Source organism: Helianthus annuus, chromosome 5, assembly GCF_002127325.2.
Source record: "Helianthus annuus cultivar XRQ/B chromosome 5, HanXRQr2.0-SUNRISE, whole genome shotgun sequence".
Lineage (NCBI taxonomy): Eukaryota > Viridiplantae > Streptophyta > Magnoliopsida > Asterales > Asteraceae > Helianthus > Helianthus annuus.
The window spans coordinates 114,793,224-114,865,312 of NC_035437.2; the positions used below are offsets into that span (position 1 = coordinate 114,793,224).

At 39.1% G+C, this 72,089-nt stretch overlaps 1 protein-coding gene and 1 long non-coding RNA gene across 3 annotated transcripts; both read left to right on the plus strand.

Moving 5' to 3' along the window:
- Nucleotides 1-24,653: 24,653 nt before the first annotated feature.
- On the plus strand, nt 24,654-26,014 carry LOC110939079. Of its 2 annotated transcripts, none has more exons than XR_002591946.2 (3): nt 24,654-24,781; nt 25,244-25,297; nt 25,869-26,014. It is a non-coding gene; the product is annotated as an uncharacterized LOC110939079 (long non-coding RNA). The 2 variants fall into 2 exon arrangements; XR_002591945.2 differs by having other exon boundaries at nt 24,662-24,788.
- Nucleotides 26,015-26,973: 959 nt separating this feature from the next.
- On the plus strand, nt 26,974-33,075 carry LOC110943518. Its single transcript, XM_022185262.1, has 4 exons — nt 26,974-27,777; nt 27,862-28,129; nt 32,302-32,355; nt 32,927-33,075. The coding sequence occupies exons 1-4, from the start codon at nt 26,974-26,976 to the stop codon at nt 32,941-32,943; spliced, it is 1,143 nt and encodes a 380-aa protein (XP_022040954.1). The 3' UTR covers nt 32,944-33,075.
- Nucleotides 33,076-72,089: the final 39,014 nt, after the last annotated feature.

Genomic DNA, 72,089 nt, shown 5'->3' on the forward strand with positions numbered 1-72,089 from the left:
TAGAACTAGGGTTTGAGGTGTATACGTATCTTAATGTAAGCATGAGAGGAGCCGTGTGCCTTAAGTATTAATTAGTTTGGGTTTGCATTAAGTCTCGAAGGTGTGGGTGGCCCAATATCAATACTAAACATAAGGGTGTGCCTTGGGCAGCCCAATTTAATTACAAAACATAAGGATGTGGTGTGGTCCAATTGTGTAGCGGCCCAAAACATAGGTGTAAGCTAATTAACAAAATTATTACACGTTAAGTTAAGGTTTAACGGGATTGTAACGGTACAGATTAACGTTACTGATCTCGAAGGTTCGGGTTGTCACAATTAACCTCACGCCCTCATCAATGTTCAAAAGACTCGGCCTAGGAAAAACGAGTCCTACAAAAATGAGCATACAACTTGCTGATCGATCCGTCAAATTCCCGCAAGGTGTCATTGAAAACCTTCTAGTCAAGGTCGACAATTTCGTCTACCCGGCCGACTTTGTCATACTTGATATGGAAGAAGACACCGAAGTCCCCCTCATACTAGGGAGACCAGTTCTCGCCACCGCAGAAGCAGTGGTATACATGAATGACGGAACACTCACTCTGAAATATGGGGATGATGAAGTAAAGTTCGGGGTTGGGAAGAGAATAGAGGACAATGACCCGGTCAATTACATGAAGGTTATTGATTCGAGTTTGGATGATGCTCTCCGACGGTGCAACATGGGATGCAAAACATCCCGCTCAGAAAACATATAACCTTGCCTTGGGTCTAGCCAAGGACCCTTATAAACGTGGCGCACCACGGAGGCAATCCGTGGAACTATCCTTAGTTTAAGTTTAATCTTTTAGCTTTAATTTGCAGGAATAAAACACACTCATGGTGGTCAAGGATGACAAGGGAAACGAGAAACATAACCCCATGCACAAAAACAAGGCCATCCGACAACAATTTCCCCATTACAGTAAGTTCAGCACGGGTCGTGCCCAGCCAACACGGCCCCGTACTGAACATCCTGCAGACAAATGCCCAGTTCAGGTAACTGGACACGGGCCGTGTTCACCGAACACGCCCCCGTGTCCAGGCTTCTGTTTCTTTTCTTTAATTATTGTTACTGGCACCTGAACACGGGGCCGTGCCCGGTCACCGCGGGGTCGTGCCCGGTCACCACGGGGCCGTGTCCAGACTGCCAGTAACACAAAAATTTTGCTTTTAACACCATTTTGCACATCCAATCAACCTAAAAAATTATTTTTGGGACACATTGAGGACAATGTGTAATTTAAGTGTGGGGGATGCTAAAACCTTGAATTTTGCAAGTCCTAATAACAAGCCTTACACAAAACTCTATTGGAACCGCTAATCACCCCAAAATTTTTTCAAAAATTTTCATTTTTTTTTACTTGTCTAAGTTTAAGTTGGGAATTCTAAGACTAACAAGGTTATATTTTTATAAGTTTACAACTGATAGCGTCGTAATAAAAAGAACCAACATAAGAAAATTATGAAACGGCATGACAGGCTTAGTTAAAATTCGATTATATATACGTGATCACATAAAAACCCATTCCCACAAAAGTGAGTTTTGAGCCTTTATTGAGCATACAAATATACATCTGTACGCTAAATGCTCATTTTTCGTTTCTTGTGTGAATAGCCGCTTGGTTCTTACGACTCTAAAACTTGCCACAACAATTCATTCCCGGTCCTTACCAACTTAAACCCAAGTAAGTAAATGATGGAGACATTAGGACTAACCCTTTTTCTTTCAACACCATTATTTTTATTTTTCTTTTCACCTACCCAAAAATTCCCCCTAGTTAGCCCCTTGAGCCTAAACCTTTTCATTTCTTAACCCAAAACCCTTTTTACCCACCAAAAACCCTTTTTATATTTACCTTTTATTTTAGTAACAAGCTCGATCTTCGTGTGACAAAAAAAATAAATAATAAATAAATAAATAAATTTTTACAAAGTTAGAAATAAACAAACAAAGCTCCTCAAACAAAAGCTTATTTGAATAAATACTTCATTAAAAATAAAAAGTCACAAAAACAAAATATTTTACGAAAACCGACGCTTTTTACGCTTTTCACCCTTTTTCTACTAACCACTAACCCAACCACCCACCTTTAGCCCAAGCCTAACCCTTCACCCATAAAGTCCTCTTGATATTTACAAAGGTATATAGTTAAAAAGGAGGAGGATTGATTGCTTGGCAAGTTTATGGTAGGAGTAAGTTCCATGCCGCTCTCGAGTGATTCACTAAAAATACACCTTCAGCCGAGTGTTGAGTGATCCCCCGTGAGGTATGTGAACTTGTATATAAATGAGATTTTAAAAAAGGTATGTTATGCCCTAATAAGTAATTTATCTTAAGAAACATTCTTAATAAATCATGCCGAATAGGATTGTAAATAAGTAAAAATAAAACCAAAACAATCTTGGAAAATCCCGACACTCTATGACGAGCCCAAAACCTTCTCTTCTACCCATTCCATTTTGGGAGTGTAAGCCACATATTAAAGAGTTTTGCTTAAGGACAAGCAAAAATTCAAGTGTGGGGATATTTGATGTGTGTAAAATGCAACATATAAATTACATCAAATGAGGCATAAACTAACCCTTTTTAAGTACTAATGTTGGAAAAAGTGTGTTTTTGTCTTCCTTTTGTATTTTCAGAATTAAATGAGCTCAAATTAACAAAAGAAGCAAAAAGACAGCTAAATCTAACATAAATACAAGAAAAGGATCAAAAGTGGACTGCCCGACCCCTCGACAGCATCCTCCCAAGCAAAACAAGGAAAACAGAAGGCTGAACACGCCCCGTGCCGTGCCCAAGAAGCAGCAGACCTGTAGAAGCTTCTATTGCTCACCACGGGGCCGTGCCCAGTGAACACGAGGGCGTGCCCAAAGTACTGCAGGCGCATTAATTGTAATTACGAGTTACAATTAATGAGGAGAGTAGTATCAGACAGGCACGGGGCTGTGCCCAGGCCTCTGTTCAGCCTATAAATAGGAGTGCTTGGATTCATTGCAACTCATCCCTTGGCACACCACCTCTCTCACACTTCATCCACCACCCACCACCATCACAACACCATCATCCACCACCATCATCCATTGTCCATCATAGAGTGTGTGAGTCGTCTCGGGATCCAAGATTGATCGTATGAGTTCTTGACAATCAAGGCCATGTTTGCCTAAGTCTCTTACATCACTTGGTCAAGACAAGTGTTTAGTATAATACTTTTTATTTTTAATCTTTTGCACTTCTTAATTGGTTTTGTATTAATGACTTTAATAACTAGTTGCTTATGTTGAAGGTGACTCTTCCTTATCGTTTGTCCGTGGTGTCTTGGCATTATTTTACTGTCTATATAAAATAAAAGATTTTCATCATTCATATCTCCACGGTCTATATGGAGGTATGTTGGCTACCTGGTCAGGGGTTAAGGGAACGGTTTGGTAAGGGTCTTGCCCTTGTTCAGTGTTTAGAGGTCCTGCAAGGGACCTGAGTCAAATTTAGTAGGACCTCCTTCAATACCCAAAGGTATTGGATGGCGGGGGTCTAAACTCTTTGATCCCCTCATAAGTTAACTACTATTAATACTATAACCCGGCTATTTAGGACTGTATCCCTGCTGACTCAGACTACTTAGTCGAGGGTAACGTCACCTCCAAAAGAGGGGCCTACCATAATTTGCATTAATAACTTAATTAATTATCTTTCAATAATCCGACCCTTTAGGATTGTATCCTTGCTGACTCAAACTACTGGGTTGAGGGTAACGTCGCCTTCAAAAGAGGGGCCTACTACAATAACTAAGATAATCTCTTAAACAAGTGCAAAAGTGCGAAAATAATCAAAGGTTATACTAACACACGAGTCGGATCCAACTGATTCATCTTGTCTATCTGTTTTTACTTTTACTTTTATTTTCCGCATTTTAGTTAGTTTTATTTTCTTAGTTTAAAAATCTTTTTCTAACATTTTGATTTTATTAGACGTTGTGGATAAACCGGTACTAAAAGCTCTTGTGTCCTTGGACGACCTCGGTATCTTACCAACACAATACTACGTCCACGATGGGTGCACTTGCCCATATGTGTGTTTAGTGTTAGTAAATATCGTGTTTTATAAATTTAAAACTTGGCAAAAAAGTGTAAAAAGGGCTTAAAATATATATCTAAAATATATTACACTACACACGCATCAGAGCGTTGTGACCAAGGTCGACTACTCGACCGGCGCCAGCCCCTGGGCTCTCCCAGATGCGCGAAAACCCGACCTACACCCCCCGAAGGCACGGCAGTGGAATAATCGGTAAAACCTCGCCTCTCGTCCAAAACGAACTGGAGCCACCCATATTCGCCCTTCACCTGGATGCCACAGGAAATAATGGGGAGAGTGGGTGTCGAACCTGGGTCACAAGGAACACCAAGTTTCTCTCCAACCACTTTACCACTACCTCATTGGTTACCAAAACAATGCTATACTCTACTTCAAACCAACAACCGTGAATTGAATCGTCAAAACCGGATTATCAACCTGATTATCTTAAATTGAACCATGGTTCTCTTAACATGGCCAAACTGGCTAACTTGACTCGATTTGAGCAGTTCAAGCAGTTTCAACGGCTCTTTTTAACACTCGTACCATCAAGTAAATTAATTCAAGCCTACGCTTCATTTATCGAGCTCAAACGGGCTCATGAGTTTAAATAAGCCTATTATTTATGTGATTTGTATTTATATATTATTATTATTTATTATTGTTATTATTATTTTTGTCTAAAGCTATAACTGATATAACAAAATAATATATATTATGTTATAACTTATAATTAGTTAAAAAAAATTAATAAACAAGTTGAGCTCAAGCATTTAAAACAAATCTCAAAGCAATACAATAAGCACAAGCTTTCAAAAGTTAAATTAAATGAGTCGAGTTCGAGCCTAGGCGAGCTCGGGCTAGGATTGGCTCATTTACACCCAACTAAGACACCTATGAACCATCAAAGCTCATTGATGACCTACCATGACTCATTGTAATATGTTCTAACACTTTACGATCTAATATGACATATAGGGCCTGTCATGCTCCAATAAGAACTATTAGGGGGTGTTCACAGCCCGACTTTTAAGTCAAACTGTGAGCCAAACCATTTGTAACTATTTACTATTACTGAAAACCGAACCAACCGCTGAATATTAAAACCCAACCAAACTGAATCGTTACTAACTTTTGGACATATTTCATTTCTCTCTTATAACATTCATAATATAATCTTTGATAAAATTTGGAGTATGTCATTGTGACGTGCCTATTTTTCTACTTCTGGATATAATTTTTATTTGAAACCAAGTCCTAAGTAGTAATGTACAAGTAATCAAAGTACATACGTACATGTTATTTAAACTACCTCACAATTAGCTTTTCTATATATTGATACCATTTGACCTTTGGTTATTGTGATAATATAATGTAATATAAAACTGGGTTCGCCCCACCACAAAACACGAGTACACCCCACTAGTTATATTATAGTGTAAATACCTTTTCAAGTCCTTATTGTAGTAATATATATATATATATATATAATTAGCAACCTTTTAAAATAAGTTATCATTACATATGATATTCTTTTAAAAAAAGTATGCAACCTTTTAGAAGAAGGGTTGCGTTTATGTTTTGAAAAAGGCAACCTTTTTAACAAAAGTTGCAGTTTTCAATAAAATTTGTAACTTTTTAAGAAAAAAGTTGCAAATTCAATATAATTTTGCAGCTTTTTTATGAAAAAGGTTGCATTAGATCTTCTAATGCAACCTTTATCTTCAACAAAGTTGCATTAGAGTCAAATGCAACTCATCTGAAAAAGGTTGCTTCTAAAAGGTTGCATTAGGCCTATTTTATAGCAGTGGGTGGTATTATATATAGATCATTTTTATTAACTAAAAATCACACCTTAATATTATAATTTTGTTTTAATCCATATAAGATTATATAAAACTATATTTTTTAATTTTTAAATTTAAAGCATGGCTTGACTACTCTTTTCTTTCTTTCTTTTTTTCTACAATTTCGCCTTTGACTTTCTCAAGTAGTTTGAATGGTTTTGGATTTTACCTTTCTCAATTGAGCCCTTGAAACGCCATGAACAATCAACATGCTATAGTCTACTCCTAAATGATTAGCCAGACCCGTTTGTGATGTGAGATCGGTGAATAACACCAAACCTAACATTTATAACCATCAAAACAAGCAAAAAACATAAATGTTAAAGTGATGTGAGATCAGTGAATAATAGCAAACCTAACATTTATAACCAACAAAACAAACAAAAAAACCACAAAATCCTCATAACTACACGTTAAATAAGGAACCAAAAAATCCTCATAACTACACATCAAATAAGGAACAAAAAAAATAATTGTTACAAATTCTTCCTTTGTTTATAGATCCATTCTAGAACATGCTTGTAAAAAAAAAAATTCTAAAAATATATCTGGTAATGAATTTCAAACCGATCAAAGTTAGTATGTGTATATGTTACATCAACACCAAAAAAATCAAAGCATACATGTCCATACAATTAATTAAACCAAAATACTCAAATTAGTACTTTTGAAAACAAGCAGTGATTTTTAAAAATGTAAAGAAAGATTATGAAGCAAATCAAATTAGATGAAAGTAAAATAAATAAAAGCTCTTACATTTGCACCGAAAAAGAGATGCCATCTTTGGGGCCAGGATGTGGAAGAATGAGAGAAGAAAGTGTGCGGCGGTGATTAAGTGATTATAATGCAAATGGTATTATGTTCGTTTAAATAGGAAGTGTGGGGTTACCCTAATGAAAATTTTACTATAATCACCCTACGAATTTTAAGAGCTTTCAAAATGGAACCCAACTATTATAGAAAATGTCATTTTGATCTATCATAGTGCAAATAAAGTTATTCTTTTACTAGTAATTTAGAGTTTTCGACCTTTAGGTATATTGTGAATTTCACTTTTAATCCTAAATATTATGTTCATATGTTGTAATAGTTTATGTCTTGTTGTTTAACGATCGATAATTTTGCATGTGAAGTTTGGTCACGTGTCTTGCACATTGATAGGACAAACTGGATTTATTTTTACCCTTTTATTGAAAAAAGTAAATTACGTTTTTGGCGCATGTGATTAAGTTATTTTAACTGTATCAGCTCATAAAGGAATTTTATGACACTTCAACCACCAATGCCATTTTCCTTACCTTTTTAGCCCCTAAAATTAACTCCATCCATGTTATTCCTTAAAATCCAGGTACATGTCCCTTATATGATGTCACACCCCAACCGATGGTGGAATCATCGGGGCGCGGCACTAGGCGAATCTGATTGCTCAAGAGAATCCATAACAACTATTTAGCGACAATATTTAAAGCGTTCATTATCCCATACTAATAAACAATACATCAATAAACAGTCATACAGGTTTTCATATTCTCTCAAACAATACAAATCCGACAACCTAGATTTGTTGTGAGTTTCTAGACTTCCTAGATTGGATTGATTGAGAGCGCGTCTGAGTTAGCCTGATCACAGAACGATAACGTAAGCTTTGAACAGCGTGTAACAGTGCGTCGAGTGTGATGTTGGATCGGATGGCGGTTCGGTCGGATGGTCATTCGATTGGAGAAGTGTGTTTGTGAAATGTTGAACTTTTGAAGTTTTCGTTGTAGTATAAGTAAAGTCATTCGATTGGATGGTCATCCGGACGGATGACCGTTCGATCGGATGGCAATTCGTTTAAATGGAAGTTATAAAGAATCAAGTCCCTCGTCCGGATAGTCATTCGATCGGATGGTCATCCGATCGGATGACTATTCGGGTGGAAACTGATATTCCTTGAAGTTTTGCAAAAATTGTCTAAGTATTGAAATTATTAGTCACCTGGTCGAATAGCCGTTCGATCGGATGGCTATTCGATCGAGCAACTGTTCGTTTTGAAAACTTGCAAAAACAGTTAAGTTAGAAAGTTTGCAGTTTGACCGAGACGGTGTAACATGTGTTAAACAACAGAAACCACATCAATTCCGAGTCATCCGATCGGATGGGAATCACCCCATTCGATCAGAACAAACTGTTCTTGATGGAGCTTCATATTCAACCCGTGAATCGATCATCTCTTTGATAGAAATCTATTCTCAGGCCGGTTCTCCACTAGAGAATGAGTGAAGATGTGACAACCCGAGTTTTCAAGGTCTTTCCTTTGCGTGTTAATTATTTGCAATCCTGTGCTCATAATTCGGGTAGCGTTATATCTTGTGCTTGAATAATTGAAGTCGTATGTGTATTAACTATTTAAGACTAGTTTATGTTTTAATACCTTTAAACTAAATAAAACCCAACTCGACGAAATACATCATATCCATGTTTGACGAAATACTAGGTTCTTCGTCGTTGCCATGCATGACGAAACTTAGTGTTTCGCCGATGGTGGTTTTTCGCCAAAAAAGGGTCTCGGCCCAAGGCTTGTTAAGCCCAACCTTTCCCCATTATTATTATGTGCACCTAGGAAGGTATACGTACAACTCTTTTTGGCAAACCCTAAATCCCTTCCTACTACACATGGGTGGCCGCAACCCCTTCCATCTCTTTCGAAGCCTTGGCTGTTGCACCATCGTAATCCGGTTAGTATGTCTTCACTCTAATGATAGAAATCCGTTGATTGTTTGTAACTGTGTTTGTCCGATCTAGTTGATAATCATGAGTTTATTATGAATATTGATTGTGTCTATGAGCATGAATTCGAATTCTATGTGACAATATGAATGAAGTAAATGGTTTGGAATGCATGGTAGTGCGGTTGTGATGAACATATTATGATAATTAACTGATTAGATCGAATGGCTAGTGTACTTGATACTAACAATTGTTAATCGGTAAGCTACGGTGCACACTGTTAATAATTCGGTGGTGTCTTGGCCCAATAGATCAACTTGGATTTGGATGGGTTTATGGAGTTAATTTCTTGATAAAGGAAACTGATGATTATGAAAGAATTAGTGGCTGCCTGGTTGAATTCGGATTCATGTGATAAAACTGTTGAATGATGATTCATTAGAATTATGTTGAATGATCAAGACTCATAATAATCGAAGTTGTAACTGTTTTGATTGGTATTGTGAGAATTCATTATGTTATTGATTGTGACTATCTGATGAGTAGGGCGACAAAGGATAACTCCCGATGAAAGATCAGAGCTTCGACGAAAGATCCCCGACGAAATATGGTATTTCGTCGACCGGTTCTCTTGACGAAATATGGTATTTCGTCTGCTGGGCTTCTTTTTGGACGAACATTGTTTTTCGTCGAGGCTGCTATTGGGCCTGGGCTGAACTTTCTGTTAGGCTCCTCACACACTATTGTTTGTATAATCGTCTGGGTCTTGAACTAATGTGACTCATACTAGTAGGAGGAATGTAATAATTGTCAACCCGTATTTGGAATTGACTGGTAAACGAACAGTATGGAATTCAACCGCCCACTGTATGACATTATGATGCGTGTTTTAGTTGTTGTATTGCATGAACAAATGTTAAGACGTGCATGTTATTATGTGGTGATACTTGGGCAATATAAATAGGGGATATGTGATTTATGAATGATTGTTATTTGTTATGCGATGATCCTTGCTATGAATACATGACTTGCTTATGATGAATATCTCACTTAACTGTTAAGTGTTATTACGAAACATGCATGGGAATAGTGAACTTATCTGTTACGTGTGTTATGAATGATTGTTATTTGTTATGCGATGATCCTTGTTATGAATACACACTATGAACATACGTGAACAACGTGAACGTAAACTGATTTTGTGTACATGTACATCATAGGCTTTGACTGTTTATGTATGAACAAGTAGCTAGTCTTACCGAGCAAACCAAGGTGAGTTCACTCCTCTCAAAACAAGCATGCGTCCGGTAGGGACAATTAAACTGGCAAAACTTGTAAACGGATTTTCGTAAACCCATATCCTTGTAGGGGATATGAGGCGGTTTTCAAATACCCACATCCTTGTAGGGGATGTGAGGCGGATTTCATAAACGCATATCCTTGCAGGGGATATGCAACGGTTTTCAGTAATGGTTGATGTTGGATAATACACTCAATCTCTATCACTTAAGTCCCATCATACTACCGGGTTAATTGCTTGAAGGGCAACGGGGTTATTAGTTGATAGCGCTATTAGGTTTGGCACCCTCACGACGTACTTGGATAGGAGGGGCGTGAACTAATAACTTTAAATCATGACCAATGTTTGACAGAGCATTGGAGAAGGGCAAAAAGGGCCGTCTGCGGTATCGAGTTATTATCAACATAACTTAACACGAATCAGTAATCGGTAACGAACGGATTAACAAATCAGTGAACTCACCAGCGTTGTCTGATACACGTTTTTCTGCATGCTTGCAGGCCCTTAGGTACATGTTGTTGGGACTTGCTGTCTGGGATGCTGGAGTGGTCATGGGTCGAGATACAAGGGATCGCAAGTCAAGATTAATGGTTTTCGTACATATGGTTTATGGAACATTTAACAATTGATTTATGTTTCCACTGTATACAATGAATTACATTAAACGTTTTGTAACATTTTATGTTAATGAATGAAAGTTTTTATTTAAAATATTGTTATGAGTTCAATGTGATTGGTGGCTAGATCCTGGTACATCACACGTCCCACGGTGTTTCCGCAAGTGGTATTTTGGGGGTGTGACAGTTTGGTGTCAGAGCCACTGGTTATAGTGAACTTGGTTTTAAAACGTTTTTTTGTAAAACCAGACTATAACCAAACAGTTCTGAATACGCGAATACGACCATGACACTCAGCTCCAGATTGCAAGGTTAGTCTTTCTCACTTATTGCATACATCACATGACTAGTACACATTTGTTTATGATGTAACATACGAACACACACTCGTCACTATAGCATGATGAGATGAAATGTTTGCTTGCTTGCATTATGATGCGTTGAAAGTATGTCATAGTCCTTGAATTTCTGTGATCTTATCATTTTGATAACTTCCGTTTGATACCTGAGTTTGAAGAACCATTTGACATGAGTTAGGAGGAACTGAGATGAACATGCAAATCACAATATTATTGTGGGTGCACACATAATAATAATGTGGGGCGCATGTGAGTCCCAGTGAGGCTTAACAAGTGAAAAGGGGGTTCTGTCCCGTTATTCGAACAGTGAGAAACGTAACAAACCTATAGGAGTCCTAACAGTGATTGCCTCCTACTTGAATGTAATCTTTGCACTCCTCTCTGAATCCTTATGAATCTTGATGTTATCGAGTATTACATGAGCACCCATCCGAACGCCTAGTGAACTGTGTAGAATGTTAGGTGCTTGCACGAACGTCCTTGAGTTGTATGTCGCAGCGTCGAATGATTGGTCTATACCTCCTTCACTCCTCTCTGTTTGCTGGAACTCAATGTATTGACGTCTTAGTTCCTGAAGTGTGATCACTTCTGCAACACTCTCGTAACAGACCGTGTATTACTCAAACAACTTGCAGCATCGGTGGATAAAAGGATGAGTGTAGTACTTTACCGACTTCAGTATTTGGACGACCCTGATTACCAACAACGAACATCAGCAATTTGACGCCAATCAAATCTTTAACCATTGTTAGCGACTTATGGGAGTCAACTCTTACGAGTTAATCGGGACATAAACGATGACCATGGGCTATGGTATGAAATGTGAAGTTGCCAGAACAATGAGTAACGCCTAGGACGAGACACAGAAATGTGACAAGAGGGACCCTGTTGGTGAGAGATTGTAGGGCTCTGTTTTAAGCAACAACATTAGAGGCAACACTCACGGCAACGTCAAGGTACCTGTAATGGTAGCCAACTATATGGAAATGAAGGTTCCTACGACATGGAGTGGCCGTCGTTAAATCAAGACGACAACAATCAAGGGAACGACGACAGTACTGGAAATTCTCGTAACAAGAACAACAACACGGGAAATGAAGCTCATGGAAGGGTAATTAGGACTGGCATAGGCGACGCCAGGAATATAGCAACATGGTGGCCTACACGTTCTTGGTAGTTAATCGCTTCGTCTTTGTTCTGTTTAATCCTGATGCTCCTTAAAACCGAATTTGTTGTGGAATCGACTGATGGCAAGAGAAATGAAACCTCATATGTTCGTTGGGATGCAAACTCGACCTTGTGGGACAAGTGTTCAACTTCGACCTTCCTTCTACTATTCTTGATGGTTTTGGTGCAGTAATTAGTGTGGGTTGGTTATCCAGAGATCGTGTAGATATACCCTGTGAGAAGAAAATTTTGCGTATCCCTGTCCCTGGTGGAGAACCGTTATCTGTTCTAAAGCATCAGAGTGGTGCAAGGGTTAGCATCATTTCAGCCATGAAGGCCCAGAAGTGTCTACGAAGGGATTACCCCGCTACGTTAACAACTGTTACTGACGTTAAGGCTAAGGAGGTGAGGATCAACGATCCACCAATTGTTCGTGATTCCTCTCGGTGTGCTACTCGAGGAACTTCCTGGTTTACTTCCACTACTGTTAGGCAGAATCTTAGTTTGATCTCACACCAGAGGCAGCCCAGATTACTCGTACTCTCATCGTCTTGCACCAGGAGGGTTGCAAGAGCTGTCTAATCAACTATAGGAACTGTTGAACAGGAGGTTTGTCGGACCTAGCTTTTCGCTTTGGGGAGCCCCAGCTATATCCGTGGAGATAAGCCTTTTCGTATGTGTACTGATTATCGAGAACTCAACAAGTCGACAGTCAAGAACCGTTCGCCACGACCATGTATTGACATCCCGTCAACCAGTTGCGGGGGGTCAAGCTCCCATTAGAGGATTGACTAACGGATGAACTATCATCAGATGGAAGTTCAAGGGGAGAATATTCCTAAAATGGCATATCAAACGCAATGCGGCCATTGCAATTTTGTATTCCATGACCTTTGGGTTAATCAACACACCGGCAGCTTTGTGGACCACATGAATCGATCGTGCTTATTGATGAAGTTTTAATCATTTCTAGGATAACGGAACATCATGGGCAGCATATGTATCTTATTTTAGAGCTCCTAGGGGAGGAGCAACTCTACGCGAAGTCTACCAAAGTGTGACTTCAGGATTCGAGAAGTACACTTTCTTGGTCATGTAATCAACGAAGTGGGGATACACGTGGATCTCGCTAAGATCCATTTTGTTAGAAACAGATCGGCACCAAAGATTCCTTCGAGGATACAACAATTCCTTGGTTTCCCTAGATACTATCGTAGATTCATTACAGGATTTTCGAGGATTTCGCAGCTTTAACCTCTTCAACACAGCAGGGTGCTGTGTATTCGTGGGAGACAAACAGGAGAACGTCTTTTTCGCTTTCGAAACCCAACACTACAATGCACTGAGCATCGTCTTTACCCGAGGTTACAGGTGATTTAGTGGCATACAATGATGGTTCGAATCAGAGACCCAGTTACACGCCGATGCAACACGAGAAGACGATGATGCACGTAGTGGATTTACGAAGGAGAATTGCATGAGTCATAACTGCGATGGAAACCGTGGTCTTTGGATTTAAGTGGGAGGCATTACTTGGATGGTACCAAATGCACTACTTAGACCGATCACAAGGGCCTCCCGTGTACCCTTGTTTCGAAAGAGCTAAGCATGTGATGACATCACTGGATGGAACTCTCGAGCGGTTACGACTATGGAACCTAAACATGTATGAGCATGCAACTAACTATCGACTCTATCCTACCCGATCAGATTCGCCTTGTTCTAACCGAAGCATAAAAGGAAGAGGAATTTCAAGTTGGGTCCATGCGGGGCATGGAAGAGCAACTTTTGGCAAGTTGGACGATATTCGCTACTTCATGGAACGCATGTGTTTTCCCATTATACTGCAACCGTAGGGGACTTGAGTGGAGCAAAGCACACTTGCCTCGATGTTCTAGTCGTCCGGGCCTTGATAGGGGATACTACGATTTATAAATCTGTTAATACTGGCGACCAGGCATGAAGACCCACGTAGCCGAGTATATGAACGATATTTGACTTGTGCGAAGGTCAAGGTGGAATACCAGAAACCTACTGCTTTGTGCCAACAACCAGAAACACCCATACGAAAATGAGAACAGACTGCCATGGATTTTGTCACTAGACTACTTACAACTCGAAACGGAGACAATATCACCTGGGTGATCGTTGATTGTCTCACGTTACCAGCACACTTTCTTGCAATCAAGGAAACTAACGAGTCTTCATAGCTTGTGAATATTCCTCTGAGAGAGGCAGTATATAGGCACGGAATGCCAACTCCTATTACCTCTGATTTTGATTTATACTGATCTATTGCTTTTCACCATAGGACAGACGGACAGAGTAAACGAACCATCCTGACACTTCAAGACATGCTGCGAGCGCGTGTGTGATGGACTTTAGTAAAATTTGAGGGATATTTACCTCTGGTTGAGTTCTACTGCGGCAGTTACCATTCTAGTAAAATTTGAGGGATATTTACCTTTGGTTGTGCTCGAAACTCTTGAAGATTGCTTAGATCGAAAATTGTTTGACGGCAACGCGTGACTGTCAGGAAAGCTGATAAGCTAAGGAAACACTGGGGGTTCGCTGTAGGCGAACGTGTCATAATCGAAAGTCCCACCCTGGGAGGGTGCGGTACGATATAAAAAACGTGGCAAGCTTAGTTTACGATGCGTTGGGACATTCGGATTTCTAGAACGAATCGGTGACATGGCTCACAAACTCGAGTTAACTGACGAATTGGATAACGTTCGCGATGATATTTATGCCTCGAATCTAAGGCAATGTTTGTCCGATGAAACACTTGTGATACCTTTACCAGAGTCTAAGGTTAACTGATCAGTTGTATTTGTCAGGGAATCTATCGAAAACATGGACCAAGAAGTTAAGGTTAGTTGAAATAGCCAAAGTCAGGTCGTAAGAGTTTGTTGGAACTCAGTACGTGGACCGAAGTCCTTGTGGGAATGTAATAATCAAAGGGAGCTCAAAGATCCAGTTGTTCGAACGGTTGAGTCAACTCCTGATATCATTGAGGAATTTCGGGACGAAATTCCCTTTCAAGTTGGGGATGATGTGGTACCCGAGGAAAATCCACGGTCAGCCTGATCTGACACCTAGTCGCTTTTGGATTGCACTCATCAAATTTCGGGACGAAATTTCTTTCAAGTTGGGGATGATGTGACAACCCGAGTTTTCAAGGTCTTTCCTTTGCATGTTAAATATTTGCAATCCTGTGTTCATAATTCGGGTTGCGTTATATCTTGTGCTTGAATAATTGAAGTCGTATGTGTATTAACTACTTAAGACTAGTTTATGTTTTAATACCTCTAAACTAAATCAAACCCAACTCGACGAAGTACATCATATCCATGTTTGACGAAATACTAGGTTCTTCGTCGTTGCCATGCATGACGAAACTTAGTGTTTCGCCAATGGTGGTTTTTCACCAAAAAGGGGTCTCGGCCCAAGGCTTGTTAAGCCCAAACCGAGCCCAACCTTTCCCCATTATTATTATGTGCACCTAGGAAGGTATACGTACAACTCTTTTTGGCAAACCCTAACTTCCTTCCTACTGCACATGGGTGGCGACAGCCCCTTTCATCTCTTTCGAAACCTTGGCTGATGTAAATGGTTAGGAATGCATGGTAGTGCGGTTGTGATGAACATATTATGATAATTAATTGGTTAGATCGAATGACTAGTGTACTTGATTCTAATAATTGTTAATTGGTAAGCTAGGGTGCACACTGTTAATAATTCGGTGGTGTCTTGGCCCAATAGATCATCTTGGATTTGGATGGGTTTATGGAGTTAATTTCTTGATAAAGGAAACTGATGATTATGAAAGAATTAGTGGCTGCCTGGTTAAATTCGGATTCATGTGATAAACTATTGAATGATGATTCATTAGAATTATGTTGAATGATCAAGACTCATAATAATCAAAGTTGTAACTGTTTTGATTGGTATTGTGAGAATTCATTATGTTATTGATTGTGACTATCTGATGAGTGGGGCGACGAAGGATAACCCCCGACGAAAGATCAAAGCTTCGACGAAAGATCCTCGACGAAATATGGTATTTCGTCGACCGGTTCTCTTGACGAAATATGGTATTTCGTCGGCTGGGCTTCTTTTTGGACGAACATTGTTCTTCGTCGAGGCTGCTATTGGGCCAGGGCTGAACTTTCTGTTAGGCTCCTCACACACTATTGTTTGTATAATCGTCTGGGTCTTGAACTAATGTGAACTCATACTAGTAGGAGGAATGTAATAATTATCAACCCATATTTGGAATTGACTGGTAAACGAATAGTATGGAATTCAACCGCCCACTGTATGACATTATGATGCGTGTTTTAGTTGTTATATAGCATGAACAAATGTTAAGACGTGCATGTTATTATGTGTTGATACTTGTGTAATATAAATAAGGGATATGTGTGACAACTCGTATTTTAGAACCGTCTCTTGTATTACGTGTTAACCTGTATGAACTCTATGTGATTACGTGAATTTTGTTGATTAAGTGAATGCTATGTTTTGTGAATGTTTGAACCTTAATCCGATTACACGAACCCATTCGGCCCACACATCCTTGAACTCGAGACCAAGAGGGCAACCCAAGTAAGGGTTCGGCCCACTCACTCCTTGCACGCATACAGGAACCTTTAGGGGGACTAGTTTCTCATAACTTGCAAACACTTAACACACACAAACCCTAGGAGCTCTCTCTCTCTCTCGGACCCGACAGCAACACCTTCACCATCAAAGTCCTTTCGGATCACGGCTTCCATCTTGATCTAGTTAAACACTTCACACAACCGGTTAGCACTTTGTTCTTATTTGGTTGTTGATGGATTGATGTATATTATTATGTGGTTTATCATGAATTCGGAATATGAGTTTTACACGATGTTGTCACTTGCAAAGAAACTATTTTGTTATTGATTTATAATCGCATGATTCAATAGTTCATATGTTATACATGATGATTGATGTTACTGAAATTGTGATTCTCGAGTTTAAAACTTTGATTAGTTTGATTCGTGATTTATAAGAAATAGGTTGCATGTTAGTCCTTGAATTCGTTAATCACATGATCCGATTATATGTTCCATAGGATATTGAATTGTTGTTCTTGAATTGATGATGATAATGGTAATATGAATGTGCATGATTGCTGAATAATTATGATTTGATCTGAATTGTGAAACTGCCAAAACTGTTAGCAATTTTTACAGAAATCATGAGCTGCAAATCAGGAAGTCTGTTACATCACCTAGTCTCGACACAGATTGCGAGTCGAGAACTCACTGTCTCGACTCGAGACCACAACACCGACACAACCAGCACAAACCGAGACCATGGTTGCGGGTCCTGTTGCGACTCGAGACCGCCTAGTCTCGACAAGTACATGCATGACTCGGGACCTCTTTGGTTGCGACTTGAGACCTTGATGCCAGCACTACTCGAGACTGCACTGTCTCGACTCGAGATCTCTAGTCTCGACTCGAGACCACGAACACATGCACACTGTTGGACTTGTACACTGTTCCGAGCCCAACCATTTGGGCCGCATACTTGGACTTTGTTTGCTACATGATTTGTACTGTTGAACTAGCACTGTTGTTGAACTGCCATGCTAGACGTGTATGCTATGATCATTACTTGTGTACAATACGTGTAGATTATACGTGCACTACTTGAACACGAACCTAACTTGTATGGTAACCATGGTAGGACGTGGTTGACCACCATATAGTTTGATTGACTTTTCTGTGTATCTGCCGAGCAAACCAAGGTGAGTTCACACTCTTACCAAGGCATGGGATTCCCAGGGTCGGGAATGGGTTGGAAGATTTCTTGTACTTAAGACATTATCGGGATTACGTACTTTAGGCCTCGGGAGAGGAAGGTTGTTGAGAAATACTGCTAGACTAGTGATACTAATACTTCTCTTCGCACACACGCTGGGAATGGCTGCGATAATAGAACTAATCTTCGCACACATGCCTAGAATGGTTGCGAACCATACACTAAACTTCGCACACATGCCGGGTGGACTGCGATACAAATATACCTAGTCTAGAATACTTGGGAAACTCCCACTAACCTTCGCACACATGCCTAGAGGGCTGCGATACAAATGCATACGATACATGGATTACTAAACGAACATACGAATTACTATACTATCACGAACACTGAATAACCAACTGTGAACTCGCTTAACTAGTTGTTGACTCTCTGTTACATGCCTTGCAGGACCTTAGGTACTCATGGAGCTTGCACGGGAGGCGCAGTCGTTGTGGGCACGGATTGTGGATATTATGATAAACACTTTTATGACATATCAACTTAACACTTATGTTTGGGTTTTTACATTAATGCTTCCGCTACACACTTGTTTATGTTTGGTTTTGAAAACACCTTTCGTATTGAAGAATGACATTTACTATTTACATATACGTTTAATATGATTGGTGGCTTGATCCTGGTCATGTCACGCCTCCATGCGGTGGTACTCCGCGTGTGGATTTTGGGGGTGTGACAGATTGGTATCAGAGCCATTGGTTATAGAGAACTTGGTTTTAATAAGGGGAAACGTTTTTATTAAAACCAGACTATAACCAGAACAATGCTCTCAACGATCCACAACGACGCTTCGCTCCACGTGCAAGACTCAACATCCTAGGTAATATGGTTTATGTTTATATTACCTACTTGCTAGATTACATAGAACTTTGCTCAGGGTATGCTTAGATACACATAACCACTATTGCTTGAGAACACTTGTGTGCTTACTCTCTTCTGTCATCGCACTTTTTGCGAACCTCTCTCTCACTTATGTTACCTTTACTATGAAGATCATGTCTGGGCGTATTAACATGACTCAAGCCCAGTTGACGGCTCTCATTAGCGAACAAGTTACTGCGGCACTTGCAGTCGCCCAAGCCGGAGGTATACCCTGCAGTTGTAACTCACACTAGGGTCTTTAGATCCTACGCTTTTTAGACCAACTCTTGTGTTTAACTTTGTCCTATTCATACACAATAGGTCAACACGCACAGCAGCCTGTGTGCACTTTCAAGAACTTTATGGACTATCGTCCAAGCACGTTTAGTGGCACTGAAGGAGCAGTGGGACTCCTCCACTGGTTTGAGAAGCTCGAGTCGGTATTTGAGATGTGTGAATGCCCTGAGGCTCGCAGGGTGAAATACGCCACTAGTACTTTGGAAGGAATTGCGCTGACCTGGTGGAACGCGCAAGTTCAGATTCTAGGGCTGGAGCTGCTAACACCACCCCTTGGAACGATTTTAAGGAACTGATCAAGTGAGAATACTGCACACGTGATGACATCCACAAGTTGGAAGTGGAGCTCTATCATCCGAAAATGACGGGGTCGGAAATTGAAGCTTATACGAAACGGTCGAACGAACTGGCCATCTTGTGTCCAACCATGGTGGACCCTCCAATCAAGCGCATTGAGTTATACCTCAAGGGCCTAGCATCAGAAATTCAGAGCCATGTGACATCGGCTAACCTCGACAATATCCAAGACATTCAGCGTCTTGCTCATCGCCTCACGGATCAGGCGGTGGAACAGAACAAGCTGCCTAAGCGCATCAGTGCAACTACTACCGCTACCACTTCTGCTACTCCCGCTACTCCCAATGACAACAAGCGGAAATGGGATGGGGATTCCAGCAAGGGCTCAGCTACCGTTCAGTCTCAAGCACAACAGCAGCGCAAGAATAGTGATTACCAGAGCCCGGGTCAGCAAACTTTTGGTGGTCAGGGGCAGGATGGATATCGGGGAATTCACCCACTGTGTAACAGGTGTAATAGACACCACAGTGGTCAGTGCCGCAAGGGCCGCTGTCAGAGATGTCTCAAGATAGGGCACGAAGCTAAAGAATGCAGGAGCTCACGACCTGCAAACCAGAACCAACAACAACCACCAGCTCCTCAAAACCAGCAGCAGCAGCAACAGCGAGGCAACAGGGGATGCTTTCAGTGTGGTGCTGAAGGTCACTTCAAGCGGGATTGCCCCCAGTTGAACCAGAATTGCAACAACAATAACAATCAGGGCAATGGGAACAACAATGGTGGAAACAATAATGGCAATGAAGCTAGGGGACGCGCATTTGTGCTGGGGCAGGGAGAAGCAAGGAATGATCCCAACGTAGTTATGGGTAAGTTTCTTCTCGACGACTTTTATGTTACTGTATTGTTTGATTCGGGTGCGGATACAAGTTATATGTCTCTAAAAGTTAGCCAAATGTTAAAACGGACACCAACTCCCCTAAACACCAAGCATGTCGTAGAGTTAGCTAACGGTAAAAGTCTAGAGGCCACACACATAGTTCAGGGTTGTAATCTCATCCTCGCTGGTCAGACTTTCTCTATCGATCTCGTTCCCATAGCTCTGGGTAGTTTCGACATTGTCACTGGAATGGATTGGTTATCCCAATAGCGCGCAGAGATCTTATGTAAAGAGAAGATCGTTCGTATTCCTCGTTCTGGTAAAGAACCTCTCGAAGTTCAAGGCGACAAGAGTGGTGCAGTGGTTGGCATCATCTCCTTTCTAAAGGCTCAGAAGTGTTTGCGTAAGGGCCACACTGCCATTCTGGCACTTGTTACCGATGCATCAGCAAAAGAAAAGAAATTGGAAGATATTCCAGTTGTACGCGACTTTCCTCAGGTGTTCCCTGAAGATTTACCTGGTCTACCGCCTCATCGCCAGGTCGAATTTCAAATCGAGCTAGCACTAGGAGCAGCACCGATAGCACGTGGACCGTATCGCTTAGCTCCATCAGAGTTGGAAGAACTCTCTACACAGCTAAAGGAACTCTTGGATAAGGGATTTATCCGACCTAGCTCTTCGCCCTGGGGAGCTCCAGTCTTATTTGTGAAAAAGAAGGACGGTACCTTCCGCATGTGCATCGACTACCGTGAACTGAACAAGGTGACAGTGAAGAACCGCTATCCTCTTCCACGTATTGATGATTTATTCGACCAGTTGCAAGGGTCGAGCTACAACTCTAAGATAGACCTGAGGTCAGGTTACCATCAGCTGAGAGTCCGGGATGAGGACGTCTCCAAAACAACATTCAGAACTCGCTACGGCCACTACGAGTTTCTTGTCATGCCATTCGGGTTGACAAACGCACCGGTAGTCTTTATGGATCTTATGAACAGGGTGTGCAAACCCTACCTGGATAAGTTTGTGATTGTTTTCATTGACGACATCCTGATCTACTCCAAGAGTCAGGAAGAACACGAGCAGCATCTACGACTTATTTTGGAACTTCTTCGAAAGGAACAACTGTACGCCAAGTTTTCAAAATGCGACTTCTGGCTTCGTGAAGTCCACTTTCTAGGCCATGTGGTAAACAAGGATGGGATCCATGTTGATCCATCCAAGGTGGATTCGATCAGGAACTGGCCTGCACCACGTACACCAGCGGAAATACGCCAATTCTTGGGTTTGGCGGGTTATTACAGACGATTCATTAAATATTTCTCAAAGATTGCTCAATCGCTTACACTACTGACACAGAAGGGTGTCACTTACCGTTGGGGTAATACTCAAGAAACCGCTTTTCAACACTTGAAGGATAGACTTTGCAGTGCACTTATCCTCTCATTGCCAGAGGGCACGGACGATTTTGTGGTCTATTGTGACGCATCGATACAGGGGCTTAGTTGTGTATTGATGCAACGGGATAAAGTTATTGCATACGCTTCGCGCCAACTTAAGGTTCACGAACGAAACTATACGACGCACGATTTAGAGCAGGGAGTTGTTGTTTTCGCGCTCAAGATATGGCGACACTACCTGTACGGTACCAAGTACACTATCTACACCGATCACAGGAGTCTCGAGCATATCTTCAAGCAGAAGGAATTGAACATGCGTCAACGTCGATGGGTTGAACTACTGAACGACTACGAATGTGCCATCAAGTACCATCCAGGCAAAGCCAATGTTGTGGCTGACGCTCTCAGTCGAAAGGACACTCTACCTAGACGCGTACGAGCACAACAGCTTACTATTCAGTCTAATCTTCCTGCACAGATACGAGATGCTCAGGTAGAAGCATTGAAACTAGAAAACGTAAGGGCTGAAGCCTTACGTGGCTCAAGGAAACGATTAGAACAGAAGGAAGACGACGCCTATTACGTAACGGGGCGTATTTGGGTCCCACATTATAGCGGTTTTACGAGAACTTGTGATGGATGAAGCACATAATCTCGCTACTCGGTACATCCAGGTTCGGATAAAATGTACCACGATATCACGTATTGGTGGCCTAGCATGAAGGCCCACATAGCAACTTACGTCGGCAAGTGTTTGACCTGCGCGAGGGTCAAGACGGAATACCATAAACCATCAGGCCTACTTCAGCAACCCAAGATACCACAATGGAAATGGGAGGAAATTTCCATGGACTTTGTTACTGGCCTGCCTAGATCCCAATGTGGGAACGATACTATTTGGGTGATCGTGGATCGACTCACAAAGTCTGCACACTTCCTGGCTATTAAGGAAACAGACAAGTTCTCCACTCTAGCTGACGTATATCTCAAGGAAGTTGTCTCAAGGCATGGGGTGCCAACCTCTATTATTTCGGATCGCGATGCACGATTTACTTCGGAACTATGGCAAGCAATGCACAAATCTTTTGGCTCTCGATTAGACATGAGCACAGCATATCACCCTCAGACGGATGGGCAGTCTGAGCGCACGATTCAAACCCTAGAAGACATGCTTCGAGCATGTGTGATTGATTTCGACAACAGCTGGGAAAAGCATCTCCCTTTAGTGGAGTTTTCATACAATAACAGTTACCATACCAGCATCCAAGCCGCTCCATTCGAGGCATTGTACGGACGTAAATGCCGGTCACCTCTCTGTTGGGCAGAGGTGGGGGATAGTCAAATCACAGGTCCAGAAATGGTAGTTGATGCTACTGAACGGATTGCACAGATACGGCAATGCATGGCGGCGGCTCGTGACCGTCAGAAAAGTTACGCTGATAAGCGCAGGAAACCACTCGAGTTCCAAGTTGGGGATCGAGTGCTACTCAAAGTCTCACCCTGGAAGGGTGTGCTTCGTTTTGGCAATAGGGGTAAACTCAATCCGCGGTTTGTCGGACCATTCGAGATTATAGAGAGAATAGGCAAGGTGGCCTACAAGCTGAACTTACCAGCAGAACTCGGTGCAGTTCACAACGTCTTTCACGTGTCGAATCTGAAGAAATGCCTGTCAGATGAGACCCTCATAGTTCCTTTGAAGGAGCTCACTATCGATGAACAGTTACATTTCATTGAGGAACCAGTCGAAATCACGGACCGGGATGTTAAGGTCCTCAAGAACACAAGAATCCCTCTTGTTCGAGTTTGTTGGAACTCCCGTCGTGGCCCAGAGTTCACTTGGGAACGAGAAGATCAAATAAAAGAAAAGTACCCCCAATTGTTCGCGAACAGTACAACCACTACTGAGGCTGAAGCTACCACGGAATTTCGAGACGAAATTCCAGATCAACGGGGGGAGGATGTGACACCCCAAGAAAACCAGTAAACGATACAACTTACCTAGCTACCTCAGTGAGTACGTACCAAATTTCGGGACGAAATTTCTTTCAAGTTGGGGATAATGTGACCACTCGTATTTTAGAACCGTCTCTTGTATTACGTGTTAACCTGTATGAACTCTATGTGATTACGTGAATTTTGTTGATTAAGTGAATGCTATGTTTTGTGAATGTTTGAACCTTAATCCGATTATACGAACCCATTCGGCCCACACATCCTTGAACTCGAGACCAAGAGGGCAACCCAAGTAAGGGTTCGGCCCACTCACTCCTTGCACGTATACAGGAACCTTTAGGGGGACTAGTTTCTCATAACTTGCAAACACTTAACACACACAAACCCTAGGAGCTCTCTCTCTCTCTCTCTCTCTCTCGGACCCGACAGCAACACCTTCACCATCGAAGTCCTTTCGGATCACGGCTTCCATCTTGATCTAGTTAAACACTTCACACATCCGGTTAGCACTTTGTTCTTATTTGGTTGTTGATGGATTGATGTATATTATTATGTGGTTTATCATGAATTCGGAATATGAGTTTTACACGATGTTATCACTTGCAAAGAAACTATTTTGTTATTGATTTATGATCGCATGATTCAATAGTTCATATGTTATACATGATGATTGATGTTACTGAAATTGTGATTCTCGAGTTTAAAACTTTGATTAGTTTGATTCGTGATTTATAAGAAATAGGTTGCATGTTAGTCCTTGAATTCGTTAATCACATGATCCGACTATATGTTCCATAGGTGTAACACCCCAAAATATGCTATTCATTTACTTGTTTTATTAAAGGTGTATAAATTGTAATAATTAACCAAGTCAAAAGATTTTGGTAATTGTTAACTAGAAAGAAAATTAGTGTGATAACTATCCACACTTATAACCCTAGGGACTAAAATTGTGATTATGACAAAATTTTAATAACAATAATAATATAACAAAAACCAACACACTGGTGTTGGTGGGGGATCGATCGAACAAGCAGAGAGAAGGGGGAAACCCTAGCTCAAGCAAAAACAAGCAATTGGATCTAAATTCTCAAGATAATCTAGTGCATGAGTCCATAAATCTGAATAACTAACCTCAATTTCGTAAGTGGTAAGCTTGATTTTCTGAATTTATGATTTTTAGAATGAGGGGTTAGACCAAATCTCGATTCCTTGTAACCAATGTAATGAATCTGAGTTAAGATTGCTTTTAGAATAGGAATCATGCTTGAAATTATGTTCTATAAAAAGTGTAGTGAAAAACCCACTTTGTAAAGATTTTGTTACTAATAGGAAATTCATGAGAATTAGGATCATGAGTTAATTGATATGTGAAATTGTTGTGATGCTCGAATGCTAGATAAACTGATTTTAGAATGGAAATTATATGAATTTAGAGGAAGATGATTCTTGTGTTGTGATGAGCTAGTAGGGACATGCTTAGTAAACTTGTACCTTGTGCCTTATATTACCAAGTGTTCGATGAAATGCCTAAAAGAAGAATTTATGTGGAAATAGTATAATGATGCCACAAACTAAATAAAGTGAACAAATGTTCTAATGTAGGCGTGAAAGAAGAAGGTACAAGCACTAAGCAAGCGGAAGGAGCACAAGATCGAGGTATGCTTCGTGTCATACGGGTCTTTATTATATTTCCTATTTATATAAAATTTCGTTGTAAAAGCTATTCTTATATAACGAGATCGACGATGTAGTAAGCAAGCGACAAATCCCTTGTGGATTTGGGTATGTTAATGAAAGTAGTGTTGAGTTATGCTAACCCAATTTCATGGGTTGAATGTGTATGCTTAGCTCTCTACGAGAGTGTTTATGCTAAACCCAATTTCATGGGTTGAATGTGTATGCTTAGCTCTCTACGAGAGTGTTTATGCTAAACCCAATTTCATGGGTCGAATGCTTATGCTTAGCTCTCTACGAGAGTGTTTATGCTAAACCCAATTTCATGGGTCGAATGCTTATGCTTAGCTCTCTACGAGAGTGTTTATGCTAAACCCAATTACACGGGTCGAATGCGTATGTCAAACTCTCTACGAGAGTGGTTATGCTTAACCCAATTATTGGGTTGTTGTATGCTTAAGAGTAAGAATGTTTTATGTGGTTATTGCTAAATCGAAAGGTTATGATTTTCTATGAGATAACTAACTTATTAAATTTGTGAATGTTAATGTAGGTAAAGCACCTCTATAGGCGATTTGGAGTTATGGGACGAGCACATGTTCAAGCCTTATAATACCAAGCGCTTCCGCAACTCATATGCATACTTTTGGGTCCATGTTTTGCCACTTTGTTAGACTTTGTTGAAATGTTTTAGATTTAAAAACTCATCACTTTTGTTGGAATGGTTTTATGTAAATTGGGTCGTAGGTAAACGTTGTATGTTATGTAAAAACAGGGGGTATGTCCGTTTTACAAACGGGTCATGCCCAATTTTTGTAAAAATTTCTTTAAGCGTTAAAGTGGTATTTTAATTCTCCGAAAAATCTTGTTTATGTAGTTAATCTATTATTTTTGAAAAGCGGTCCTTACAAGTTGGTATCAGAGCCATGGTTTGAGGGATTCGAGCTTTTAACGCGATGCTTGAACTCAAACCAATGGCTCGTTCGAAAGTGTGCTCGCTCCCGGATCGCCAATGAGGTAATAATGTATGATTTCGATAAATGCTAGTATATGTTATGAGTTTAAGATGTAAGGTTAAGTTAAATATGTGAAGTAACAATTATGGGCATCAAAACAAGTAATTCCGGAACCCGGGCAGCTGGTACGGACTTGGAAATGGGTTAAAACACAAAAAAAAAAAGTTGCAGCAAAATGATCAGGGGAAGGCCGTCGCCGACTCCCTGTAGGTCCGTCGCCGACGCCTTATTTTGGCCGACGGCCTAAGTTCCTGTCTACGGACATTTTTACCCGACGCCCACTTTTAAGAGCCGTCGCCGACGGGCTACCCTGCCGTCGCCGACGGCTAGCGTGTGTCTGTTTCGCTGATTTGCCTTGTTTTTACCCATTCTAAGTCCCCGTATCAATTGAAAGCCTACTAAATTGCGATGAAAAGTCCATGAGGGACTTCATAAGTATGGGGAACCATAAATAGAAATTTTGAAGTGATGAACTTGAAATAATCGGAGGTGACGAGTCGAATAATATGAACGAAAAGTAAAAATTTTAAAAGGCAAGTAAAATTCAACTAAGGGAAGGTGGATGAAATAAACTTGGAGTAATGAAATATGACGTAATGAAAGCTTGTTAGTTGTGTTAAATATAAATGTGATGTTGTGTAGATGGCCGATGCAAGAAATATCAATGATGATAATGATGATAACAATGACGCGGCTAGACAAGAAGCATTCGAGAACAGAGTTACAGAAGTAGCGGAAGGGGTTATACAAGCCAATCTTCCACGGTTGGCTCAAGAAGTAGAAAGCCGAGTTCTAGGGGTTGTGGATGCTATGATGACTAATAAGTTCGAAGAGTTGAAGGAATTAATCGAAGGATCCAAGAGTAAAGGTAGGGAACGAAGGTGCACTTACAAGGATTTTATGGCATGCCATCCGATGACGTATGACGGTAAAATTGACCCAGTCGAATGTCAAAGATGGGTCTCGAATATAGAGGCGGTGTTTATACGAAGCCGGTGCGATAAGGAGGACCAAGTGATGTTCGCTACCGGTTTACTAACCCATCAAGCGAAAGATTGGTGGGATGCGCACAGCAAGGAAATAGGCGAAGATAGGCTGCAAGCTATGACTTGGCAAGAGTTCAAGGGGCCCTTCATGAGATATCATTGTCCTCAGTCGGCGATCGACAAGATTCAGGAGGATTTCTTACGCCTCCGGCAGAAAAACGAATCAGTGAATGAAATAGCAAACAATTTTATTGATAAGATGAAGTTCTGTGGAGAATTGGTAACAATCGAGAGGATGAAGATAAGTCGCTTCTATGGCGTGTTAAAAGCAGAAGTTAGAGAGTTCATCACTCCCTCAAAATGTGAAACTCTTGAAGAGCTCATCGATTTAGCGCGGGATAGAGAGATCGAAATTAAAAGGCAAGAGGAGCGAGGTGAAAAGAGGCCGAGTGAAAAAGGTGCAAGTTTTAGTCCATCCAAAAAGGGGAAGTTTCAGGATCAAGGAAGAAAGGGTAAGTCGAAAGGTGGGAGTACACCATGAAAGACATGTGGAAAGCTCCATACCGGAGAGTGTTTGCTAGGTAAGAAGGGGTGCTTTAAATGTGGTAAGGAGGGGCATTCGTCCTATCAATGCCCGGATAACCCAAAGACTTGTTTCAACTGTTTCGAAAAAGGGCATATCAAGTCGGAATGCCCAAAGCTTCAACAAGGGTCAAAGAAAGAAGATAGGAAGCAAGAGGGTTCTAGGGCAAAGGGGAGAATGTTTCAGATCACGTCTGAAGAAGCCAAGTCCCAGCCAAATATGGTCTCAGGTATTTTTCTAATAAATTCTATACCGGTTTACGTTTTGTTTGATACCGGAGCTACCATGTCGTTTATCTCTAGTGAAATTGTTCAACATCCATCCTTTAAGATTGAACGAATGCCGTTGCCCTTAGAAGTAGAGATAGCATATAGTAAAAGTTACTTGTTGCACGAAATATGTAAAAATTGCAAATTGACCATTGAGGATGAGGAGTTTGCTATTGATCTTATCCCCATGATCTTGGGGGAATTCAAAGTAATAGTGGGTATGGATTGGATGTCTCAAAACCATGCAGAAATAAAATGTGAATCCAAATCTATATTTCTTCAAACTCCAAGTGGAAGACGATTAAATGTACAAGGCGAAAGGAAGATGGAAGCGAAGCTATGTACTCTCGTTCAAGCCACTAAGTACGTGCTCAATGGGAGTAGAGCATACTTAGCTTACGTAGCAAATACTCAACAAAGCTTTCCAAAGCTTGAAGATGTTGAAGTTGTGAACGAATTTCCGAATGTATTCCCGGAAGAATTGCCGGGACTCCCTCCCGAGCGAGAAGTGGAGTTCAATATCGAATTGAATCCGGATGCGAAACCAGTCGCGAAGGCTCCCTATAGATTAGCTCCCACGGAAATGCGGGAATTAATGACACAAATACAAGACCTCTTAGACAAAGGTTTTATACGCCCAAGTGTGTCGCCTTGGGGAGCGCCCGTCTTATTTGTTAAGAAGAAAGACGGGTCGATGCGCATGTGCATCGACTATAGGGAGTTAAATAAGCTAACCATAAAGAACCGCTACCCTTTACCTAGAATTGACGACCTTTTTGATCAGTTACAAGGGGCGAGTTGGTTCTCCAAGATAGATCTGCGATCGGGGTACCATCAGGTTAGAGTACGAGAAGAAGACATTCCAAAGACCGCATTTAGAACCCGTTACGGACATTATGAATTTTTAGTTATGTCCTTTGGGTTAACAAATGCGCCGGCGGCATTTATGGATCTTATGAACCGTGTATGCCGACCCATGTTGGATAGATCGGTAATTGTATTCATAGATGACATTTTGGTTTATTCACGAAGCAAAGACGAACATGCGGTACATTTGCGTGAAGTACTTGAAACTCTCCGTAAGGAGAAGCTCTACGCAAAATTTTCAAAGTGTGCCTTTTGGCTTAGGGAGGTACAGTTTCTGGGGCATGTGATAAATGCGGAGGGTGTTATGGTCGATCCTTCAAAGATCGATGCTGTAATGAAATGGGTTCCTCCGAAAAACCCAACAGAGATAAGAAGTTTTCTGGGTCTTGCTGGATACTACCGGAGGTTCATACAAGATTTTTCCAAGATAGCCTTACCCTTAACAAAACTGACCAGAAAGAAGGAGAAGTTTGTATGGGAAAAAGAACAGGAGGAGGCTTTTCGAATGTTGAAAGAAAAACTATCAAGTCCCCCAATCCTAACGTTACCAGACGGAACCGAAGACCTGGTGGTCTATTCAGACGCTTCACACCAGGGATTGGGTTGTGTTCTAATGCAAAGAGGGAGAGTTATCACTTATGCTTCGCGACAATTGAAGCCTCATGAGGTGAACTACCCCACACACGACTTGGAATTAGCGGCCGTAGTGTTTGCATTAAAGATTTGGAGGCATTATCTATATGGGGCAAAATGCACCATTTACTCGGACCACAAAAGCCTTAAATATTTCTTTGAACAGAGAGACCTAAACATGAGGCAGCGGAGGTGGTTGGAACTTATCAAGGATTATGATTGTGATATCCTCTACCATCCGGGGAGGGCAAATGTAGTAGCCGATGCATTAAGCCGTAAAGAGTATCCATCTCCCATAAGAGTGAAATCCATGAAGATGGTAGTTATACCACGATTACTTGAGGAGATCCGCGAATCCCAGATAAAGTCGCTCGGAGCGGACGACCTGAAGAGGGAACGATTAAAAGGTGTGATCGATGATCTAGAAGAAAATTCGACCGGGCTTAAGACGCGGTTCAGCCGAATTTGGATTCCGCGATTCTGCGAAGTCAAAGCTGCCCTGCTCGACGAGGCACATAAGTCTCGATATTCGGTCCATCCCGGGGCTACAAAGATGTATCGGGACTTGAAAGCCAATTATTGGTGGCCGGGTATGAAGCGCGACATAGTTAAATACGTCGCGAAATGCTTAACATGCTCCCAAGTGAAAGTAGAACATCAAAAGCCGTATGGGAAATTACAACCCTTGGAGATACCGGTATGGAAGTGGGAGGAACTAACGATGGATTTGATAACCAAACTTCCTAAAACAAAGAAAGGGCACGATACAATATGGGTAATCGTAGACCGGCTTACAAAAAGCGCTCACTTTTTACCCATCAAAGAAGCTTACTCTTCCGAGAAATTGGCAGAAATTTATATGAACGAGATCATATCCCACCATGGAGTGCCCGTGTCGATTGTCTCGGATCGGGACACTAGATTTACTTCTCGTTACTGGCGGAAGTTTCACGAGAGTGTGGGTACGAAGTTGCACATAAGTACCGCTTACCACCCTCAAACGGACGGCCAGTCAGAAAGAACCATTCAAACGCTCGTTGATATGTTGAGGGCGTGTGCCTTAGATTTTGGGGGAAGTTGGGACGACCAATTGCCACTGGTCGAATTTTCTTATAACAACAGTTACCATAGTGGTATTCAAATGGCACCTTACGAACTATTATACGGGAGAAAATGTAGGACTCCCGTATGTTGGGGCGAAGTGGGACAAAGGGAGCTTGCACCAAGTGATTTAATAGCAGTAACGAATGAAAAGATTGAAATGGTTAGAACAAGGTTGAAAGCAGCTCAAGATCGGCAAAAAGCTTATGCAGACAAGAGAAGGCGTCCTATCGAGTTCCAAGTTGGAGATTTTGTCTTGCTAAAGGTGTCCCCATGGAAGGGTATAATCCGTTTTCGCAAACGGGGAAAGCTAGGTCCTCGTTACATTGGGCCGTTTAAAATTTTGGCTCGGGTTGGAAGGGTTGCGTATCGATTGGAATTACCGCCTGCTCTAAACGGGATTCACAATACCTTCCACGTGTCGCAATTAAGAAAGTGTCTTGCGGATGAGACAGCACTAGTACCACTCGATGATATCGAGTTGGATGAAGGGTTAAATTATGTCGAAAAACCCGTAGCCATTAAGGACTTCAAGGTGAAGAATCTCCGAAATAAAGCTGTTAAACAAGTGTTGGTCCAATGGCGACACCGAAAAGGTTCGGATCTTACATGGGAAACTGAAGACGAAATGAGGAAGCACTACCCTTATCTTTTCGGTATGTCAATACTTAAATTGTTATGTGATCAGGTTTCGGGGACGAAACCTCTTTTAAGGGGGGTAGACTTGTAACACCCCAAAATATGCTATTCATTTACTTGTTTTATTAAAGGTGTATAAATTGTAATAATTAACCAAGTCAAAAGATTTTGGTAATTGTTAACTAGAAAGAAAATTAGTGTGATAACTATCCACACTTATAACCCTAGGGACTAAAATTGTGATTATGACAAAATTTTAATAACAATAATAATATAACAAAAACCAACACACTGGTGTTGGTGGGGGATCGATCGAACAAGCAGAGAGAAGGGGGAAACCCTAGCTCAAGCAAAAACAAGCAATTGGATCTAAATTCTCAAGATAATCTAGTGCATGAGTCCATAAATCTGAATAACTAACCTCAATTTCGTAAGTGGTAAGCTTGATTTTCTGAATTTATGATTTTTAGAATGAGGGGTTAGACCAAATCTCGATTCCTTGTAACCAATGTAATGAATCTGAGTTAAGATTGCTTTTAGAATAGGAATCATGCTTGAAATTATGTTCTATAAAAAGTGTAGTGAAAAACCCACTTTGTAAAGATTTTGTTACTAATAGGAAATTCATGAGAATTAGGATCATGAGTTAATTGATATGTGAAATTGTTGTGATGCTCGAATGCTAGATAAACTGATTTTAGAATGGAAATTATATGAATTTAGAGGAAGATGATTCTTGTGTTGTGATGAGCTAGTAGGGACATGCTTAGTAAACTTGTACCTTGTGCCTTATATTACCAAGTGTTCGATGAAATGCCTAAAAGAAGAATTTATGTGGAAATAGTATAATGATGCCACAAACTAAATAAAGTGAACAAATGTTCTAATGTAGGCGTGAAAGAAGAAGGTACAAGCACTAAGCAAGCGGAAGGAGCACAAGATCGAGGTATGCTTCGTGTCATACGGGTCTTTATTATATTTCCTATTTATATAAAATTTCGTTGTAAAAGCTATTCTTATATAACGAGATCGACGATGTAGTAAGCAAGCGACAAATCCCTTGTGGATTTGGGTATGTTAATGAAAGTAGTGTTGAGTTATGCTAACCCAATTTCATGGGTTGAATGTGTATGCTTAGCTCTCTACGAGAGTGTTTATGCTAAACCCAATTTCATGGGTTGAATGTGTATGCTTAGCTCTCTACGAGAGTGTTTATGCTAAACCCAATTTCATGGGTCGAATGCTTATGCTTAGCTCTCTACGAGAGTGTTTATGCTAAACCCAATTTCATGGGTCGAATGCTTATGCTTAGCTCTCTACGAGAGTGTTTATGCTAAACCCAATTACACGGGTCGAATGCGTATGTCAAACTCTCTACGAGAGTGGTTATGCTTAACCCAATTATTGGGTTGTTGTATGCTTAAGAGTAAGAATGTTTTATGTGGTTATTGCTAAATCGAAAGGTTATGATTTTCTATGAGATAACTAACTTATTAAATTTGTGAATGTTAATGTAGGTAAAGCACCTCTATAGGCGATTTGGAGTTATGGGACGAGCACATGTTCAAGCCTTATAATACCAAGCGCTTCCGCAACTCATATGCATACTTTTGGGTCCATGTTTTGCCACTTTGTTAGACTTTGTTGAAATGTTTTAGATTTAAAAACTCGTCACTTTTGTTGGAATGGTTTTATGTAAATTGGGTCGTAGGTAAACGTTGTATGTTATGTAAAAACAGGGGGTATGTCCGTTTTACAAACGGGTCATGCCCAATTTTTGTAAAAATTTCTTTAAGCGTCAAAGTGGTATTTTAATTCTCCGAAAAATCTTGTTTATGTAGTTAATCTATTATTTTTGAAAAGCGGTCCTTACAAGTTGGTATCAGAGCCATGGTTTGAGGGATTCGAGCTTTTAACGCGATGCTTGAACTCAAACCAATGGCTCGTTCGAAAGTGTGCTCGCTCCCGGATCGCCAATGAGGTAATAATGTATGATTTCGATAAATGCTAGTATATGTTATGAGTTTAAGATGTAAGGTTAAGTTAAATATGTGAAGTAACAATTATGGGCATCAAAACAAGTAATTCCGGAACCCGGGCAGCTGGTACGGACCTGGAAATGGGTTAAAACACAAAAAAAAAGTTGCAGCAAAATGATCAGGGGAAGGCCGTCGCCGACGCCCTGTAGGTCCGTCGCCGACGCCTTATTTTGGCCGACGGCCTAAGTTCCTGTCTACGGACATTTTTACCCGACGCCCACTTTTAAGAGCCGTCGCCGACGGGCTACCCTGCCGTCGCCGACGGCTAGCGTGTGTCTGTTTCGCTGATTTGCCTTGTTTTTACCCATTCTAAGTCCCCGTATCAATTGAAAGCCTACTAAATTGCGATGAAAAGTCCATGAGGGACTTCATAAGTATGGGGAACCATAAATAGAAATTTTGAAGTGATGAACTTGAAATAATCGGAGGTGACGAGTCGAATAATATGAACGAAAAGTAAAAATTTTAAAAGGCAAGTAAAATTCAACTAAGGGAAGGTGGATGAAATAAACTTGGAGTAATGAAATATGACGTAATGAAAGCTTGTTAGTTGTGTTAAATATAAATGTGATGTTGTGTAGATGGCCGATGCAAGAAATATCAATGATGATAATGATGATAACAATGACGCGGCTAGACAAGAAGCATTCGAGAACAGAGTTACAGAAGTAGCGGAAGGGGTTATACAAGCCAATCTTCCACGGTTGGCTCAAGAAGTAGAAAGCCGAGTTCTAGGGGTTGTGGATGCTATGATGACTAATAAGTTCGAAGAGTTGAAGGAATTAATCGAAGGATCCAAGAGTAAAGGTAGGGAACGAAGGTGCACTTACAAGGATTTTATGGCATGCCATCCGATGACGTATGACGGTAAAATTGACCCAGTCGAATGTCAAAGATGGGTCTCGAATATAGAGGCGGTGTTTATACGAAGCCGGTGCGATAAGGAGGACCAAGTGATGTTCGCTACCGGTTTACTAACCCATCAAGCGAAAGATTGGTGGGATGCGCACAGCAAGGAAATAGGCGAAGATAGGCTGCAAGCTATGACTTGGCAAGAGTTCAAGGGGCCCTTCATGAGATATCATTGTCCTCAGTCGGCGATCGACAAGATTCAGGAGGATTTCTTACGCCTCCGGCAGAAAAACGAATCAGTGAATGAAATAGCAAACAATTTTATGGATAAGATGAAGTTCTGTGGAGAATTGGTAACAACCGAGAGGATGAAGATAAGTCGCTTCTATGGCGTGTTAAAAGCAGAAGTTAGAGAGTTCATCACTACCTCAAAATGTGAAACTCTTGAAGAGCTCATCGATTTAGCGCGGGATAGAGAGATCGAAATTAAAAGGCAAGAGGAGCGAGGTGAAAAGAGGCCGAGTGAAAAAGGTGCAAGTTTTAGTCCATCCAAAAAGGGGAAGTTTCAGGATCAAGGAAGAAAGGGTAAGTCGAAAGGTGGGAGTACACCATGCAAGACATGTGGAAAGCTCCATACCGGAGAGTGTTTGCTAGGTAAGAAGGGGTGCTTTAAATGTGGTAAGGAGGGGCATTCGTCCTATCAATGCCCGGATAACCCAAAGACTTGTTTCAACTGTTTCGAACCTAACTTGTATGGTAACCATGGTAGGACATGGTTGACCACCATATAGCTTGATTGACTTTTCTGTGTATCTGCCGAGCAAACCAAGGTGAGTTTACACTCTTACCAAGGCATGGGATTCCCAGGGTCGGGAATGGGTTGGAAGATTTCTTGTACTTAAGACATTATCAGGATTATGTACTTTAGGCCTCGGGAGAGGAAGCTTATTGAGAAATACTGCTAGACTAGTGATACTAATACTTCTCTTCGCACACACGCTGGGAATGGCTGCGATAATAGAACTAATCTTCGCACACATGCCTAGAATGGCTGCGAACCATACACTAATCTTCGCACACATGCCGGGTGGGCTGCGATACAAATATACCTAGTCTAGAATACTTGGGAAACTCCCACTAACCTTCGCACACATGCCTAGAGGGTTGCGATACAAATGCATACGATACATGGATTACTAAACGAACATACGAATTACTATACTATCACGAACACTGAATAACCAACTGTGAAATCGCTCAACTAGTTGTTGACTCTCTGTTACATGCCTTGCAGGACCTTAGGTACTCATGGAGCTTGCACGGGAGGCGCAGTCGTTGTGGGCACGGATTGTGGATATTATGATAAACACTTTTATGACATATCAACTTAACACTTATGTTTGGGTTTTTACATTAATGCTTCCGCTACACATTTTTTTATGCTTGGTTTTGAAAACACCTTTCGTATTGAAGAATGACATTTACTATTTACATATACGTTCAATATGATTGGTGGCTTAATCCTGGTCATGTCACGCCTCCATGCGGTGGTACTCCGCGTGTGGATTTTGGGGGTGTGACAATATGTGATTTATGGTTACAAAACTAATCGATAATGGTAACCATTGTTGGAAACATGACTTGCTTATGATGAATAGCTCACTTAACTGTTAAGTGCTATTACGAAACATGCATGGGAATAGTGAACTTATCTGTTACGTGTGTTATGAATGATTGTTATCTGTTATGCGATGATCCTTGCTTCGAATACACACTATGAACATACGTGAACAACGTGAACGTAAACTGATTTTGTGTATACGAACATCATAGGCTTTGCCTTTTTATGTATGAACAAGTAGCTAGTCTTACCGAGCAAACCAAGGTGAGTTCACTCCTCTCAAAACAAGCACGCGTCCAGTGGGGACAATCAAACCGGCAAAACTTGTAAACGGATTTTCGTAAACCCATATCCTTGTAGGGGATATGAGGCGGTTTTCAAATACCCACATCCTTGTAGGGGATGTGAGGCGGATTTCACAAACGCGTATCCTTGCAGGGGATATGCAACGGTTTTCAGTAATGGTTGATGTTGGATAATACACTCACTCTCTATCACTTAAGTCCCATCATACTACCGGGTTAGTTGCTTGTAGGGCAACGGGGTTATTAGTTGATAGCGCTATTAGGTTTGGCACCCTCACGACATACCTGGATAGGACGAGCGTGAACTAATAACTTTAAATCATGACCAATGTTTGATAGAGCATTGGAGAAGGGCAAAAAGGGCCATCTACGGTATCGAGTTATTATCAACATAACATAACACGAATCAGTAATCGGTAACGAACGGTTTAACAAATCAGTGAACTCACTAGCGTTGTCTGATACACGTTTTTCTGCATGCTTGCAGGGCCTTAGGTATATGTTGTTGGGGCTTACTGTCTGGGATGCTGGAGTGGTCATGGGTCGAGATACAAGGGATCGCAAGTCAAGATTAATGGTTTTCGTACATATGGTTTATGGAACATTTAACAATTGATTTATGCTTCCGCTGTATACAATGAATTACATTAAACATTTTGTAACATTTTATGTTAATGAATGAAAGTTTTTATTTTAAATATTGTTATGAGTTCAATGTGATTGGTGGCTAGATCCTGGTACATCACACGTCCCACGGTGTTTCCGCAAGTGGTATTTTGGGGGTGTGACAGAAGAGCCCGAACGAGCCCAGATTCTAACGGTTTTGAGTGAAAAAGTGTAAAAGAACATTGAAGAAAGTATGAAAACATCTTTCAACTCCTTTAATCTTGTGAGGTTCGTGTAAAATAGTATAGAAATCCTTTAGATCTGAACCGTTATTGATGAGATGAGGTCACACTTCAATGTTCATAAGAACTCCATGATGACGTCACCTTCGAACAGCCCAATCAAAAGATTTCATGGTGGAAATATGAGATTTGTTGGTGAAGATGATGAGATAGTGCGTGATGATGAAAGAAGTACAAGATTTAGGATGAAATACTTACGGAATCACTAGATTTCGAGAGAAAAGTGCTTGGGAGCGTGCTGGTCAGATGAGGTTGTCACATCAACTGTTGTTGATGTGACAAGTGGGGTATTTATAGGTGAAAGGGGAGAAAGGCGGCGAAAGGGCGATGGGTCAGATGGTCGTTCGATCGGATGACCATCCGATCGGATGGTCATCCGGACGGATGGCGATTCGATCGAAGGGTCATTCGATCGGGCGGTTTGTGCGAGTTAGTTTCCCGACTTTCATTTCGTTCGACGTGTTTTGTTGCGTTAAGCATTTTGGACACATTAAGCGTTTTACGATATAATTAGCTTCGTGTTAAGTGCGATAAATTGAGTTGCGCGTGCCTGCGAGTGCGTGTTTATATAGTTTCAACCACTTCAGTATTATTATATATGTAACAGGTCATAGCATAAGTAATTGCGTTTGATTCTGTGTTAGCATTGCGACGCTTTACGACGATCGATAGGAACAGCTTAAGTTACTCACGTGATGTCGTCGTTTGCGTGATTGTGTTGCATCACGATGATCGATGGGAGTGACTTAACTATTCACGCGATGTCATCGTTAGCGTTAGTGTATGCGTTGTGATGTGCGATATAGCGTGTTGAAAGTATGCGAATATATGCGAAATAGCGTTGTAAGCGATATAGTTACATTATGATCTGAATCTCTGGTGCTAGGCGTAACGAGTGTAGCGAGAGTAACAAGCACGAAGGTACGGGTTGTTACAGTCTCCCCTACTTTAGGAAATTTCATCCCGAAATTAATCCACAAGGAGGGCTGCGAAAATTGATGCGAGTGAGAGTAGCGATAAAAGTGAGCGAGATAAGCGGAGAGTGAACAAGCGAGCGGCTAAGAGAAAAGCGACGAGCAACGAAGGCGTTAGAATAAGCGTAGAGCGAACGAGCGGTCGATCTGGGACTGACTAACGGGTGCGTATTGGCAACATGAAGAAAGCGACAAGTAAAGCGATTCGTTTGTCTAAGGGGACAGCGGTGAGTAAGACATTTTGTTTGACTAAAGAGTGATAATTAGCGATCAAAAAGCATTTTGAGTTCTCAAAAAAGTTTTATGGCAACGAGATTTTAAAGAAAAGTTCGTTTTAGGGAAATTTTCGTACAGTGCGGCGTTGAACCTTGAGTCGATGTTCACATATCATTTGCACATATCAACTCTTGTTCGATTTCGGGCTTTAGATCGCTTTCTAGAGGGTTATACGCGCACTGATATAACCAGTGTAATGCGACAAACACTCTGGAATAGTGACATAGGCTTAACATACCTAAAATAACCTTTACATAACTTAGAAATAAGTTTTGGAAGGTTTGGTATGCCGAAATCAAGTTTATTCGCTTACAGGGACTAAATTCGACAAACTGCGAAAGTATGCCAATTTGAACTGTAACAAACATTCTAGAACATGACCATAAGTTAAACACACCTTAAATATCCTTAACATAGCTTAGAAATAGGCTTTGAGGGGTACGGTGTGCTAAAATAAACTTTATGCTCATTCAGGGACTAAAAGCGTCAAAAAGTGCATAAGTTTTCATTTTCGCGCATAACTTACGTTCTGAATACATCCAGGCATCCAAAAATTTATGTAAGCATTAAAATATTATGTTTTAATGTTTGGCATGAGAAAAATCCATTCGTCGCGCAATTTGGATCGTTTTTCACGCTTATGCGCATTCCGTCGTAATTAAGCGAACATCGCGATCGTACGACCAAACGAACCGAAATCCGAGATATTTTTGAGCATGTTTTGAGTTCCCTATACTTTAACTTCATTTTAGAGGCTTGAAATGAGGTTAACGGGCCTTAAACGTGTCGAAAATGGACTTAAAAGCATGCAGGGGCTAAAACTGTCATTTTTGAAAAGTTGTGCTGATCAGACAAGCTCAGGCGGCCCGCCTGAGTTTATGTGGATCCTGATGCGGGCCGCTTGGCCTCCCCAGTTATGCAAAAATGTTGCAAACAGCTGTTTGCAGCTGTTTAGCACTTCAAAACCACTTGCAAATGGTTTTTAACAATTCTAGGGGCTCCCATGGGTTTATAATTCAGTGGGTGTGTGTTGTACGGCCAAGATTTAACGCTTGGGGAACAAGAAACGATCTTAACGGTTCCATGTTTCCTATAAATACCCCCCATGTCTTGCTCATTTTCCCTCACATTTGAAATCTGATTCAAAGCTCTCTAAGTGGAAGTTTATATACTTCCTACCTGAGAGTGAATCGTGTTCAAATCTTGCGGGGACCTTCTGTAAGTATTCTTTCGCGTTTTTCATTCGTTTTAGCATTAAAGTCAAACTGCGTTTGACTTTCTGCATTGACCAGTTTATGGTCGACGCGAAGTTCGTTTGAACTTCATGACGTGAGCGTAATCACGATGGTTATAGTCCCTAGTAACTATACCTACTGATTTCCACGTTATCTAGGCTCAGTGACGAGTCGTAGTTTCGGCCAAAATGCGTTTTCTCGCGTATTTTGTAACCAAACTACTCTAGGGTATTAAAACCGTTTTTTTAATACCAAACCTGTTTTCTAACATTATTAAACATGTTCTAGCATGTTTAGCTCGTCGCTTTTAGATTTGTGCTTGTTTAGGGTCGTAAAGGTAAGCGATCTAATCAATCGCTTATGCTTACGAACCCGACCCATTTGGTCGATCTTTAGGATCTGACCAAACACTTTAGGTGACCATAGTTGTATAGGGAATAACCTTCCGAGGTTATACCTTATGGTCACGTCGTTTAAGTAGTTGTTTGATAAGTAGTTCTTATGCCTTAGGTAAATTACCAAAATACCCTTTTTGCGCCAAAATTCATTTTAAACCTATGTAACATAATCTTTGACATCTAAACTGATTTAGCAACAATATTAAGCATGTTAAGGCATATCTTGCTTGTCATAGGGCTAGTTAGGCATTCCGAACGCGTTTTACGCGAACGACGCGTTAAAGTAGCATAAGCTACCTAAACGGGTCGTAATGGGTCGTAAGCACTTAGGTTAGGTTTCATTTTAGTATGTGGGCTTTGTTTAACCATATCATATGAGTTCCAATACTCATTTGGTTTACGAAACCTCATACTGTCCAATCCCCCGATTTAGGTCCGGTTATTTATGTGGTTATCTATATAGGGTGCCGTTTGATTCCGTGATCCCTCTAGCTTTGGTTGGTTGTTGTTCAAGACTTCTAAGCACCCTCAAGTGAGTACATAGTACCCCTCTTTTACTATTTTCCAAACATTTTGGGGTGAAACACATGTGCCTACTTGTTACTTTCGTGCTTTCTTGTTTTCACATCATATGCTTGCTATGTTCTTTAGTACACTTATAGTACATGATTTCATTACATTGTTTTGCTGTGTATGTTAACTTAGCATGCTAGCACATTGATTTACATTACATTGTTTTGCTATATATGTTTACATGGCATATTAGCACATTGTTTTACATGACTTTTCTGCTTTGCATGTTTACTTAGCATACTTAGTACATTGTTTTCACATAACTTGTTTACATTTGGTATGACATTTGGTTTGCATAAACGGTTCTTTACTACATTCATTAACATTAGCTACGCCACTCGGTAGTAAGTAATAGTACCATAGGACTTGACAAATCCCGTTCCTGACATCCTGGGTTGGTTTGGATGAAAGGAATGACTGAGTCCGAAAACATTTTACTTTGATAACCTTTACTCTAAGGTTATCCTGCTGTCTCAAGGCTTGAATGTAATGCGTTATCTTACCACATAAATGTTTGTATCAATAAAAGAAGCTTTTACTTGGCAAAACATAACTTTTTGATTTATTCAAAACACTTTGTTTTGTTCCTTTTTACTTATGGTTAGGTATTCTCATTTTGTTACTTACCATACATAACTTTTGTTTACACTTAACTACATAACTACATTTTGGGTTTTAAACATTGACAATGGTTTAGACAAGAACATTTGATGATTGGTTTTAACATGGACTTTATATATTGGTGGTTTGTTTAATGACTTAAGTAACGATATGTGTGTAGTATGATACAAGCCTGGTGGATACGCCGCTGGTACTTCCTATATATAAGTGCTTGTATTGTATTACATGTCATAGCGTTATTTAAATCATTTAGTTTGGACTTATATATTTTTACACAAATAACACATTTTCACAAGACTTCGTTTTACAAAAACAACTTGTTTTATACAACTTATTTTTACTTGGTTATTCTTTTAACCATACGTTATTCTTCTATTTATACATATCATTTGATTTTATCGCTTTTCAAATGATTTACAAAACAAAACATTTTACAAGATTCATGACTAACTTTTATTAAACACTTTTCTTAAACTTAAGTCATGAATCCTATTTTCACAAGACCTATGTACTCGCCGGCATTTTTATGCTGATGTATTTTCACATGTGTTTCAGGTACAATAGTTGATGAAATTTGATGATAATATTGACGCATGCTCACATAGGATTGGACAAGGCCTTAGTGACATTAAAAGATGCAAGACTAGTTAATTCTGTTATCCTTCTTTGTTTGTTAAGACATTGTAACTCATTTAATTCAATAAAACGAAATTTGTTTAATCCATGGTTGTGAAACAATGATTCTGTTACAACACTCCCCGACGTTTCCGCCACGTTTTGTTGTTTTACGTGGTCGGGGTGTGACAGCAAAGTTGGTATCAGAGCTCATGGTTATAGGGAATTAGGTTATTAGTAATGCTTTGACCTAGTCTATAACCTTCCTAGGACCCTTACGCGAGTTTACTTGCGTTTAGTCACAAAACAATACCGTCACCTATCCTTAGGCGACAACCACAACAAGAACATAAATTTCAAAACCGCTTTGAAAAGCAACCATCTGTTCTAGGATGATTGATTATAAGGTTTTGAACCCTCTAAGTTTTCAAATCTCGTCAAAGTTTGGGTCTAAATAATGTGAACACGTGCAAACTGGAAGAGTGAATGCCTGTACTCTGAGTTTTCTGTCTAAGGCTAGAGTGTTCGTACAAATCCGCAATATCGGACCAGACACTCTTACCTGGGAACTCTTGGGGTGAGTGTTCACTTATAGGCGAGCATGTCTTCAGCAATGCATTATTATGACCCGCTTACCTTGATTCTTCACCATCTCATTTGTTTGCCTTAGGTAACAAACAAATGATCGCAATTTCTATGCGTTGTCATTTTGTTTTGATCACCCGATAACCTTTCACTTGTTTCTTCCTATGTCTTTCATTTTCTTCTAGAATGTCTCTTTATCTCAGCAACGGTCAGATGTCCGAGCAAACAGCTAAATTTGCCCAGCAAATAGGCGAAGTTATTTTGAAGTCTGTGGATCTAGGCATTGCCATGTCTCGTCTCAAAAATAGAGCCACTCAAGAGTCACCGTGGAAAGCAGAAGTCGAGCTTGCACCAAAATCAAAGAAGCGTAAAGCTTCAAGGAAACCCGCTGCTGTCACATCAAATCAAGCAGGACCTAGCCAAGTGGCAATGCCACTAGCTAAGAAGCCCTACAACGGAACTGCACCCTTGTGCAACCGATGTACCCTTCATCATCATGCCAGTGTAAAGTGCCGCAAATGCCTAATTTGTGGACTTATTGGCCGTACGACAAGAGTTTGCTCAGCTGCAGCAGCACCAAATTAAGCTGGCAACAATCCTACACAAGCTCGTTCTTGCTACAACTGTGGCGAGATGGGCCATTTCCGAAGGAATTGCCCAAAGGTTGTCGATGCAAATCCAACCCTTGGATAAGCTTATGGCCGAGCAAAAGATGTTGCTGTCTTGTGCTTTCGTTTCTTCTGTTTTCTTGTATTGTAAAACCATCTGTTTTGTTCATAAATAAAATTCATTGTTTGCAATTCTGATATACAAATGTAGTTACATGTGTGTATGGCATTTCCCTATGATACCTACATCAAGGAGCTATGCTCTTTACAAACTACTCTTGTGATTCTCCCTTTCAAGTGATCGCTCATGATTTCCTCGAAAATGTTAAGTACTCGTTTCATTATAGAAACAAAGTACAAGAAATAAAGCGAAATAATGAATAATCGTGCTTTTTCGCACATCTGTGCCTTTGAATCCTTGGTTAGATGACTAAGGGTATTTTCAGATCTCATACCCATTACGTTCTGACTTTTTCAACATGCATAACATGAGTTTTCAAAACAACATTCATAATTTCAAAAACATTTTATATAGTTCAAAAACATTTTTAATATAGTATATTTACTTAACTTTTCAAATGCATGATTTCAAAAGCATCATTCATGTTTTCAAAAACCTTATACATAATTTCAAAATTCATCTTGCATGATTTTAAAACATTTTTTTTATATATACCTACCTAATACACCTACTTTATGATTTCAAAAGTATTATATAAAGTTCCAAAAACATTGAACACGTTTTAGAACCCCATGCATAGTTTTCAAAGTATTTTCCTCATACATTGACTTAACCTTCAAATTCCGCTTCATATGTCGCCTTGGCATATCTAGCATTTCAACTTCATAAGCATTTTTACTTCATGTTTTGACTTAAGCACATCCAGTGCAAGGTTTCAAAACATCTTTAATTCCCAAAATCCATATGGGATCTTCTTATCATTACAATTAGATCCTTGTGCATAATTATCATTCAAATCAGAATCCTTAACTGGATTCCTTGTGTATCTTAATTCGAACATTTCGGTTCTTTGCAATCGAAATCGAATTTCCTATTTAAGATCTTTCTAACTTCATAGTTAGATTCTTGATAATGTTTAAAGCACCAATCAAAATCCACTGATTGGATACTTGGTGTGCTTTAAATGCATGTGCTCAGTTAGCAAAACAAATTAACAAAATCATGACAAGTTTAAAATCAAGATAAACAATTTTGTGGTTATGTGACTATGTGTTTATGCATTTTGCGTTTTCTTTTATGCATATTTTGTGTTTTTATACTCTGGATATTCGTTATCCAAATCCTCGTAGAACCTTTCATATCTTCATATGAGGGATTCGTAGTAGGATATTCAAAAGGTACTACCTTAAATCCTTAATGGGCTTCTACGTAATCACCCTTGGATTATATAAGTACCATTCCATCATTCAAAGAGACCCCTTTTAGTGGTCTAGGTCAAAAGATTGATTCAAATTCTGGTTGAGAATGACATGTGATGATATAAGCTGAAAAGACTCCTTGGCGATCTGGAGATCATTTATTGACTCAATTAAAAAGGACCCCATTATGGTCTAATCACAATCATCACAGGCTCGTTCATCGTTTTCCTCCCCTACACATTATAGGATGCACTACGTGACTATGCAAGGAATTACGTAATCATGCATGCATACATAATTATGAAGTTCAGTGCACGGAAACCGCGGTAAGACTTATTATGTGTAAGAACCAATAGTGGCAACCATAACAAAATGTGAACAATGTAATAGAGGTACGGTGGACGCACCAACAACGCTTTATATACTTGTATATAAGTGACCTTCTCACATTGCAAGCATGATGTTATTTAAAGTTGCTAGAAGTTCAGGACTTTAACCAGTGTTGTTCGATCTTTTCAACTTCATGTTTCAAGCTCTCACAAGTTTCCTCTAAATAAATTTCGGGACGAAATTTCCTGAAGTAGGGGAGACTGTGACACCTGTGTCACTTCATCCATCAAAGAAATACCAAACCAATGAAATATAGTATTTCATACTTGGGATTTGTATAAACATGTGTATCATTTGCACATATCAACTCTTGTTCGATTTCGGGCTTTAGATCGCTTTCTAGAGGGTTATACGCGCACTGATATAACCAGTTTAATGCGACAAACACTCCGGAATAGTGACATAGGCTTAACATACCTAAAATAACCTTTACATAACTTAGAAATAAGTTTTGGAAGGTTTGGTATGCCGAAATCAAGTTTATTCGCTTATAGGGACTAAATTCGACAAACTGCGAAAGTATGCCAATTTGAACTGTAACAAACATTCCAGAACATGACCATAAGTTAAACACACCTAAAATATCCTTAACATAGCTTAGAAATAGGCTTTGAGGGGTACGGTGTGCTAAAATAAACTTTATGCTCATTCAGGGACTAAAAGCGTCAAAAAGTGCATAAGTTTGCATTTTCGCGCATAACTTACGTTCTGAATACATCCAGGCATCCAAAAATTTATGTAAGCATTAAAATATTATGTTTTAATGTTTGGCATGAGAAAAATCCATTCGTCGCGCAATTTGGATCGTTTTTCACGCTTATGCGCATTCCGTGGTAATTAAGCGAACATCGCGATCGTACGACCAAACGAACCGACATCCGAGATATTTTTGAGCATGTTTTGAGTTCCCTATACTTTAACTTCATTTTAGAGGCTTGAAATGAGGTTAACGGGCCTTAAACGTGTCGAAAATGGACTTAAAAGCATGCAGGGGCTAAAACTGTCATTTTTGAAAAGTTGTGCTGATCAGACAAGCTCAGGCGGCCCGCCTGAGTTTATGTGGATCCTGATGCGGGCCGCATGGCCTCCCCAGTTATGCAAAAATGTTGCAAACAACTGTTTGCAGCTGTTTAGCACTTCAAAACCACTTGCAAATGGTTTTTAACAATCCTAGGGGCTCCCATGGGTTTATAATTCAGTGGGTGTGTTGTACGGCCAAGATTTAACGCTTGGGGAACAAGAAACGATCTTAACGGTTCCATGTTTCCTATAAATACCCCCCCATGTCTTGCTCATTTTCCCTCACATTTGAAATCTGATTCAAAGCTCTCTAAGTGGAAGTTTATATACTTCCTACCTGAGAGTGAATCGGGTTCAAATCTTGCGGGGACCTTCTGTAAGTATTCTTTCGTGTTTTTCATTCGTTTTAGCGTTAAAGTCAAACTGCATTTGACTTTCTGCACTGACCAGTTTATGGTCAACGCGAAGTTCGTTTGAACTTCATGACGTGAGCGTAATCACGATGGTTATAGTCCCTAGTAACTATACCTACTGATTTCCACGTTATCTAGGCTCAGTGACGAGTCGTAGTTTCGGCCAAAATGCTTTTTCTCGCGTATTTTGTAACCAAACTACTCTAGGGTATTAAAACCGTTTGTTTTAATACCAAACCTGTTTTCTAACATTACTAAACATGTTCTAGCATGTTTAGCTCGTCGCTTTTAGATTTGTGCTTGTTTAGGGTCGTAAAGGTAAGCGATCTAATCAATCGCTTATGCTTACGAACCCGACCCATTTGGTCGATCTTTAGGATCCGACCAAACACTTTAGGTGACCATAGTTGTATAGGGAATAACCTTCCGAGGTTATACCTTATGGTCACGTCGTTTAAGTAGTTGTATGATAAGTAGTTCTTATGCCTTAGGTAAATTACCAAAATACCCTTTTTGCGCCAAAATTCATTTTAAACCTATGTAACATAATCTTTGACATCTAAACTGATTTAGCAACAATATTAAGCATGTTAAGGCATATCTTGCTTGTCATAGGGCTAGTTAGGCATTCCGAACGCGTTTTACGCGAACGACGCGTTAAAGTAGCATAAGCTACCTAAACGGGTCGTAATGGGTCGTAAGCACTTAGGTTAGGTTTCATTTTAGTATGTGGGCTTTGTTTAACCATATCATATGAGTTCCAATACTCATTTGGTTTACGAAACCTCATACTATCCAATCCCCCGATATAGGTCCGGTTATTTATGTAGTTATCTATATAGGGTGCCGTTTGATTCCGTGATCCCTCTAGCTTTGCTTGGTTGTTGTTCAAGACTTCTAAGCACCCTCAAGTGAGTACATAGTACCCCTCTTTTACTGTTTTCCAAACATTTTGGGGTGAAACACATGTGCCTACTTGTTACTTTCGTGCTTTCTTGTTTTCACATCATATGCTTGCTATGTTCTTTAGTACACTTATAGTACATGATTTCATTACATTGTTTTGCTATGTATGTTAACTTAGCATGCTAGCACATTGATTTACATTACAGTGTTTTGCTATATATGTTTACATGGCATATTAGCACATTGTTTTACATGACTTTTCTGCTTTGTATGTTTACTTAGCATACTTAGTACATTGTTTTCACATAACTTGTTTACATTTGGTATGACATTTGGTTTGCATAAACGGTTCTTTACTACATTCATTAACATTAGCTACGCCGCTCGGTAGTAAGTAATGGTACCATAGGACTTGACAAATCCCGTTCCTGACATCCTGGGTTTGTTTGGATGAAAGGAATGACTGAATCCGAAAACATTTTACTTTGATAACCTTTACTCTAAGGTTATCCTGCTATCTCAAGGCTTGAATGTAATGCGTTATCTTACCACATAAATGTTTGTATCAATAAAACAAGCTTTTACTTGGCAAAACATAACTTTTTGATTTATTCAAAACACTTTGTTTTGTTCCTTTTTACTTATGGTTAAGTATTCTCATTTTGTTACTTACCATACATAACTTTTGTTTACACTTAACTACATAACTACATTTTGGGTTTTAAACATTGACAATGGTTTAGACAAGAACATTTGATGATTGGTTTTAACATGGACTTTATACATTGGTGGTTTGTTTAATGACTTAAGTAACGATATGTGTGTAGTATGATACAAGCCTGGTGGATACGCCGCTGGTACTTCCTATATATAAGTGCTTGTATTGTATTACATGTCATAGCGTTATTTAAATCATTTAGTTTGGACTTATATATTTTTACACAAATAACACATTTTCACAAGACTTCGTTTTACAAAAACAACTTGTTTTATACAACTTATTTTTACTTGGTTATTCTTTTAACCATACGTTATTCTTCTATTTATACATATCATTTGATTTTATCGCTTTTCAAATGATTTACAAAACAAAACATTTTACAAGATTCATGACTAACTTTTATTAAACACTTTTCTTAAACTTAAGTCATGAATCCTATTTTCACAAGACCTATGTACTCGCCGGCATTTTTATGCTGATGTATTTTCACATGTGTTTCAGGTACAATAGTTGATGAAATTTGATGATAATATTGGCGCATGCTCACATAGGATTGGACAAGGCCTTAGTGACATTAAAAGATGCAAGACTAGTTAATTCTGTTATCCTTCTTTGTTTGTTAAGACATTGTAACTCATTTAATTCAATAAAACGAAATTTGTTTAATCCATGGTTGTGAAACAATGATTCTGTTACAACACTCCCCGACGTTTCCGCCACGTTTTGTTGTTTTACGTGGTCGGGGTGTGACAATAGGCGGCGAGCGTTACGCGTTAAGCGAGGAGCGAAAAGCGGTAGGCGATAGGCGAACAGCGATACACAATAAGCGATAAGCGATACACGAGGAGCGATAGGCGGCAAGCGAAAGGTGTCAATGCGATAAGTGACTTGCGATAGGCGAGTAGCAAAACAGCGATATGCGATAAGCGATACACGGTAGTAAGCGATACGAGTATTGAAGCGTTGAGATTGATACATGCGGTAAGCTTTTAAGTGTTCAAACAATTGCGATAGCGGTTGCGAGTTAGACTTCAACGAAGGTGCGATCGCATGCGTGTAGACTTACGAAAAGTTTACCCATGATGCGTTCGAGTTGCGATGAGATGTTATGCCTTGAGAATGAGTTTAGCATGTTGAAAATAGTCTCAATAGTATAAGGGGTCTAATAACGTTCAACTCTGCATGGCACTTTCTTCACAAGACTTTGGTTAGCATGGCGAAGCACTTATATATAGGAAGTACCAGCGGCATATCCACCATTCTTCAACCACACGCTTCTGGCCCGTGAATAGATGCCACACTTTGAAAACTTGGCCAAGACGTTTATATATAGGAAGTACCAGCGGCGTATCCACCACGCTTAGCCATGCCTTGAACGTTAAGGCGTCATTGGAACTTACTACGATTTCGGTGCACTGGCCAAAATAATCTTGTGTGGACCCGTGATTAAGTTATTCCTTCCACGTTTATCGTAACTTATTTCAAGGACGCATAGTGAGGGTAAAACACATTATGTCATGATATGTGATATACTATAGTATTAGTATTATTGTGTTGTGAGAAGTTAGACAAAGTGCAAGAATGAGGGAGAGAGAGAGAGAGAGTCAACGTTGCATTGAGTAATAGGATAAGTACACAAGAGTTTTCATCAAGTATAGCATCGTTACAACGTTATTCTACGCCTGGTTGGTGCTTGGTGTTGTAGACTCCTGCTGGGATTGCGGTTGCTGTTGAAGTCGTGGGCTATGTTGGCGGTGTGGGGAGTGCTAGCATGCCTTAAATTGTGGCCCTGTGCGGCAGTGTTGGGTATGGTGACCAAGACAGTTGCAATTTGCGCAATAGCGGCAGTCGGCTTCTGGCTGGTAATGATAGGTACACTTCAGACATAGGGGGAGCGTTCTAGTGTAGGCGCGCTTTTGGTGAACTGGGGCTGCGCAGAGAGGTTCTGGTTGCAGCAGTTCAGTTGTTGGAGAGTTTGGGCTTGAGGTCTTTTGTTTGCGGCTGGGCCGGGCGTCTTGCGGCAGTGCGGTGTCGTCAGAGGATTCTTCTGAGGATTCGTTGGAAGAATCGTCGGAAGAATCGTTGGAGGAATCATCGGAGGATTCGATGACGATTACTTGATTAGCCTTTTTGATAGGACTCTTCGAGAAGAATCCATCCAAGACTCGTTTGTCGTTGATCTCTGCGGCTAAGCGATAGGTTTCTTCGATGGTAGCAGGTTTTTCAGCTTCGACAAAATCACCCACACACTCAGGCAAAGCACGGATGTACTTCTTGATAGCCTTTTCGGGAGTGTCAACTTGGCTTGGGCAGATAATGCTAAGCTGTTTGAACCTTGCTGTGAGGCCTGCGTTGTCACCGTCGATTTGCTTGATTTCCCAAAATTCGTCCTCTAGCTTCTGGACTTCGTGGGGAGGGCAATACTCATCCTTCATGAGCTCTTTCAGCTCGTTCCAGGAGAGTGTGTAAGCTGCATCGTTTCCATGTTTGTTACGCTCGGTTGTCCACCAGTCAAGGCTCTTGATTGGAATACTCCTTTAGCGCATGTGGTACGAAAATGCTCGAGGCACCCACTTTGACGAAGGGTCACCTCGATGGCATCAAACCACTGGAGGAGTTGAGGTACACCTTCTTCACCTGTGAAGGCCATCGGGTCACAGGCTTTGAAGTGTTTGTAGTAGAATGTAGTCGGCAGCGCGTTGGTCTTAGAGTCTTCCGAGGTTCGAGAGTCGCTGAGAGATTGGACCTATGCAACGATTTGAGGAATGACCCTGGCCACTTCCTTGGCCACGAGTGAGGCGATCCTCTTATCAGCACTTCGTCTGGCTCTTCTCTTGGTTGTACGTTGATGCGTGTTAGTGTATATATGTTTTAGGTGTGTATTTTAAGCCCTTTTACACTTTTTAGCCAAGTTTTAAATTTATAAAACACGATATTTACACTAAACACACATATGGGCAAGTGCACCCATCGTGGACGTAGTATAGTGTTGGTATGATACCGAGGTCGTCCAAGGACACAAGAGCTTTTAGTACCGGTTTATCCTCAACGTCTAATCAAATCAAAATGTTAGAAAAAGATTTTTAAACTAAGAAAATAAAACTAACTAAAATGCTGAAAATAAAATAAAAATAAAAACAGATAGACAAGATGAATCACTTGGATCTGACTCGTGTGTTAGTGTAACCTTTGATTATTTTCGCACTTTTGCACTTATTTAAGAGATTATCTTAGTAATTGTAGTAGGCCCCTCTTTTGAAGGTGATGTTACCCTCAACCCAGTAGTTTGAGTCAGCAAGGATACAATCCTAAAGGGTCGGATTATTGAAAGATAATTAATTAAGTTATTAATGCATAATGTGGTAGGCCCCTCTTTTGAAGGCGACATTACCCTCAGCTAAGTAGTCTGAGTCAACAGGGATACAGTCCTAAGTAGCTGGGTTAAAGTTTTAATAGTAGTTTAACTTATGAGGGGATCAAAGAGTTTGGACCCCCGCCATCCAATACCTTTGGGTATTGAAGGAGGTCCTACTAAATTTGACTCAGGTCCTTTGTAGGATCTATACACTGAACAATGGCAAGACTCTTACCAAACCGTTCCCTTAACCCCCGACCAGGTAGCCAACATACCTCCATATAGACCGTGGAGATATGAATGGTGAAAATCTTTTATTTTATATAGACAGTAAAATAATGCCAAGACACCACAAACAAACGATAAGAAAGAATCACCTTCAACATAAGAAACTAGTAATTAAAGTCATTAATAAAAAGCCAATTAAAAAGTGCAAAAGATTAAAAAAAAAAAAAGTATTACACTAAACACTTGTCTTCACCAAGTGATGTAAGAGACTTAGGCAAACATGGCCTTTGTTTGTCAAGAACTCTTACGATCAATCTTGGATCCCGAGACGACTCACACACTCTATGATCGACAATGGATGATGGTGGTGGTTGATGGTGTTATGGTGGTGGTGGGTGGTGGGTGAAGTGTGAGAGAGGTGGTGTGCCAAGGGATGAGTTGAAATGGCTCCAAACACTCCTATTTATAGGCTGAACAGAAGCTCGGGCACGGCCCCGTGCCCGCTGCGCACGGCCCCGTGTCCATCCTCGTCTCTCTCTTCATTAATTGTAATTCGCAATTACAATAAATGCGCCTGCAGGAAGTTGACAACACCCTCGTGTCCGCTGGGCACGGCCCCGTGGTGGGCAGTAGAAGCTTCTAAAGGTTTGTCTTTTCTGCTGCTACTTGGGCACAGCACGGGGCGTGTTCAGTCTTCTGTTTTCTTAGTTTTGCTTGGTAAGATGTTGTCGAGGGGTCGGGCATTCCACTTTTGTTCCTTTTCTTGTATTTATGTTAGATTTTGCTGTCTTTTTGCTTCTTTTGTTAATTTGAGCTGATTTAATCCTGAAAATACAAAAGGAAGACAAAAGCACACTTTTTCCAACATTAGTACTAAAAAAGGGTTTTATACCACAATTGATATAATTTATATGTTGCGTTTTGTGCATATCAAATACCCCCACACTTGAACCTTTTCTTGTCCTCAAGCAAAACGCTTTATAATGTGGCTTTATTCACTCCCAAATGGAATGGGTAGAAGAGAAGGTTTTTGGGCTTGTCATAGAGTGTCAGGATTTCCAAGATTCTTTATTGAGGTTTTATTTTTATTTATTTACAATCCTATTCGGCATGATTTATTAAGAATGTTTCTTAAGATAAATTACTTATTAGGGCATAACATACCTTTTTTAAAATCTCATTTATATACAAGTTCACATACCTCACGGGGGATCACTCAACACTCGGCGGCTGAAGGTGTATTTTTAGTGAATCACTCGAGAGCGGCATGGAACTTACTCCTACCATAAGCTTGCCAAGCAATCAATCCTCCTCCTTTTTAACTATATACCTTTGTAAATATCAAGAGGACTTTATGGGTGAAGGGTTAGGCTTGGGCTAAAGGTGGGTGGTTGGGTTAGTGGTTAGTAAAAAGGGCGAAGGCGTAACAAACATCGGTTTGAAAGACTTTTATTTTTTTTATTTTATTTTTTTTTTTTCATATTTTTATTTTATTTTGATGAATTGTTCAAACAAAGTTATTTTTGATAAACTTTGTTTGTTTATTTGTTTTCATCAAAATATATAAAAATAGAGATTTTTTTTTTTTTTGAAGAAATCATAAGAGAACCGAACGTTGTTTACTAAAAAAAAGGGTTAGAAATAAAAAGGTTTAGGTGGGTAAAAATGGTTGTTTTGGGTTAAAAAATGAAAAGGTTTAGGCTCAAAAGAGTTAACTAGGGGGATTTTGGGTAGGTGGTAAAAAAATGAAAAATAATGGTGTTGAATGAAAAAGGGTTAGTCCTAATGCCTCTATCATTTACATACTCGGGTTTAAGTTGGTAAGGACCGGGAATGTATTGTTGTGGCAAGTTCTAGAGTGGTACGAACCAAGCGGCTATTCACACAAGAAACGAAAAATGAGCATTTAGTGTAAAGATATATATTTGTATGCTCGTTAAAGGCTCAAAACTCACTTTTGTGGGAAAAAGGGTTTTTTATGTGATCAAGTATATATAATCAAATTTTAACTAAGTTTGTCATGCCTTTTCATAATTTTTTTTATGTTGGTTCTTTTTATCACGACGCTATCGGTTGTAAACTTGTAAAAATATAACCTTGTTAAGACTTGAATTCCCAACTTAAACTTAGACAAGTAAAAAAAATGAAAATTTTTGGAAAAAATTTGGGGTGATTAGCGGTTCCAATAGAGTTTTGTGTAAGGCTCGTTATTAGGACTTGCAAAATTCAAGGTTTTAGCATCCCCCCACACTTAAATTGCACATTGTCCTCAATGTGTCCCAAAAATAAGTTTTTAGGTTGATTGAATGTGTAAAATGGTGTTAAAAGCAAAATTTTATGTTACTAGCAGTCTGGACACGGCCCCGTGGGGACCGGGCACGGCCCTGTGTTCAGGTGTCAGCAACAAAAATTTTAAGAAAAGGAATAGAAGCCTGGGCACGGGGGCGTGTTCAGTGAACACGGCCCCGTGTCCAGTTACCTGAACTGGGCGAATTGCTGCAGGCTGTGCAGCACGGGGCCGTGTTGGGTGAACACGGCCCGTGCTGAGCCTACTGTAATGGAGAGATCTTTGTTGGATTGCTCTGTTTTAGTGCTTGGGGCGATGTTTCTCGTTTCCCTTGTTATCCTTCACCATCCAGAGTGTGTTTTATTTATTATAACACCATCCAAAGCTTAAAACCATCATTTCATTAAAAACCATAGAGAGATACATAGTCCTAAAATGCTACTAAGTTAGATAAGCAAGTACAAGAAGCATAAACCATGGAGTTCTAGCCTACAAGTTATTTTAATTAGCAAAATTTCCAAGAAGATAATAGTCTTGGTTGGATGCGGCTTCATAGAACTCCTCCTTCCGGGCATGGACTCCTCATATGTCGGTGAGCCACTCCTCTATCTCCCTTGGGAGGAGAAAAGAGGGCTCGTTAGTGTCGGTTTGAGGAGGTACAACTTCCACCGGGACTTCTTGCAAATCTTCAAGGGGAGGTTCCGCTGGAATGTCATCCCATCCGGTCGAGTTGTTGACTCCAAGTGCTAGGTTCCAGTCCTCTTGAGGGAGGACGGGTTCCATCGGAGGTGTTAAAAGGAATATTTAACCTCCGGTGCAAGAGGTTAATTTCTTGAAAACTATTTTCCAGCCCCACCGTAAGATAGTTTATACGGTCAATTAGGATTTCCTCTACCGAAGTCATCTCATCAAGAGCTTCCCGAAGTGCCATGATGTAGTGTACAAGGGTAGCTTCAATGGAAGGCCTCCTTCCTCTTCTACTGTTTGTTGAATGCACGGAAGATGTTCCACTGTTTTCACTCGTCATTCTATGAAAATAAACCGAAAACAGCTTATTGTTATGAAACATTATCTTGGACACGGCCCCGTGCTCATTGAGCACGGCTTCGTGTTCATCTTTCTGCAGAATTTTATAACAAGAAATCTTGAAGTTTTAAGTTATTCTTCTGACTTATGAAGCCTGTTTGAGCAACATTAACTTAAAAAAATGTTGTTAAACTTATTTTTAACAAGATTGTTGAACAAAACTCATTAATCCTTCATCAAAGCTTGAAACCTTAAGCTTTAATGGAGGTTTGGAGAAAGATGAAGAAGAAGGAAATGGATAAAAAGAGGAAAGGACAAGATGGTTGTTGGAACCTTCTTTTAGAACATACCTAGGATGGTAGGAGAGAAGATCCCTTCAAATCTCTGTCCCTAGATGGTCCAAATGTGCAGAATTCTTGGCTGCATTTATAGAAAACGACAGCGTGCTGGACACGGCCCCATGTTCAGATAGAATCCTGACACAGTTTGTCTGTATTCTGACGTAAAAGTCAGAAAGGAATCTTTTGGTGGACACGGGGGCGTGTTGGCTGGACACGGCCCCGTGTCGAGGGGCTGATTATGAAGTTTGTCTATTTCTAAGGAACTTATCCGAATCGGGTGGTTCCTTACTGGATGGAACAACCCCAAAGTGCCTAAGATACCTTAGTTGATCTAAGCTAAGACGAGAACGCAAAAGGTTGTTGGTGAGGGTGATTCCTATGCTATATGTAGGTGGACAAGTCCAACCCTTTTCCGGGCTCTTGTTAAAAAAGGTGTATGCCGAATCCCTCAGGTTTATGTATGCATCGAACGAGGTCGATGGAGAGTCCTTCACGGCACAATCGGCACAGGGACGACTATCGTCCAAGTCTTCGCTAGAATTGAAGGTATTTTCGGGAGCAACGAGGTTGTTTGAATGCGATCCCAACACTTCTTCTTGGTCATTGTCTTGAGATGAATTAGGAAATCCATCCTAAGTTCTTTTAACCAATTAAGAATCAGATCTTCTAGTTGAAATAGTTCATCAAGAAGCATTTCCCCTAAAATATCTGGTTGGGCACCTTCGAGGGAGCGATAAGGATTATTTTTACTTTCGCCCCTCTTAAGGATACAGGGAAACGATGGGTCTATATAGTGGGGCTTATAATTTAGAAAATAACATTCTAATTCTTTATGTCCGCCTCCACATAATTGACACCACGTACCATAAGAGTGCCGAAAGTAAAAAAGATCATTATCACTCATTTTAGTGTCAGAATTTACCAACCGTTGGGATCTTACGGTTCTGTTTTCAGTAACTGAATCTTGGGCATGGGGGCGTGTTGAGTGGGCACGGCCCCATGTTCAGCTTACTGTCTGACTTAAAACAGGATTGCCAGTTCCAAAGATTGGGCACGGGGCGTGTTCAGCGGGCACCGCCCGTGCTGAGTTCTGCAGAAGCTGAAAAATTTAAGAAAATCCTAAAAAAATAAAAAGAAAATAAAAAAATGATTAGACCGTTGATTCCTAACTTTCTTAAAATCCTTGTGTCCCCGGCAACGACGCCAAAAACATGATGCGTGTTTGTGTATATATGTTTTAGGTATGTATTTTAAGCTCTTTTACACTTTTTAGCCAAGTTTTAAATTTATAAAACACGATATTTACTAACACTAAACACACATATGGGCAAGTGCACCCATCGTGGACGTAGTATAGTGTTGGTAAGATACCGAGGTCGTCCAAGGACACACGAGCTTTTAGTACCGGTTTATCCTCAACGTCTAATCAAATCAAAATGTTAGAAAAAGATTTTTAAACTAAGAAAATAAAACTAACTAAAATGCTGAAAATAAAATAAAAATAAAAACAGATAGACAAGATGAATCACTTGGATCCGACTCGTGTGTTAGTGTAACCTTTGATTATTTTCGCACTTTTGCACTTATTTAAGAGATTATCTTAGTTATTGTAGTAGGCCCCTCTTTTGAAGGTGACGTTACCCTCAACCCAGTAGTTTGAGTCAGCAAGGATACAATCCTAAAGGGTCGGATTATTGAAAGATAATTAATTAAGTTATTAATGCATAATGTGGTAGGCCCCTCTTTTGAAGGCGACGTTGCCCTCAGCTAAGTAGGTTGAGTCAGCAGGGATACAGTCCTAAGTAGCTGGGTTAAAGTTTTAATAGTAATTTAACTTATGAGGGGATCAAAGAGTTTGGACCCCCGCCATCCAATACATTTGGGTATTGAAGGAGGTCCTACTAAATTTGACCCAGGTCCTTTGCAGTATCTATACACTGAACAATGGCGAGACTCTTACCAAACCGTTCCCTTAACCCCCGACCAGGTAGCCAACATACCTCCATATAGACCGTGGAGATATGAATGGTGAAAATCTTTTATTTTATATAGACAGTAAAATAATGCCAAGACACCACGGACAAACGATAAGGAAGAATCACCTTCAACATAAGAAACTAGTAATTAAAGTCATTAATACAAAGCCAATTAAAAAGTGCAAAAGATTAAAAATAAAAAGTATTACACTAAACACTTGTCTTCACCAAGTGATGTAAGAGACTTAGGCAAACATGGCCTTTGATTGTCAAGAACTCTTACGATCAATCTTGGATCCCGAGACGACTCACACACTCTATGATGGACAATGGATGATGGTGGTGGATGATGGTGTTATGGTGGTGGTGGGTGGTGGGTGAAGTGTGAGAGAGGTGGTGTGCCAAGGGATGAGTTGAAATGGCTCTAAACACTCCTATTTATAGGCTGAACAGAAGCTCGGGAACGGCCCTGTGCCCGCTGGGCGAGGCCACGTGTCCATCCTCGTCTCTCTCTTCATTAATTGTAATTCGCAATTACAATAAATGCGCCTGCAGGAAGTTGACCACGCCCACGTGTCCGCTGGGCACGGCCCCGTGATGGGCAGTAGAAGCTTCTAAAGGTTTGTCTTTTCTGCTGCTACTTGGGCACGGCCTCGTGCTCGCTGAGCACGGGGCGTGTTCAGTCTTCTGTTTTCTTAGTTTTGCTTGGGAAGATGCTGTCGAGGGGTCGGGCATTCCACTTTTGTTCCTTTTCTTGTATTTATGTTAGATTTTGCTGTCTTTTTGCTTCTTTTGTTAATTTGAGCTCATTTAATCCTGAAAATACAAAAGGAAGACAAAAGCACACTTTTTCCAACATTAGTACTAAAAAGGGTTAGTTTTATGCCACAATTGATATAATTTATATGTTGCGTTTTGTGCATATCAACGTCTCGAGGTGGGGTCGTTCGAAGACATCTAAACGAAGAGAGATTTGGAGTGAGATTCGATCATAATGATTTTAAGTATGCGATGCGATTGAGCACGTTTAAAACTTGTTGCAGGTAGTATAGTATTACGTATTCACATAGGAGCCACATAGGAGACACAAGATTCCTAAGTTCTCACGTATGACACATATATTTGTATATACTTACGTACATATACGTTTGTATGATAACGCGAGGATGCGATGAAGAGAGAGAGAGCGAGCGAGTTGTTAGACTTTAGTTTTGTTGCGAACATTTGGCTCTTGTTTTAGATTGCGATGGCTGTGCGACTTGTGCGTATAAAGCGGGGAGCAAAAATCGATAAGCATAATAAATTCGATGAAGCGTAAAATCGTAAATTCGTAAAATTTCGTTGACGAGTAAATATTCGACGATTGTGACTTTTAAAATAGATGGACTGTCTGGGGTGTTAAACATTGACTACCCAAAGTGATTCAACTATCCCAACAAGTTCGAACACACGCGTTGGCCTGATGGATTATGCTCTCACCGGGCTGCGGATACTGCTTCGTCCTTCCAGTCACAACGCGGCTCAAGTTGTTGGTATAGTCGAGACTTTAGTGAGAGCTTTTGAAAACCATTTTGGAGAGTGGAACGGTTTATTAAGATGCGGGTTTCACCCCTGTCTTAACAACTTCGCTCCTAGCTGTGGTTGCGCTCACCGAATAGATTCGGGAGTTCCACTAGATAGAAAAGGAGATTTCCGCTGAGATGTGGATGTCACTCCTAGCTCAACAAAAGGTTCTCGTGCTAAGAGTAACGCGCGGGGTGAGCAATCTCATCGAGAGTTTCTGGTTATCACACCTATTCTCGACTCAATCACTCGTTGGTGTTACGCGTGTATTGTCAGTCATGTGTATTGTGTTATCCTTAGGAAAGGCGAAAGTATGTTTTGGCCTTAGGAAAGGCTCTTTCATACGAAGCTGTAGGTGCGGAAGTTCGTACGAAGTTGTAGCTTTCGCGAGTTCGAATGAGAGTTTAACACTTTGGCTCGTAACGAAACCCTAACGGTTTCGCATGAGCAACAGGCCAGCTATCAAAGGTAGGTACTTAGACTATAGACTAGGTCGATTCTAAGACAACAAACCCAGACTAGGTCGTGTCTTTCCTAATTCCCTATAGTTATGGCTCTGATACCAATCTGTCACACCCCAACCGATGGCGGAATCATCGGGGCGCGGCACTAGGCGAATCAGATTGCTCAAGAGAATCCATAACAATTATTTAGCGACAATATTTAAAGCGTTCATTATCCCATACTAATAAACAATACATCAATAAACAGTCATACAGATTTTCATATTCTCTCAAACAATACAAATCCGACAACCTAGATTTGTTGTGAGTTTCTAGACTTCCTAGCTTGATTTCGAGATAGCCCGCGATTATCCTGCAACATAGGTTTAAGCGACGTCAATACAAAGGTATTGGCGAGTATACATGTTTGACATGGTAAATAAAGTAGATAAAAGTGCTGCAAATTTTCACATACATAAACGAGACACACAACATATATACTACAAAACAAATACTACCAGCTAAGTCACTCGATGCTAGCTAAGGTGGGACGTCGCGAGTAAAAGTCCTAGCACATATGTATCAAGCATCACGTGTAAATATGTACGACAGTAATTCGCATGTGATAATATTTTTGATAAGTGCGTTTTAGATGTGAACGTATGTTACACCCCAAAGTGTGTTTAAAGTGTAAAAAGGGGGGTCAAGTATACTCACAGTAGGTGTTTAACAAGTAAACACAACTTGATTGGATTGACTGAGAGCGCGTTTGAGTTAGCCTGATCACAGAACGATAGCGTAAGCGTTGAACAGTGTGTCGAGTGTGATGTTGGATCGGATGGTGGTTCGATCGAATGACTCATCCGGACGGATGATCATCCGGACGGATGACCGTTTGATCGGATGGTTATTCGATTGGAGAAGTGTGTTTGTGAAATGTTAAACTTTTGAAGTTTGCGTTGAAGTATAAGTAAAGTCATTCGATCGGATGGTCATCCGAACGGATGACCGTTCGATCGGATGGCAATTTGTTTAAATGGAAAGTTACAAAGAATCAAGTCCCCCGTCCGGATAGTCATTCGATCAGATGACTATTCGGGTGGAAACTGATTTTCCTTGAAGTTTTGCAAAAATTGTCTAAGTATTGAAATTATTAGTCACCTGATCGAATAGTCGTTCGATCAGATGGTCTTCCGATCGGATGGCTATTCGATCGAGCAACAGTTCGTTTTGAAAACTTGCAAAAAAAGTTAAGTTAGAAAGTTTGCGGTTTGACCGAGATGGTGTGACACGTGTTAAACAATAGAAACCACATCAATTCCAAGTCATCTGATCGGACGGGAATCACCCCGTTCGATCAGAACCAACTGTTCTTGACGGAGCTTCATATTCAACCCGTGAATCGATCGTCTCTTCGATAGAAATCTACTCTCAGGCCAGTTCTCCACTAGAGAATGAGTGAAGAGCCCGAACGAACCCAGATTCTAACGGTTTTGAGTGAAAAAGTGTAAAAGAACATTGAAGAAAGTATGAAAACATCTTTAAACTCCTTTAATCTTGTGATGTTCATGTAAAATAGTATAGAAATCCTTTAGATTTGAACCGTTATTGATGAGATGAGGTCACACTTCAATGTTCATAAGAACTCCATGAAGACGTCACCTTCGAACAGCCCAATCAGAAGATTTCATGGTGGAAAGAAGTACAAGATTTAGGATGAAATACTTACAGAATCGCAAGAAATCGAGAGAAAAGTGCTTGGGATCGTGCTGGTCGGATGAGGTTGTCATATCAACTGTTGTTGATGTGACAAGTGGGGTATTTATAGGTGAAAGGGGAGAAAGGCGGCGCTAGGGCGATGGGTCAGATGGCCGTTCGATCGGATGGCCATCGTATCGGATGGTCATCCGGACGGATGGCCATTCGGTCGAACGGTCATTCGATCGGGTGGTTTGTGCGAGTCAGTTTTCCGACTTTCGTTTCGTTCGACGTGTTTTGTTGCGTTAAGCATTTTGGACACACTAAGCGTTTTAGCGATATAAGTAGCGTCGTGTTAAGTGCGATAGATTGAGTTGCGCGTGCCTGCGAGTGCGCGTTTAGATAGTTTTAACCACTTCAGTATTATAATTATATATGTAACAGGTCATAGCATAAGTAATTGTGTTTGAGTCTGCGTTAGCGTTGCGACGCTTTACGACGATCGATAGGAACCGCTTAAGTTACTCACGTGATGTCGTCGTCGTTTGCGTGATTGTGTTGCATCACGACGATCGATGGGAGCGACTTAACTATTCACGCGATGTCATCGTTAGCGTTAGTTTATGCGTTGTGATGTGTGATATAGCGTGTTGAAAGTATACTAATATATGCGAAATAGCGTTGTAAGCGATATAGTTACATTATAATCCGAATCTCTGGTGATAGGCGTAACGAGTGTAGCGAGAGTAACAAGCACGAAGGTGCGGGTTGTTACACATAGGGGGCACTTTAGTCAAACCTTGTTTAATACAAGAGGTAAATTAAAATATGAAGGACACTAGCTTATAAACCCGTGTATTACAAACCTGTGTAAGTTTTATAAACCTTTGTATTACATGAGTTGAATATATAAAAAAGTAAATCGTAAATTTCTATATAATCACTATTACACGATTAAAGAATGTAATAATATTATAATCTTATACATTCATAATTCATGAATTTTATCAAGTAGAAAATCAACTAAAAATAAAAAATAAATCAATATAAATAATTTGAACATTGTTACTAATTTTTTTACATGATATATAAATATTCTGTTTTTTAAAGAAATTCAATTGTTTTCCGTTTTCATCAGGAGAATTGCTCAAAGGAAATATGTCAGGAAAAGGGCAAAGGGTTGTAATTGTTGGTAATTATTTGTAATTAATTGATCTTATAAAATTACGTTATAAATATATTCTTTTATAAATTTGATTATTTTAAATATAAATACCTATTAAACCTAAAAACAGATTTGTTATTCCACTAAATGAGTTTCTAATAATTTCCAATATTTTGGTATTTATCGAATGATTAGCCTGTTAAATTATTATTTTGTAGTTATTTATAATTTAATTTATTTAGAAAATAAAAAATTTGGTTTTGGGTATTTTTCTGAATAATTAATTGGGTATTTTAAGTCCCAAAATTGGAGAACTTAATTTCGTAGAGTTGTTGGTTGTTATTTATTTTATAAATCTTTAGGGTTTGTTATATTAATTTTTATTATAAATATCTTGTCGAATTTCACAAATTGTGTGGTTGCATATTAAATTGTCAAATCTTCACAAAAAGTGAGTAAATTATTCCGCTTTTTACATTAACTTTTTGGGGTGTATCATTCTGTCACAAATTTTCTTATTCATTTTTAATCATTATCAAGCATACAACATCAGTGTGTAGTTCATGTATTATTTGGTTATGTGTTCATTCGGTTCTTGTGTTTTGATTATTGAATTCAGTCAAAGAAGCATATTGTGATCCATGGCTGACCTCTCTGACCTCTCCTCATGACCATGGGATGTGGTATTGCCTCACACTTTCTTTCGTGGGGTGGGCTGAACTTTTTTCATTACTATGGGCAGTTAGTATCATCACCTCATTTAGTCACTCCCTTGCGGGTGTGGGACACAAGCATTTGGTTTTGGTTTATTTTATGCATGATTCATTGTCTTATTATTCATTATATATGTGTACACATGAACTTCCATGTTTATTTTATTAAATTAAAATGCAAAAATCCCAAAACCTTTTTAGACATGATACATGTAGTGAGAACTGAAGACATGACTGGATCAAGATCACATAAGAGTCTTTTTCTTAGTAATTAATAAAACAAACCTTATGCATTTTATTTAGGTATTTGATCTTATATGAAATATGTGACATTGTAATTATGACTTGTTTAATTATGGAATTTTAATAGGAAACAATATCAAATGTGTGTTCACTTGACTTTACAACAATAATCAGAGTCCTCTAAGTCATTAGCCTAACATAAGATAAGTACACTTAAATATAAAAATACTTACCAAATTATTAACACAAACACAAAATGTGATTCATTGTATATTTCATTTTGTAAAAGAAAATGTACATATCGAAAGTTTATAGGTAATAATATATAAAGATCATCATAATCATCTGAAAGCCTAGACATTTGTTGGGCCAGATGGTGGAGGTCCTGTTAACTCAAGATATAACTCACACGGACCCCTTCCAACTACTTATATCTAAATGTATATAGATTAGTTGGGCAAGTTGGTGGAGGTCCTCACTATCATATGAAACCTCAACATTAGTTGGGCAAGGTGGTGGAGGTCCTGTTAACTCAAGATGTAGCTCACACGGACCCGTTCCAACTACTTATATCTAGAGGTGGTTGCTTCTTAAACCCGTATGGTATTGGCCTGTCATTGTTTTTTTGGATGGTTGCTCCACCTGATATAAAAGTTAACAATGATCAATAACATTATACGACTGGAGAATAACTAACCAAAACTGAATACTTACGTTAATCATGTCAACAAAGTACTTGTTTGGTTAAAGACCCATGCCAAACTCGATGGTCCCATTTTTTAAGCTCCAAAGGTTACAGTCAAGCACACTCTTGCAATGCCACATATTTACTTTTGTTAGTCTATATATTCTTCAAGGATCAATAAGATACATGAAAGTGAATAACAATACATTCAAACATTTGAAATCAGGGTTCTGTGTGTTCATCTCAAGTGCAATAATTTTATTTTAGAATATGGTGTTTAAAAACCGTACTCCAATTTTAATGTGTAGGTAAATTAAACCAATTGCATATATAAATATCCATTATTATATTTATATAAATACATGATATTTCAAAATGAGGATCTAAAAAATTTGGGGGTCCAAACATAGGGTTTACTTTTTTATTAAGTAGGCAACCCCGTATAGGACGACGATATAGTTATCAAACTAGGAAACAATAATAGGTGTGTATTTACCTCACAAAATACCAATCACGGGTTTCATTGAGACGTTTGAGATCTACTAGCCTGGCATATGACAAGAGAACTTAGATAATCTAAACACATGCGAAAAAACTAAAACAAAAATAAAATTTGAATTATCTTCTACTTTTTATATAATACAATTTTACATGTCAAAAGGTCTTAGGTGGTATTATATATAGATCGTTTTTGTTAACTAAAAATCACAGCATAATATTATAATTTTGTTTTAAATCATATAAGATTATATAAAACTATATTTTTTATTTTTAATTTTAAAACATGGCTTGACTACTATTTTCTTTCTTTCTTTCTTTTTTCTTTTGCAATTTCGCCTTTGACTTTCTCAAGTAGTTTGAATGGTTTTAAATTTTACCTTTCTCAATTGAGCCCTTGGAACGCCATGAACAATCAACATGCAATAGTTCTCCTCCTAAATGATTACCCAGACCCGTTTGTGATGTGAGATTGGTAAATAACACCAAACCTAACATTTATAACCAAGAAAACAAGCAAAAAAAAACATAAATTCCTCATAACTACACGTCAAAGTGAAGTGAGATCGGTGAATAATTGCAAACCTAACAATTATAACCAACAAAACAAACAAAAAAACACAAAATCCTCATAACTACACGTTAAATAAGGAACAAAAAAATCCTCATAATTACACGTCAAATAAGGAACAAAAAAATAAGTGTTACAAATTCTTCTTCATTTTTTATAGATCCATTCTAGAACATGCTTGTACAAAAAAATTTCTAAGAATGTATTTGGTAATGAATTTCAAACTGATTAGAGTTAGTACGCGTATATATTACATCAACACCAACAAAATCAAAGCATACATGTCCATACAATTAATTAAACCAAAATTCTCAAATTAGTACTTTTGAAAACAAGCAGTGATTTTTTAAAATGTAAAGAAAGATTATGAGGCAAATCAAATTAGATAAAAGAAAAATAAATAAAAGCTCTTACATTTGCACCAGAAAAGAGATGCCATCTTTAGGGCCAGGATGTGGATGAATGAGAGAAGAAAGGGTGCGGCGGTGATTAAGTGATTATAATGAAAATGGTATCATGTTCGTTTAAAAAGGAAGTGTGGGGTTACGCTAATGCAAATTTTACTATAATCACCCTAAGAATTTTATGAGCTTTCAAAATGGAACCCAACTATTATAGAAAATATCATTTTGATCTATCATAGTGCAAGTAAAGTTATTCTTTTACTAGTAAATTGAAGTTTTCGACCTTTAGGTATATTGTGAATTTCACTTTTAATCCAGGATATAACAAACCGACAAAGTTGATCCTTTATGTTCATATGTTGTGATAGTTTATGTCTTGTTGTTTAACGATCGATAATTTTGCATGTAAAGTTTGGTCACGTGTCTTGCACATTGATAAGGCAAATTGGATTTATTTTTACCCTTTTATTGAAAAGGGTAAATTACGTTTTTGGCGCATGTGATTAAGTTATTTTAACTGTATCAGCTCATAAAGGAATTTTATGACACTTCAACCACCAATGCCATTTTCCCAACCTTTTTAGCCCCTAAAATTAACTCCATCCATGTTATTCCTTAAAATCCAGGTACATGTCCCTTACATGAGGGGCACTTTAATCAAACCATGTTTAATACAAGAGGTAAACTAAAATATGAAGGACACTAGCTTATAAACCCGTGTATTACAAAGGATAAAAAAAATCTAGATTAACTATCATCTTAATTTGTAAGTGTTATAAACTTGTTTATTACACGGGTTGAATATATAAAAAATATATCATAAATTTCTATATAATCATTATCACACGATTAAAGAATGTAATAATATTATAATATCATACATTCATAATTCATGAATTTTATTAGGTAGAAAATTAATTAAAAATAAAAAATAAATCAATATAAATATTTTGAACATTGTTACTAATTTATTTTTTACATAATATATATTTCTTCTGGTTTTAAATAAATTCAATTGTTTTTCGTTTTCTTCGGGAGAATTGCTCAAAGGAAATATGCCAGGAAACGGGCTGTAGTTGTTGGTAATTATTTGCAATTAATTGATCTTATAAAGTGACGTAATAAATATATTATTTTTTAAATTTGATTATTTTAAATATAAATACATATTAAACCCTAAAATCAGATTTGTTATTCGACTAAGTGAGTTTCTAATAATTTGGAATAATTTTGGTATTTATCGAATTATTAGCCTGATAATTATTATTTTTGTAGTTATTTACAATTTAATTGATTTAGAAAATAAAAATATTGGGGTATTTTTATGAATATTTAATTGGGTATTTTAAGTCACCCAATAGGAGAACCCAATTTCGTAGAGTTGTTGGTTGTTATTTATTTTATAGATCTTTAGGATTTGTTATATTAACTTTTACGATAAGTATCTTGTCGAATTTCACAAATTGTATGGTTGTATATTAAATGGATCGAATCTTCGCAAAAAGTGAGTAAATTATATTCCCCTGTTTTACATTAACTTTTGGGGTGTATCATTCTGTCACAAATTTTCTTATTCATTTTTAATCATTATCAAGCATGCAATATCAGTGTGTAGTTCATGTATTATTTGGTTATGTGTTCATTCGGTTATTGTGTTTTGGTTATTGAATTCAGTCAAGCAAGCATATTCTGATCCACCGCTGACCTCTCCTAATGACTATGGGATGTGGTATCGCCTCACGCTTTCTTTCATGGGCTGACCTTTTTTCATTATTATCGGAAGTTGGTATCGCCACCTCATTTAGTCACGCCCTTGCAGGTAGACCTGTTCATTTTTATCCAAAACCCGAAACCCGACCCGAATTCAAAGCCACCCAAACCCAAATTAGTGAATACCCGAAAAACCCGAATCCGAGAAACCCGAACTTTAAATGGTTCAGTTATCGGGTAACTTTTTCCAGGCAAAAAACCTGAAAAACCTGTCCCGAAACACGAAACCCGGAAAAAAACCAGAACATTTATTGATTTTCTCTTATAAAAGTGTTTAGATTGGGAGTCTTTAATAGATGGAACACTAAGTTTTGGGACTTTTAAATATTATAATAGCATATTGTCAACTAATCTTTGAACTTTGATGACATTTTTTAAGTAACAATATGAATTTTGATGTTATTTTGTAAAAAAAAAAAACATTTATTTACATTTTACATCTAAACCTGAAAACCAAATAACCCGACCCGAACTAACCCAAACCCGAAAAACCCAAACCCGACTGACCCGAACTTTAAAATGGGTTGGTTATCTAATTTTTCCGATAGAACAACCCGAACAACCCGACCTGAAAAAACCCGAAACCCGAAGAAAAAACCCGAAGAACACCCCTACTTGTGGGTGTGGGATACAAGGATTTCGTTTTGGTTTATTTTATCCATGATTCATTGTCTTATTATTCATTATATATGTGTACACACAAACTTGCATGTTTATTTTATTAAATTAAAATGCAAACTAAGTTAATCCCAAAACCTTTTTGTATACATGATACATGTAGTGACAACTGAACACAGGACTGGATCAAGATCACATAGGAGCCTTTTTCTTAGTAATTAATGAAGATAAACCTTATGCATTTTATTTGGATATTTAATCTTATATGAAATATGTGACATTTTAATTATGACTTGTTTAATTATGGAATTTTAATAGGAAACAATATCAAATGTGTGTTCACTTGACTTTACAACAATAATCAGAGTCCTCTAAGTCATTAGCCTAACATAAGATAAGTACATTTAAATAATAAAAATACTTACCAAATTATTAAAACAAACACAAATGTGATTCATTTTCAATTTCATTTTGTAAAAGAAAATGTACATATCGAAAGTTTATAGGCAATAATATATAAAGATCATCATAATCATCTGAAAGCCGGGACATTTGCTGGGCGAGGTGATGGAGGTCCTGTTAACTCAAGATACAACTCACACGGACCCATTCCAACTACTTATATCTAAATGTGGTTGCTTTTAAAACCTGTATAGTATTGGTCTGTCATTGTTTTTGGATGGTTGCTCCAGCTAATATAAAACAGAATGTACATGGCGAAAGGCTATAGGTGATAATATATATAGATCATCGCTATCATATGAAACCTTAACATTAGCTGGGCAAGGTGGTGGAGGTCCTGTTAACTAAAGATGTAGCTCACACAGACCCGTTCCAACTACTTATATCTAGAGGTGGTTGCTTGTTAAAACCATATGGTATTGGTCTGTCATTGTTTTTGGATGGTTGTTCCACCTGATATAAAAGTTAACAATGATCAATAACAATATACGACTAGAAAATAACTGACCAAAACTGAATACTTACGTTAATCATCTCAACAAAGTACTTGTTTGGATAAAGACCCACCCAAAGTCAATGGTCCCATTTATTTAAGCTCCAAAGGCTATAGTCAAGCACACTGTTGCAATGCCACATATTTACTTTTTTTAGTCTATATATTCTTCAAGGATCAATAAGATACATGAAAGTGAATAACAATACATTCAAACATTTGAAATCAGGATTTTGTGTGTTCATCTCAAGTGCAATAATTTTATTTTAGAATATGGTGTTTAAATATGACCGGAAAGCCAACTCATTTTGAATTCAATAGAATTGAAAGCTTCAATTGTTATCAAGAAGAAAAACCGTACTCCAATTGTTATGTGTAGGTAAATTAAACCAATTGCATATATAAATATCAATTATTATATTTATATAAATACATGATATTTCAAAATGAGGATCTAAAAAATTTGGGGGTCCAAACATAGGGTTTACTTTTTTATTAAGTAGGCAACCCCGTATAGGACGACTATACAGTTATCAAACTAGGAAGCAATAATAGGTGTGCATTTACCTCATAAAACACCAATCACCGGTTTTATTGAGACGTTTGAGATCTACTAGCCTGGCATATGACAAGAGAACTTAGATAATCTAAACAAATACCAAAAAATTAAAACAAAAATAAAATTTGAATTATCTTCTACATTTTATATAATACAATTTCACGTGTCAAAAGGCCTTAGGTGGTATTATATATAGATCATTTTTATTAACTAAAAATCACACCTTAATATTATAATTTTGTTTCAATCCATATAAGATTATATAAAACAATATTTTTTAATTCTTAATTTTAAAACATGGCTTGACTACTCTTTCCTTTCTTTCTTTTTTTTCTTTTGCAATTTCGCCTTTGACTTTCTCAAGTAGTTTGAATGGTTTTGGATTTTACCTTTCTCAATTGAGCCCTTGGAACGCCATGAACAATCAACATGCTATAGTCTACTCCTAAATGATTACCCAGACCCGTTTGTGATGTGAGATCGGTAAATAACACCAAACCTAACATTTATAACCAACAAAAAAAGCAAAAAACATAAATTCCTCATAACTACACGTCGAAGTGATGTGAGATCGATGAATAATAGCAAACCTAACAATTATAACCAACAAAACAAACAAAAAAACACAAAATCCTCATAACTACACGTTAAATAAGGAACAAAAAAATCCTCATAACTACACGTCAAATAAGGAACAAAAAATGTAAGTGTTACATATTCTTCTTCATTTGTTTATAGATCCATTCTAGAATGTGCTTGTACAAAAAAAAAATTCTAAGAATGTATTTGGTAATGAATTTCAAACTGATCAGAGTTAGTACGCCTATATGTTACATCACCACCAACAAAATCAAAGCATACATGTCCATACAATTAATTAAACCAAAATTCTCAAATTAGTACTTTTGAAAACAAGGAGTGATTTTTAAAAATTTAAAGAAAGATTATGAGGCAAATCAAATTAGATAAAAGAAACATAAATAAAAGCTCTTACATTTGCACCGGAAAAGAGATGCCATCTTTGGGGCCAGGATGAGGATGTGGATGATTGAGAGAAGAAAGGGTGCGGCAGTGATTAAGTGATTATAATGAAAATGGTATCATGTTCGTTTAAATAGGAAGTGTGGGGTTACCCTAATGAAAATTTTACTATAATCACCCAAAGAATTTTATGAGCTTTCAAAATGGAACCCAACTATTATAAAAAATATCATTTTGATCTATCATAGTGCAAATAAAGTTATTGTTTTACTAATAAATTAGAGTTTTCGACCTTTAGGTATATTGTGAATTTCACTTTTAATCCTGAATATAACGAATCGACAAAGTTGATCCTTTATGTTCATATGTTGTGATAGTTTATGTCTTGTTGTTTAACGATCGATAATTTTGCATGTAAAGTTTGGTCACGTGTCTTGAACATTGATAGGGCAAATTGGATTTATTTTTACCCTTTTATTGAAAAATGTAAATTACGTTTTTGGCGCATGTTGTAACAACTCACACAAAAATGTTCTAAAACTCTCCGTAAGTAAAAACCCGAACCTGTATATCCATACTTTTTATACAAATTCAAGAAAAACAAGAATTTTCATCTGTCGTGGGCCGCGACAGATTTAGGATTCTTCGCGGGGCGCGACCGCCCTAGGATTTCCGGATACTGATGACTGACACGTGTCGTCCATGTGTCGAGGCTAGGTGGTGACACGGAAGCCCTAGCCGTAGCTAGGGTATCCCTCGCGGGCCGCGAGGGACTTCTGTCACACCCCAACCGATGGCGGAAACATCGAGGTGTGGCACTAAACGAAACAGATTGTCCAAGAGAATCCATAACAACTATTAATAACGATATATTTAACGTTAATGTCCCACACCAATAACATATAAAGTAAAACAGTTATTACCGACAGTGTTTCTCAAAAACTGGTAAACTGTTCCGACAACTCAGATTTCTCTTATTTGGTGAGTTTCTAGACCTCCTACTCGATTCATCAAAGCTAGCATCCTGTCAACCTGTCACATACGTTAAAATAAAGTCAATACATAAAATGTAAAGGTGAGTACACAAGTTTGAGTAGCATATAGTATAGCGAAAGCGTTTACGCAGAACCAGCATATAACACGTAGAAATGTGAATCAAGTAAGCTATCGACAATGACGTATGCAACCGACATGACTGCGAGTGTAGAATGCACAACACATTATCACTACTGTGACCATGTGAAGTAATACCCTTAACAACCCCTGTCCACGATAGGTGCTAAGTCCAAACTATAGTACTATCGTTGCTAAGGTGTCAGGCAAAAATCATTGTGTAAACATAAAATACAAGCATTCATCGTGTCACATATAACATGCAAGAGCGTTTAGCGTTTAAAAGTGCTTGCGTTGTGTCTTGATGTGTTTTTATATAGAGAACGTATGTAACACCCAAAAGTGCGTTAAGCGAAAAAGGGTTCGAGTATTGTCACACCCCGATCGCGTAAAACAACAAACTACGGCGGAAATGTCGGGGAGTGGAGCGACAAAATTATTGTTTCAACAACCATGGTAATTAAAGTTTTGTATTATTGATTAAAGTGTTTACAATGTCTTGGGATTAAACAAAAACATAACATAATTAACTGTCTTTTAAGTCACTAAGCCCCAAATCCGCCTAAGTGAAGCACAAACATCATCATGCATTAGCACCTGAAACACATGCGAAAATAGGTACGTCAGCATTGTACGCCTGCGGATTTGTACGAACACTCTAGCCTTAGACAGAAAACTCAGGGTACAGGCATTCACCCTTCCAGTTTGCACGTGTTCACATTATTTAGACCCAAACTTTGATGAGATTTTGAAAATTTAGAAGGCATTAAGCCAAAAGAAATCATCTAAGGATAGATGATTGATTTCAAAATCATTTTGGAAATTGTTTTCAAGTTTTGGTAATCACCTAAGGATAGGTGACGTGTATTGTTTTAAGATCTAAACACAAGAAAACTTGTGTTAGGGTCCTAGAAAGTTATAGTCTATGTTAAAGCATTACTAATAACCTAATTCCCTATAACCATTGGCTCTGATACCAACTCTTCTGTCACACCCCGACCGCGTAAAACAACAAACCGCGGCGGAAATGTCGGGGGAGTGGAGCGAC

Excerpts from the sequence above, each read along its gene's own strand:
- LOC110943518 (XM_022185262.1), top strand. The coding sequence starts at position 26,974 with ATGGCCGATGCAAGAAATATCAATGATGATAATGATGATAACAATGAC. Across the intron at positions 27,778-27,861 it reads AGAGGCCGAGTGAAAAAGGT|ACATGTGGAAAGCTCCATAC; the intron begins GCAAGTTTTAGT and ends ACACCATGAAAG. Across the intron at positions 28,130-32,301 it reads CCAGCCAAATATGGTCTCAG|GCGTGAAAGAAGAAGGTACA; the intron begins GTATTTTTCTAA and ends GTTCTAATGTAG.